Raw genomic sequence first — 72089 nt, forward strand, 5'->3', positions numbered from 1 at the left:
CATATTGCTGCTTCTCAACACACATCATTATGGCTCAATATTATAGACTCAAATTTTCGTTGATGGAAGACCACATAAAGTAGATTTTGCTGTCATAAAGGAAAGCTCCCTGCAAACAAGACCACGTTTTACAATCCACAGTGCCATGCTAAGCAGACTTATTTTTCTGCTTATTTTGCCCTCTGAAAGATGAAACATGCAGTCTTCCAAAAGAGAAAGCCCTTTCCTGGGAGTTGTATCATGCCTTTAATTTTGAAGTAAAATTTGTCTTCCAAACTGATAAGATTAAAAGCGTGCTTAATCAGGTGGCACCTGAATTTTTATAGCTCAGATTGTCTTTGGAAAAAAAAATTTTTTTGAACTATTTTCACAAACCTATTTTGAAATTCATTGCCAAACTTGTGATGTGTAAGTTAGGAGAGTGTTATTAGCAATTAATGAGATGAGGAGGCTTACAAATTCATATTTACAGTGGCACATTGGTACAGGAGAAATACCTTTGAGTGTGGAGAAGCCTGAAAAGTCTGTATAAAAACTCCAGCAGAGCATTAGGGCACACAGGACAGCAAAGCCACTCTGATATGCAGAGACTTGCCCTGACTTTGGGAGTGCCTGTTCTGGTAAAACTACTTGCTCAAGAAGACCCACTCCATGTTAAAGAGTCTCATGTACGCAACAGTCTTAGATTGATGCATCATCAACTACATAGCCATCATTCAACAAGAATAAACATGGGTGTCATATTTTCTGGTGGTTCCTTCATATAGAGGACCATACTGAGCTTGAAAGATTGGTCTTAAACAAGTAAATAATGTATGATATAGAAGTTGAATGTCAGGTTTCTCAGGCAGGTTTCCAGAGTGGGTTCCAGTATATGGAATTGGTCTCACCTGGTTAATGTCATGCTGCAGGTAGGAAATACTCTCAACAGAACTAATATAACTAATACATAATATAGAGGCACAGTATTAACTGATTAAGCTACTTTGCTTCCAGTTCTGAAGTGTACTTGTCTGCTGCTAGTTCAGGGGTGAAGGGAAACATTATTGAGTTGTTTGAACCTCAGCTAAGCTCTTAGGGTGTTCTTTATGTATGAGAGACCATTATTTAGGCCTGTTCTTACTTTAAAATCATTCATATTATTCATTAGTATTTTATGTTTTTACAAGCAGATATGGACGTAGTTTCCATGTAAACTGCACTTCAGAAATGCTACTTTATTAATTTTATTTATTTATTACAGAAATTTCACTTTATTAGAACTGGGGCAGTGATTCTGATGGGAATCCTGGAACCCACAGGAATAGAGCCGATTGGGATGAGTATAGCGGAGGGGTTCAGAACTATTTGTCATCATTATAAGAGAGGACTCAGCTTCATAAGGAATTGCTGAAGAACATAAACTGATTCAAAGAACTAGTCTATGCCTACAGATCACCTTGCAAAATCATGGCAATAATGTCCTTCAAGGAGCAATGGGTTTCTACTCAAAACTAAAAGGAGTGATACGCTGAACTTACAGTAAATAGTGTTTCAATAGGTTTTAGTCTTTAAAATATTTAAAGTCAAAAGGTTTCAAGTCACTGGGTTTTGCTTCTTCTTATTTATTTGCTTTTACAGAGTAAGGAATCTGGAAATCTACTCAGCGCATATCACATTCTGTCCGTTCAGAGGTACAGCCCGAGTATATGTACAAAATGTCTTTTCTTCTCTCAGCACATGATGAAAACAGATGCCATTTGGTTTCTATGAACTGCTTCTCCAAAAGTTGTCAGCAATCTCTTCCAAACAGCTATCACTTTCCCAGCAGTTCTGTAATTTTGGAGCAGAAATGCAAGGAAAACTGGAAGGAGAACAGTGCTTTGTAGGTATTTTTTAACTGCTACTCTTTAGCAAATCAAGCTGAGATCATAGGAATACATTATCCAAATTATTTCAGAATCTTCCATTCTCTGACTGGAGATAAAGCCACATGTTGTCCAGAGTGTTGAATATCATAATGTTAGAACTCTGTTGAAATATTTTCCCCTCATCGCTCTGCATGCTGGTTTACATCTTTTTCCATACAGATATCATTGTCCCTGATAACATTCTGCTAAGCTTAGAAGACAGATAATGATCCTTGTAAGACAGTTTAAAAAAGGACCAATGGGAAAATTAAAAAACAAAAAACAAAGAAGTTTGACATGCAACATATCACATTTCCATAAGGATTTATGAAATTTGAGCATTTCTAGGGCATTTAGTTTGTTGGAGCAGTTGTCTGCCATCACATTGGGTGTTTACTTGGAAAAGAAAGCAGTTCAGCATGTGATTTCATCCCACCTAAGTGCTAAATCTTAGTTGTCCTATTACATTTCCCCAACATCTGTTGCTTTCATTCCCTTGAGTTGTGGGGTTTTTTTTCTATAGGATTGAGGCCCAGCACATTCATATCATCATTTCTCCCCACCACTGATTTGATGGGAGGCCCTTTGTGGTGGGAGACATCTGTGACTGCCCTCTCAGTTCTACCACTGATCCTTGACATAATACTGATTGTTTTCACTTCCCTGCTTTCACCTCTCTAACAGGGAGAAGGGGAGGGAGGAGAGTTTCTTTCCCCTCAAATGTACTTTCTGGGGATGTGAATTAAATGTTCGATCCCAAAAGCTGTTAGTTATGCTTTTGAGGAAGATTAATGAGAAGTAAAAATGGGAATCACCTAGGCAAATTTTCCTGAGATTTTTTATAGTTCTGCTGAATATGCAAGATCTTGGGAAATTAGTTCTCATGATTTAATTTCCAGGCTTTCCATTTAGTAAACATATAGTTTAGTACTCAATGGCATCTTTCAAAAGATGGCAATCGATATTAGGCTTGTACTAAAGATAGGTAGTTTTTCTCCGGCAAAAAAAGCAACACCTTGATCCCAGACATTAGTGAATAAATACATAATTAGTAGAGATGAGCTAAATTTTGTTTACATGAACACTGAAAACCCAGCCAAAAGTATTCATTACTTTCTGCAGTGTTCCAAGTCTCTTGCAGCCATTCTTGATTTCATAAAGCTTATTTATTTCCTTTTTTTTTTTTTTTTTTTTTTTTAAATAGGAAAGAATAATACATATCTGTCCCAGCAGAATAATACATATCTGTCCTAGCATAGAAATATTAACGTTTGTGCTTGCAGTGCACTTGCCTAGGGCTTTTTATAATCAGCGAGGAGAAGCAGTCATCTCTAGAGTGCAACTAACCTCAGTCTGGTACAAGCAGCTCTGTTAACCAGTCTGAGAGTACTTGTATCTCACGGCAAACTGTGAAAAAATTAGACTACTGTAACTAGTATTGACAGGTTCATGTAAAATTGGAAGTGAATTCTACCACAGTGCTGACTCAGACTTCTTCTAGAGCTTTCTTCTCTGCCCATTAAATTTCTCAGAATATGGTAACTTCAGAGTTAAAGCTCTGAATACAAGTTCCTTGTATTAAAATGTTTACTTTGTTGAAGGTGCCTCTTGATTTTATCAAGTATCATCTTGACGATTATAAATAATTTTTTTGAAAGCATAAATCACACAAAATCTTTTCTTAGAAGTTGCTTTTCTAATGTTACCTTGCCTGTGTTTTTCTTCCACTTCCCTTTGGCCCATACTTTATTCCACTTTACAGCTGTTGTAAAGCTATATAGCCTTCCTGTTACAACAATTAGTTATGCAGTGATATAACAGATACTTTACTTCAAGATTAGATGTGCTGCTGTTGCTTATCATCTCATTGTATAGATGTTTCCTGCTAATCCCAGATGGTCAACATTTGATAATAAAATACTGATCTTTTTCCTGATTTCTATCCCCGCATTTCCAAGGATGCTGCCCTGCTGAACCCTGTACTAAAATTTTGTATGGTTTTGAAGATCTTTGGGACCACCATGTAACTGGAGTGTTCCTCTTAGTTTTGTAGAGTACTGTTGCCATTATATATGAGATGTCCAAAGACAGAAGTAAGATGGGGTGTGGCAGTGTACAGCTTACAAGGCTGTTGACAAGATATAGTTGATTGACTTGGCTCAGCAGCTAAGCACCACCCCAGCTGTTCGCTTTACCACCCACAGGAAAGAATAGGAAGAGCAAAAGTGAGAAAACACATGCGTGGAGATAGCTTAGTAAGCAAAGGAAAGGGGAAGAAAGAACAGAAAATCCAAGTGATGCAAAGGCAATTTCTGTCCACCTCCCACAAGCAGACCAGTCCCCAGCTAGATATTGCAATACCTCAATATCTCAGAACATTCCTCTCCTCAGTTTTTTATTCCTGAGCATGACAATCTGTAATGGGAATGTCTTTTGTGTTGTGTCCCTTCCCAACTTCTTCCACATCCCTAGCCTACGCTCTGAGGGGGTTGAGTGGGAAGAGCTAGAAAGTCTTGACACTCTATGAGTACTTCTCAGTTATAACACTGCTATGCTAACACCACTGTTTTAGTCATAAATCCAAAACACATCACCATACAGACTGCTAGGAAGAAAAATCCAGCCCAATCAGAGCCAGTGCAATCTACAACCCTTATTCCATATCACCTGCATTGACTCCTACATGATCCAGTGAATCTGTGTTAAAAACCACTCTCTTTCCTGTCCTCCTTTGATATATATACAAATGTCACCCTGCCTAAAAGCCATGACTTTAAGCTTTTCTTAATATGTGAACTGACTTTATTCAGTCCATGACTTGGGTGTATCTTTTGATGATATTTGTAGACAAATAATTTTTTCAGCTCACTTGATAGAGAAGACTCACAAGCTGACTGTAGCCTGGAATATGCATTCTCCAGAATCCCACAACACCTTGTAAAGTTTGGGTTTCTTTTTTGTTAATTAGTGCATGTATGGTTATTTTGTTATTGATCTTATCTATTCAGATGTGAAAATGCCAGTTTTGCCATATGATTTTCCCCCAAACTCTTTGTTATGTGTATCCCTTGACCTCACTTCGTTTTATGGCAAAACCGGATTTCAGAAAAATCTGATTTACTCTTTTCCCTTTTACAAACACTTCATCTGCTGCATTGCCTCACACAACGTGTCATTAAGAATGAAGGAGAAATAGTGGTACTCAGCTAAACTGCAAATACAGCTAACTTGGACAAAGCTTTGGCATAAAAGTATCAGACTTACAGGCTTTTGCAAAGTATAGAACAGTAAACTGCAAAAGTCAAATTGGTTACTGAGAAAACACAAGGAAATTGTCCACAGCTGTCTCAAGACATAACAGACGTAAATAAAGCATACCAAGAAGGGTGGGGAGTGAAGGATCAGCACTGGCACAGACTATACAACGGCTGGTGTGATGGAAAATATTCTTTCCCTCCCCAGAGTTCACATTTTTACTTTTTTTTTTTTTTTTTTTTTTTTTTTTTCATTGCTGCTAACAATAATATCTCAGATCACATTAAAACCTCTTTCCTCACCCCACACACCGATGTATGCTTAAGGTCTTTTTAATCAGCTTTCAACGTCCTTATTTGTTTCTGGATCCTGGCAACAAGGAAAGTTTTGTACACTCCTAAGTACTCTTCAATAACAACTTTTTTTTTACTAGTTGTTCACCCAAATGTAATTTTCCCTTGAGCATTTCTTCTGTGCTTGTTAGTGAATTGCTCTTAGTTTCTCTAAAAAGTGTACTAAGCTGAAATGAAATGCATATACTTGATGTTTTATTGCTAAGTTAGTTGTCCCGTAAAAGAAGAAAATTTTACACGGCATATTTTATCCAAATTTCATTTCCATGTATGCCTGACCAGTTTTCTAGGAACTTGTAAACCTCCACAGTTTTTCAAATGTATGGCACTTCAGAATGTATTCAAATATATTCCAAAATAGTTCTCAGATTACTGCATGAATTCTCACCAAATAATTATGGCTGAATTTTATCTGGAACTGTTGACTTAAATATATATCTGAAGTCTAAATGTTCAACTCTCTCACCAGCACCATGCTCATAGTGCATTCCTTTTTCCATATCAAAATTAATTTCATAAGAGAATTGACTGTCATTTACTTTTGCAGATACTCGAGCAAAAAATATGTTGAATACTCCAGCACTGTCTGCAGTTTGCCTTCCCTTCTTTTTCCTAAATCCCTTTGCACTGTTTTCTTGTTCTGACATTTCTACAGACTTTTTCCATGTTATCTACAACTGAAATATATCGCAATCTACCCCAATTTATTCTCCCATCTTTATCTTGTTCCTATATGGTTGTTCTCACACACAAATGTTTTTTTTCCCCAAATCTCAAACAATTCATTTTAAATTTCTGGATATTTTAAGCTTTTGTGACCATAGTTTCCCTCCATGCCCACCGTCTTTGAACTCCTTAAACTAGGATAGTTTACAACTATGTATTTAGAATAGAGCCTCTCAAAAACCACTAACCCACCAGAACTTCTTTATCCCTTACACCATCTTCTCAAGATGTCTCAGTCTCAGTTCTTTGAGCTGTGCCAAGTCTATCTTCTCAGTTTTTCTTTCTGTGAATTACCAAAGGCTGTTCTTTCATGATTGCTTTCACCTTCAAATTATTTTCCATCTTTGGTTTTTCAATTTCTTCCTGCCAGGTTTGAAATACTGATTCCTTAGCAAAAACAAAGTCCTATCTTCAGAAACTAAAACTTTGTCCCCAACACTAGTAAACTCAGCACCTGTGTTGTCCGTATCCTGATACAATGGATCCATATAATCAAAAGTTATATGGATAACAAAAATCTACCTTATTAACTGTCCATTTCATGTTTCAGAGGGTAGCTCAAAGACTCCTTCACGCCTCCACTTCTACTTCACTTTAGATCTTGAGAATGAAACAGTGTGTTTTTCCCCTTTTGATCTTCACCCACAGACAGCGTGTGCAAACCTCTTTCCCTCTCTTCTCTTCTGTATTTGATACTATTCTGCTGTATAAAAAAGACTGCACTATGTTTCTTTTATTGAAAACAGGAAAATCAAACAATAGGTTGTATTCATTTTTCATTGTCTTGAAAATTCTACCATTCTGAACATTCTTCAAAGTTTTATGTGATATACATGGAACGTTTTATCCTATTTTTCCCCAAACAGAAGGAGAAAAGAAAACAAACAATCGCATGCCTCTTGACAGACAAGAGAGAAGGAACATATTGTTCTCTTGTATTTCAAATTCTGAAAAGATAGAATCAATAGAAAGATTAAGGCTGAAATGTGCATCTGGGGCTCATACAGTCCGAACATTTTTTCAAAGCAAAACCAAGTTCAAAGCGAGGTCAGGATGCTTAGGACCTTCCCAAGTTCTGAAAACCTCCAAACATGGAGATGAATATTCTTAATTCTGTCCAGCAAAATTACCTTACGCAAGTTTTCACATCATGACACAATTGCTCGTGAATACATATTCTATATATATATATTAGGTGTTTTGATTTCCCAAAGAAGCAAGCATTGACTCTGAGAACACCTGAAATGTTGGGTTATGTAGTTGCCTAAGACCTGTTCCAATTACACGAGGAAGGGCACAGGGAGAAAGTCATGAGGAGTGAGGCAGCTAGCCTTGGTTTATGATGAACACTTATCTTATCAACCTACTGTTAATAAAGTCACTAAGACCATCAAGAGCAAGATTTAATTTTAACTTGTTTTACTGGTCCACTTTAGCAATGGCTAAAGGTGATAGTTTGGAAAAATATTAATCAGAGTTAGCTATTTAAAGTCAGACCTATTTTTTCAGCAGTTTCTTCAGGAAAGTTCAGCGCCAGCCATCAGCCATGAAGATTCTTAAATACCTCCTGGTCTATCGAAGGTTCCTGCTCATTGTCCTCACCCCACTCCTTTTACTTCCACTCCCACTTATCATCAAAACCAAAGTAAGTGACCTGCTATGAGAGGTAATTATTTTGCACTGTATGTAAACCTTCAGATAGTAATATATTTTCAGAATTATACCATTGTGTTTGCATTGTGGACTTTTTGTTTTGTTTTGTTTTGTTTTGTTTTGTTTTGTTCTGTTTTGTATGTGTGTTTCTGTGGTCAGCTCAGAGTGTTTTCATGGAAATACATGGAAAGCAACAGGTTTAACCTAAGACTCCATACTGGTTGTATGAAGTTCTGAATTAGTTTTTCTTCTTGTTTAGGAAATGCTTTTCATATTTAACATCACCTTGACTCCCTTGACAGTCCTGTCCTTACCATTAGGTTTTGGCCACTTTTAAACAGCTCTGTATGTTTGACAGTGGAGTTGAATTGACAGATGCAATTACCTTTTCATTTGATTATATATTTTGCTAAGTTCATCGTGTATTGTGTTTTATGATAGCAAATGACTGGAATGAAAAATCTGAGAAATTCTCTCTGATTTTCATATTAGATGCTGTCCTCACATTATTGATATTGATGACAAAATCTAATTGATTCAGCAGAGCCAAAATGTGACCTATTTTTGACTGCAAGAGGTTTAAATGTTGCATTCTGAATGCAACTTTAATAGTCAGAGAAGACTCCAGAATTACCTCTATGGTTAATTGGGCTTGAAGGAAAAGAAGGAAAAAGCAGCTGTCTTTCTGCTCTTTCGTAAATGGTGGAATTTAAGTGATTTTACTGTCTCTCAAGACATTCTTTAAAACTGGTTACAGACAGTTTCATACCTTAGCAAGATTACCAATAGCAGGAATGTACTCTGAATCCATCTCCTGTAGGTCATACTAGTTTCAGGTCCAGGTGATCTCTCAGCTGACATAGACAGACTTCTTGCAATTGTGATGTTTTGTTTTATTTTTCCTGGGTGAACTTGTTCTTATTGGTGCTTTTTGTATTCTAGGAAGCAGAATGTGCATACACGCTGTTTGTAGTTGCCATCTTTTGGCTCACAGAAGCTTTGCCTCTGGCTGTTTCAGCTTTGCTCCCTGCCTTTATGTTCCCATTGTTTGGTATAATGGGGTCCAAGGAGGTAACCTTTTTCTTTTTCCCTGTCATACTAAAGATTTCAGTGTCAAAATGTCTCAAGAAAGAACCTGATGGGTTAATCCATGGATTTGATAAGCGCCAGTCTCAGTAGGCCTACCTCAAGCTCACAGACTTTGTCCTCAGGACTTGTTCATCTTTGTTTTTAATATTTTTTTCTAGACTGTTATTCAGTACTTAGATGCCAGTCAGTAAGAAAAAGCTAGGTAGAAGTAAAATATCCTTAGTGCTACAGAAGTGATGGGACACAATAAAGACTCCATGTTCAAAATGCTGAGTAGCCATCTCCATATCAAAGAGATGGCACCACAGATGATCATATTGTACATTTCTATGTTTAAAATTGTTCTTTTTTCTGTTGGATTGGCAGCATTTCACTGGCTGGACTGTATGTTAGATATGACTGACAGTCTTAGGATGTTTATAGCACAAGCGTCGCTTTTCATTAGGTTTTAACATTATGCATCTTAACCCACCATTATTTAGATTAAATGAAATTAAGAGCTTTAATGAAACCTAACAGTCTACATTTAAACCAACTATTATTTTTCCATATTCATTTCAATATATGTCTGTACTGAAACAGTAATACCAAATACTAATAGGAGGTCACCATTTAATTTACAAAAAAAAAAAAAAAAAAAAAAAATTGTTTTTTAATTTCAGGTGGCATCTGCTTATTTTAAAGACTTTCATCTGCTGCTGATGGGAGTGATTTGCTTGGCAACATCAATAGAAAAATGGAATTTCCACAAAAGAGTGGCTTTAAAAATGGTGATGTTGGTGGGTGTCAACCCTGCATGGTACGTGCTAAGCAGAAGGACAATCATTCTTGTTGAAAGCTATGAATTCCAGAAATAATTGCATATTGCTCATTCTGCAGTAGTAATCCAGCCTCTCTTTTCTACTGAAACAACGCAGATGTTTGAAATGATATGATTGATTTGTAGGTGAAACCTTTATTATTTCTCTGAAATACTAATTACAACACTGAAAACTCCCCATAGTGATTTTGTTCATTATAAGGATCTTTCTGAACAAAAACCTGATGAGTCTGTGATTAATATAAGGGTTCTATGTCTTAATGATGGTTTGTACACCTGATGCCTACAACCAAATATCTGAGCTGTGTTTATTATTTATCCATATTTAAGTACTGTTTGCACAATTCTGGAAGCTTCACAAATACACAAAAATAATTCAAGAAGTGAAAAAAAACATCATGAAAGTCAAGGTGGCAAATGAAAAACACACCCAATACAATGTCTCTATGGGGTTTATGTTGTTGTTGTTTTGGGGGTATTTTTGTTGTTTTTGTTTTTGTTTTGTCTACCTGTGAAGAAAATATTAAAGGAATAGGAACATTTCTCTGGATGAGGTGATGATGGAAATGAAATTATGCATTCTACTGACTTGCTGTCAGCATATATGTAAGTGAAAACGTTTCTTGCTTTACAAGCACTCAGGAAAGCTTGAGGCACCCCGACTCATCTGGCAGCACATCAGTGAGGCTTTGGAGAAGATCTGTAGAGCAAAGATGGCTTCCCACAACAAACAATGCTTCTGACTCCTTGTCAGGAAGCAGAAAGTGATGGAAGTAAAAAGTCAGAAAAGTAGATAGCTGGGTTTAAAACGCGAAGTGCCTCTTGAGTGATATAATGACACTTCTTAGAAATGCAGGATTATTTCTATTCCATCATAACTTTGTCTTTCCTAATTTTAACTATCACATGTACTTTGATTTTTCCCACATCTCTTGACAGCTAGTAGCTTTGTGTTTTGTTTTGTTTTGTTTTTTTAATAATTTTTACATTCTTATTCAGCTGTATGACATTAGCTCTATTCTTCAGCTAGGCAGGTTTAATTATTTCACCCTCTCTTTTTGATCAGTTCTGAATTCCCGTATTTTGGTTCAAATATTGAAAAGGAGAACACAAGTAGATGGTGTGCTGAGCACTGATGATGATCTTGCTGTGGACCCTGAAATCTGTGTCCAGCTGCTGAGTAAACCCACAGCAGTTCCAGTTTGTAGTCCTGAGAAAGCAGCATCCTTCCTATCTCAGGTTTCCTAATTATGATAAAGATTATGATAAGGTGATTGCTAAAGGAGAGGATCCTCCTGCCTCTTGGCATCTGTTGCTATTTAGTAGTGTGCCCTGGCAGAGTGCTGCATGCTGTTCTTGTTGTCCTGCCACAAGCAAGAATCCCCATGCAGTCTGTGCTCACTAAAGCATCCAGACCAGGAGGCTTCTATAGCAGAGGATATAGAGACTGCAGTATTGGGTGTAGGGCAGCAGCAGTCCCTAAAGGCTTCCCATCATGTGAGCTATGCTTCATGGTCGGCAGACTAACAAGCCATACACTTCTGTGACCTGTGGAAACTAGAATTAGAACAGTGGTTGTTTATTATACAGCAGAGCTGAGCATCATTCAAGTTATTATCTAAGGTTTTGTGCAGAATATCTTTTATAAACTCTTAGCAAGAATAATTTAGAAAAAAAATATGAGGGTTAACAGGTTAAGATATATTTTGTTATTTTTAAATCTGTTTTAGTGTGCAACACACTCTACAAAAGGATCACTTGACCATCAATCCATCAGATGTTGGAAATTTATGATGTTTTGAAAACATTTCTTCAAAACCAGATGTTAGCAAATGCTTCGTTCACTTTGTTTTAAAATTTCTTTCAAGTTGTGCTAAAATCATGTTTTTTCTACAATGTAAACGTTCATACCCACTGTACTTATCCTGACCAGTGTTTTTTACACAGATGTTTCTCCTGAAAACAAAATTCTTACCCAGCTTTAACCTGAGGGCCTATCTGAAAGCTGAATAAAGTTAGCAGGATTCACACTATCACTGACAGTTTGTTAATTAGGTCCACCAGTTGCAGATCTGCAGCTCGTTTCATCATTAAGCGACTAAAAGTGCATGGAGAAAAGACAGGGTGCAAAGGTACTGAACTTTTTGTGCCCCTGCTGAGGAACAAACAAGTTCAATAACTGAAAAGGAGAGCTATGAGATGCATTTTGAAAACTGTTTTTATGTAATAATGCATTGCTTAAGTTATTTTTGTGCAGAATCCTGTACAGACAGCCTTTGGGAAGGTTTTTGATCTAGTAAGGAGCTTTGCAAATTGCACAGAGTTCTCAGAAGATGCTGTGACACCACAGTCCTCTGCTACTGGTTGCTGTCTTACTGTGGTGATTCGTGGCAGGATTCTAATGACACTGCCAACACTCTGGAATGGAAAGTCAGGAGAAATACTCTCATTTACCACTCCAAGAGATGCACTAAAAATGACAATGTGATCTGTATTTCTGTATTTATGTTCTGTATTAACCTAACTTCACCAGATATGACTAGGAATATTTGTTTTTGTTATTTATATAAAACTAGAGCCACTCTAGTAAAATGCAGTTCTTATTTTGAAGTTAATTTAGCATAAGCTGAGCCAAGAAAAGACTGGGACTCAAAATGACCTTTGCTTCCTCTTTTAATATAACATTTACTGAAGCACAAATAATCCCTATAGCTGTCTTGGGACTGGATTAAGAACTAAGCACCAGCTACTAAATTGTTAAAACTTCTCCCTGCAATATCTGTACTGGTATCCAGAGGGTGGAACCTAAGGGATAAGCCCAGAGTTCTGAGCTAGCCTCAGAATACAGCACTAATAGTGCTGAATACAATGCAGCACTAATAGTGCTAGTATAACCATTTTAACTTTCATTTGAGCTTGTGATATGCATGGTGCTCTTTCTTCAGAGATGATTTGTACACAGCATCATTCTGTGAATAAACATTACTGCTTCCATTTCCATTTATAAATGTATTTGACTCATATTACTAAATATATTTTAGAGAAAAAAGGTATTTGATCAAAATCATTCTAATTCATCAATTTCCACAGCAGTCAATTACAAGATGTTTATCATTTCCTAAACTCAAGCTTTCTGTTGAAAAAGATTTCCTTTTACAGTAAACAGAGATGTTGCTGTAACAGTAACAGACTCCTCTCTCCTCTTCCAGGCTTACTCTGGGCTTCATGGTTAGCTGCGGTTTCTTGTCAATGTGGCTCAGCAACACTTCGGCTGCTGCCATGGTGATGCCAATTGTGGAGGCTGTAGCTCAGCAGATCACCCAAGCTGAAGCAGAAGCTGACATGCTGGAGATGTCCTGCTCCAATGGCTCCACCAACCTGGCACTGGAACTAGATGGTAGACATGCAGGGCAGGTTGTTTGCCCACTCTCACTCTGCAGCGTGCTAAGACACCTTTTAACATGAAGTTGAATGGCTAGGGAAGTAACAGCATCGTTATGCGTTTTGTTGAGAGATGTCTCTTTGATTGCTGTGTATGAGCCCTCTCCCATTCACCAAGCTGAATTCAAACTGATCCAGAGCAGAATACAGCAGGAGAGGTGGAGACAAGAGGGTGGTTTGCCCAGACTAGTAAAACAAAGTCTGGTGAGAAATATGACTACAGAATATAAATACACTGGGGGTCAAGTGTTTGCAAGAGAAAAGAGCATTTTCAGCTCTAGGGTAATGTTGGAAGAACAAATAAATCTAAACAAATAAATAAATCCTATCTAAGGGATATCATTTAGCTGGGAAGTGTTGGTAATGGTTGGACTAGATGATCTTCTAGGTCTTTTCCAACCTTGATAATTCTGTGATTCTGTGATTCTGTGTAAACTACACAGATGAATTTTAATTTAGGAGATTTCTCATCATTAGAAGATTGAGACTCTGGGGTAATAGGAGTCATGTAGAAACTGTATTGAATTTCAGATTTATTCATGTGATGATAAAAAGTTGTATGGAACGAGACATGCTGATGGAGATGTTCCAGTTTGGTACCCTTAAGCACTTACTTGTTTTTCCCATCAATGTCTTACAGAAAATATAGGACAAAGTGAAAACAGTGACTGGAAAGAGAAAAGAAAACAAGTGAATGGGTAGGTTATTCATTTCCTAAATTCTCTTTTAAGAATTCTTCTAAGTACATCGATCAGACTGAAAGTAATGCCTCCTATTTATTTCCATGGAAAATACAACAGATACAAAGAGCACAGTAACACTGCTTGATAGAGCAAATTCTCAGCTACTAAGAACTGTTTTTCAATGTAGACACCATTGTTAGCATTTTTACCATGGATGAACAAGAGTCTGCATGCCAAAATCCACCTCTGATGTTGTGAGATGACATAATGAAATAGGACGCATTACTTTCAAAGAAGCCATCATGGAATATCTGTTTATTACAATTAATACCTTTCTTTTTTCAGGTATGACAACGATATGGGGAGCACTGTGTGCACAATTGAAAAGGAAAATGAAAAAGAAAAGGAACAGGTACTTAAATGTCTATTTTATTTATTTATTTATTTTTATGCTGCCAATACGTGCAAATTGGCTTTAACCCAAATCTCATTCCATCTTATGTAGTGCTACTATTGATTAAGTTAGTTTCATGTGAGCAAGATATATATGTGTAGATAACCATATAAATTCAGTTGCTTATTTATTTATTTTGTTAGTGGTTTTGTGCTCCAGATGTATTTTACATAATTACAGTAAACAGACTCTATATATCACATGCTATATATAAAAGAAGTATAAAGCATATATAAAAGAAGTTCCTGCATAAAAGAGTGAGACAGATCAGGCAAAAGACTTCAGGATTTGACTTTCCTTTCTTGTTTCTTTGCATGAATAACTGTAGTAGAGTACTGTAGTAATAGCAAACCAAACCACATAGCATATGGCTATATTACCAGGAAATAATCACACTGTTCTGGGACATCTTTGAGTCCTATTTTTGTGCTTGATTATTATTATTATATTCTTACTAAGCAGAACCTACCACCTGCTGAAACAGGGAGAAAAAGCAGAGAGGACAAATACAGTGGGATTTTCAAAGTGATGTGCTTATGTATTGCTTATTCTGCTACCATTGGAGGGTTGACAACAATCACAGGAACATCGACTAATTTGATTTTTGCTGAGCACTTCAATACGTAAGAGACTACATTAAATTATTTGTATTCTTCTTAGTCCAGAATTTCAACTATTCTTTCCTGAGCTCTCAAATGGCTCCCCTAAAATGCATTAGAAACTTTACCCTTTGATTTCACAGCTCTTTATTCTATTACTTTCTTTTCATTATTTTTGTTAAAGAGATTGCATGGTTGTATTTAACTTACCCTGGGAAAGCCTGTAAATGATCATCCAATATAGGCACAGAAAAGATGGCCATTCTTCGCTTGAGTGGTACTCTGCTCTTTGAATAGCTGTATGCAAAAAAAGATGAAGGCATTACCTTAACATGAGTCTGAGAGACACTAACTAGGAAAGTTATTCATTTCTAAGTGGAGCAGGAGCTCAGTTCATGTCCTCTTAGCAAAACGTATTAGGAGATGTTCAGGAGGCCATGCTCAGCGCATTGCTGAAATGAGGAATTTAGGTCAGTCAAAGAAAAAGCAAATAACTTCAAACCAATCAGAAACTTGATATTCAATTGGACGCCTTGGTTTTAGATCATTATTTTTTTAACATTCCTTTTCTCAGAAAAACTTGGCAGATGTTTTGAAAAAACAGTAAATCTTATTTGACTGCCTTTTTTTTTTTTTTTTTTTTTTTTTTTTTTTTAATTATTCCACTACTTATTGTCAGAAGAATTCCAACTCTAACCTCTAACATAGGGGAAAAAAGAGAAGGAAACAACAGTCTTGTTATTAACCTCTGCTCAGTTTTTGTATTAAGGACAGTGAGACATTGCAAGACAAGGCACCGACAGGTTTTCTTCCAATCTGTGTTCTGTGAATGGATTAAATTTGGCTACAGCAAACTTCTGAAGAGATCTGAAGTACGGTCTGTAAATCTTTCTGTGCTGTGAGAAGGTCTGGTGCAGATAGCAATAAGAGAAGCAATGCGGAAATTGCCTGTTGGGGGAGAGGGGAGGAGGCAAAGAAACAGGGCAGCCTGTGGCATTAGAAGTCCTCAGACTTAAACTTTTAAACATACAGTCATTTCTGGTTCAAGCTGGCTTCATACAAACCAGCCCAGCAGAATCCAGAATTGATTACTAGGGTTAAGAACTGTTCTTGTTCATTTGCTCAGAGTTTTAGGGAACTTGACACAAACTGTCTTGCAACTGTAATTTTTCCAGTTTGTCTTAACTGTTAACAACCTCTCCAAGAAAAAAATAAGCAGATTGTTGTTCTCTGGCTGGGTCTTCATCATCTGCCAGGAATATAGGGTGTTCATGGAGCACTGTGTGTAATCCAGTGTCATACCCCTCAGCTTTTTGTTTAATCTTTACACAACCACTGAGCCTAATCCTTAACTGAAGCTGTATCTACCATCTCACTGTGCAAATATTTTTTCTATTTAACTGTCTTGCACCCCTCTCATATGAGGTCTCAATTGTATGTATGTCCTGAATGAAGTAGGAATTGACGCATTAGTGTGACTTGGACACATTTGCAGTCCATTTTTATGCATCATAAGCGTTATAAGGACAATAATTCATAAGCATCGTAAGGAGCATCATAAGGAAGACAATTCAGCAAGAGAGCTGTACACACCAAGGATGGCAATGAAGCCATGTTCCACAGGTCAGAAGCACACAGTGGCAATGTTGATGCAATGCTAAGCATCCCTGTCAGTGAGACCAGCTCCATAAGGTAGGCATGTCCAACCTATGGACCATGGGCCGCATGCAGCCCAGCAAGGCTCAAACTGTGGCTGCCCTCTGCTGCCACTTCATCATGGTGGTGGATCAGTACCAACCAAGCATCGGTGCGCTGTTAGCCCCATCTGGGCTAACTCTGGTTCAGAACTTTACAAGTACAGTATGCAGACTTTTGTTCACAGTTAGTGAAAATACACAGCTGATGTTGATGACTATGCTGAAAAAGAGTGTTTTGTGGCTGAGAATTTGCTCCATTACTGTTATTGTGCTCTTTGTATCTGTTGAGTTTCCATGGAAATAAATAGGAAGCAGTACCTTCAGAGCAGTCTCTGTAAATGCAGCCCTAGACAATTCTCTTCATACAGTGTGGCCCATAAAAGCCAAAATGTTGGACACCCATGCCATAAGCACTCCCTTTCAAGAAAGAATTGTTTCAAGGTCACTCTATTCATTCTTTAATTGCGTACACAGAGACACAAAAAATTGACTATGATGCTGAGAAGACACCCATTAAACAGTTGAACGTTAGTCTGCTCATCACCTCCATAAGACTCCCAGAAGCTTTTATTTGCCAGGGGAATGAGATAGATCGGACCTCATTGCTTTCTGAACAGATCTTTGGTTGTGTTTTGTCCCTTTTTCTGACTCCATATTTTAATGCTGTTTATTATTTTATCCTTTTCCCTACTGGTGTTTTTCCTCTGGAATTGTCCATGTTGCTGTAGTCTGTCAGATATCCCATAGCTGCAGTTTTACATATCTTGTCTTGCTGTACAGACATTCTCACAGCTCTTTTACATGACCAAGCAGTTTCCCCTGAGCTACAAGTCAAGGTGTGCAGCTGGATCATATGAGAGTGGCACCAGGGATCCTAGAAGCAGAGACAGAGGAAAACTGAGAGAAGGTTTTGGGTGTAAATAGTCACCAGAAAATATTGCATCATGGAGAAAACAATGCTCTCTTGTGCTTAAAGATGAGCAAATCCTACAGTGAAATGACTTCAGTGTGTCTTTTCCATCCTTGCCTCAAGCAAGACCTGTAATCTAACCGTTACAGATAATCCAACCAGTGCTATATAATATATACTTTTTAAATTGATCTAGCCCAGGAATATTTGCTTTCAAAATGATAATCAGTAAATTGTATATAATAGCTTTATGTCTTCTCAAGTTCCTGTTTCACTGTCAGCACTATCAACAATTGGAATTTAGAACACCCATCTCAAGAAATGGGTAGGACTTTTACTTCAGTCTCAGTTGCCACTTTAATTGCAATGTATGTAAACATCATAAAAATATAGATAAATCTTAAGAACTGAACAACATATGAGGTAACATTTGTAATAAGTATTTATCACCTCAATGACTTCTGTGACCATCATGGTTTCTTTTCATATGGCAAGGCATGAAATACAGAAGATTGGGTAATAATTGGAAATAGTCATTGCAGCCTTCTTCTGGGCATTGTTTTTTTCCCTTTCATCCAATTTTTGAACCAAGGATGAAGGCTAGAATTTCCTCACTTTTAGCAGAAAAGTCTCTCAGCAGAGCTGGAGGCACTCAAAGATGGAGAAAACTGTTCAAAGAGTAACTTGGCCATCTAAAGCAGGATTCATTTAACTGGCCTTTTTGCCTTCCTGGCATCTATCTCTTTAAAGAGTAAATGTATTTATTTCAGAAAACTTAAGCCCATTACTCTTTCTTTTTAAATTCACATGGCAGGGTGAGTTCTGGTTGTAAGATGCACATCTGTAAAAAGTACATGATGGCAGCCTCATGGAGACAACACAACTTGAGAAACGATCCAACTGACAAATAAAGATTCTCACCTGTCCTGGAATGTAGTACAGATAAATTCATTTCTAATGAGATTTTAATCCCTTATGGAACCTTTAATAATAAATATCTCAGTGTTGTCTCTATTGCTCTCTTCTAAGTTCATCAAAGTCTGTTAATTCAAATATATTTGCTTGTGCTAAAAGTCTCCTTTCAGAGAACAAATTTTCTTCAAGTTGTTTCTTTGCAGTCCCAAAGGCCCTTAATACTGTGAGTGGCTTTTCCTTGCCTTCTCAACTCAGGTGAGACACACCTAGATCAGAGGGAGATGCACAGACCAGTTGCTGATCAGATGCTTAAATAACTGTGGCATAGCTGCAGGGTCAGTTCCTGTAGTAGTTATGACGATCAGGAACAGGATGGGAGGGTGAAGGAAGATGATACCAGAGGCCACTTCATACTGAAGGCAGCTGCCAACCAAAAGCACTCTCTTGGAGCAGGGCTTTCTGGTACTTCTCACAAGTCTTTATTACTTTGCCAAAATGAACTAAATGTAGTTTGGGTTTTTCTTTTTTGCTTTAATCCAGACGTTATCCAGGTTGCCAGTGCATCAATTTTGGATCTTGGTTTGTCTTTTCTATCCCCATCGCTGTTGTTATTCTGTTGCTGTGCTGGGTCTGGCTCCAGTGGCTTTTCCTTGGATTTGAGTAAGTAAATGTTGCAATCAATAAAGCTAAAGGTGTATGATATAAAATATCTTGTACCAGGATAATATACTGTGTCTAAGCTTAACTGGCTTATAGAAATATAACTCAGCAACAGTGATTTTGCTTTTCTGATTAATACAGCTGAGTCTCTGGAGGAAACTAGAATTCTCTAAAATAAAGAAACTTGACTACTCAGCCCAGTATGAAAAGTCCATATTGCAAATTATATCTCTTCCCCTCAAGCATACACACATCATCATTAAGTAGTGCATGCGTGCTAATGAATATGGAAATTACATGAATTTTAGTCTAGGACCTGAAGGTGGTAAAAGCATTCAGAACATTGCTCTTCACTGGCATCAGGGATTGACTTAAATACTTGAGCAATACCAGCTTTATAAGCTGGATGATTACAATTCTGAATATAAAGGAAAGAAGTTCCTTTTTTTTTTTCCAAAATGTATATGTATGGAATGTTTTTTCTTCCTGTTGAAGTTTGTGCTTTTATGGTTTGGTAGAGGACTGTTCCTTTCTGGCTGATTCTTCAGTGCCTTATTCTCCATGATTTCACCCACACTTGCAGAATTAATGATAGGGACCTGGTCTTCCACAGCTTCACTGCTAGGTACGGTACAAGAGATGAAGACTGAGATTGCCTACTCTTAAGCAGCCATAATGTCATCTCAAGCTTACCACTCCATATCTGAACATTTATGTGTTCATTTTTCTTGATTGATTTGATAGTGTTCTTGTTAACACCGTGAGAATGAAAACCAAGCTTGTAGTAACTATTCTTCTGATCATTATGCCGGCTACTTATACATTGCTAACTTTTTCATCAAAAAGCCGAGTAGAGCAAAATCATGGATGAATTTCATTTCATAGATAGGTTATGCACTTGATTGTTTCAATTAGTTTCCATGATTAAAGCTTCATCCTTCCTGTGTGCTGTATCTGAAATGTCCTAAACCCATTACAGGAGAAAACAAATGAGTTAGTCAATAGCAGGACACATTTAATTGCTGCCTCTTTCAATTTCCCAGTGGACTTTGTCTATTAATTCCAATATATTTAGTTTAGTATGTGATTATTAAATGGGTGAAACTGCATTGTAAAGTGAAAAACTTATTTTGTAAAGTGCTATTACTAGCTGAAAAGAGAGGACATTTTTTCTTCTGTATACACTCTTAATTCTTCCTCTAATATTGTTGATTAACATTCCAGTTTTAAAAATATGTTCAAGTGTGGCAAGAAAAAAACAGCCAGAGAAGAGGCTTCAGCAAAGGTGATTCAGGATGAATACAAGAAGCTTGGACCAATGAGGTATGCCACACTATAAATTAGCAAACAAGAACAAGTAAATCCAAATATGATCTCTAGAAGATGTATAACATATTGTTTTTCTGCTATAGCTACCCAGAAATTGTTACATTTGTCCTATTCATCTTAATGACCTTGCTGTGGTTTACCAGAGACCCTGGCTTCTTTCCAGGATGGTCTTCACTTTTCCCAAAGTAAGTAATCTTTTTAATACACTAACATGAGCAGCACTGTGTCTTAAATGCGTAGCTTATTTTCTTGACAATGTATTAAAAATAATGCTTTTAACATCCTGGAAAGATTCCAATTTTTACATAAACCTTGGTAGTATATACAGAGAAGGTACAACTCCAGTGATATCTATGTGTGCAGCATCTGAAATGTCCCAAACACATTGCAAGATGAAACAAAATGTCTACTAAAAGTAATTATGCCCACCTCTTAGACTTGATCTGGTGATAGAGAAGGCATAATGACTGATGTTTTTGTTTCCTGTTTCCTCAATCAAATCTCCAGTTACAAGAACAATACCTTTGGTTAGGATATTTTTTTATCTACTGACATTACTGGCAGTCCAACTTCTGTGAGTACAGGCAAACATCCTCTGCTTTGATAGCTCTCTAGCTATTAATATAAATTTCTGTTTGTTCATACACAACTTGTGAAAAGTCACAGTTAAATCGTTGCCAAAAAGCAGGAGCTATTTACGTGCTATTATGTTTCTTTTTCTTTTTTTTCTTTTTTCTTTTTTTTCCTCTGCTGCAGCTTGTTTATGCTGTCCCTTTCTCAGGATCTTTTAGATTTTTTTTTTTCCACTAAGAAATTGTTTGCTCTTACATAAATCTGTAATGCTGCGATGCCTGTAATAGCTCCGGATCTCTTGCTGTAATTACTGTAATTTTGGTGTTGTCCTTCTTTTACAAAGGTCTGAATTTTGCTCTAGAGTAGCCAGAAGTAGTTGGGAGGAGCAGGACTTTGTGCTGTATAGGACCTTACAGAGTCAGCATTTGTTACTCAGTCCAAGGCCAGAAATAGACTTGGATGGTAATTTTCCATTTTGTGTTTCTGCATCTCCACTATGAATGACATATGCACATGCGTCCATCATCCCTTCTTTCTTCAAGCATTCTCTCATCATTCAGGTTCTCTCTCTTGTTACAAGGAATAATTGCAGCCCTTTGAAGATTTAAAATGAAGCGAAAAAAAAATATTTTTATGTGAAAACAGCATTAAGAAGTGCGTAAAAACTAAGACTGTTTTACAACGATTTACTTTTTAGTAACAGGAACAGGTTTTCCCTCATCTCAACATCACGACAATAGAACTGATGATCAGTGTCCCATATGAATCATGGCGTTCTTAAAGGGTTTTTAGTGTTGACCTAATCAAGCAATCTGTCAGCTAGGCAATCAGGCTGGCTTTGCCTCCCTTTCTGCTTCACATTAACATTCAGTGCTCGTTGAGCACCATTTAGTGAAATTCTCCTGATACTGAAAAACAGACCTTGTAAACAACCTCTCAGATTTGGGCTGTATGACTCAAATGGATTATTCCAGTCCAGAGATCGACACTTTCTCTATTTGAAGTTGTCTGTTTACCTCTGTCAAAGGATTCCGTTCACTGAAAGGGAAGAAGTGGAACATCTATAAAATAAGTGTGGTTACTGCATGGGGATGTTACTTTGTGGATGCCTCTAATGTCTTCCTCGAGAAGGAATGCAAGTACATGCCATGTTGCATAATCTTCTTATATTTGTGTGAGGTAACCTGAGGAGAAACAAGACCTGTGTTAATCTATAACAAAACCTTTAAGAGGAAATAAATAAATAAATAAATAATTTCTTACTGTGCAGGCCTTTCCCATTTCTAGGTAGCTTAAAATTATCAATCATTTGCATCAATAGGCATCAAATCTGGAATTTATGGTTTTACTTTTCTGATCACCAGGCAGCTTCCCAGTTAGGATACAAAGAGCCAGTACAGGTATAGTGATAGTGAGCCATCATGTTTCAACAAAGCAGAAGAGAGGCAAGCGACCTATATCAATGGATTACACTCATCTCTGCTATGTCCAAGGGGCTTCTACAGTGCATGAGCTGTGGCTTACATTTCTCATGCATTTGTTCACTAACCTTTGGATTTCAGTATAGTGACAAGTATGTACACAACTTCCTTAATTACATGCTAAAGAAAACAACTGTAACAAGTATTTATTTTCCTCAGGATTTTATCCCAGTCTAGAGCCAGTCTCGGGGAAATTTTGTCACCTGCACAGATGAGCTTTGGCCTTATTATGAGATTGTTTATTAGACCAGAGGAACAAAGCTGCAATGTCAGAGCTAAAATACCCTCTGGGCCAATGGGTGGGTCATATGTAGTATTCACCACACTCCCAGGAACTTGAACCAAACAGTACTGTCACCTCACCTGTTATAGCATGCTGAAGGTCAGAAGCAGCTATATTGTTCTGTGTGTCAGGCCTGGTAGAGATTTATTTTATTAGAACATGAATTCCAAGAAAGCAACCAGGCTTGATTTCCAGGTGGAAAAATATAGGTTCCTCGTACTGTGGAGTTTACTGCTTTCTTTGAGTTTGGTCTTGTGGATAATCATCGCTGTCGCCAAAATAAACAAGACAAATTTACACCTCGTTTTATGTCTGAATATAGCTTCCAGCCATCTGTTCTTTTCTTTCTCTGCTAGATTAAAATCTTCTGATAGGTACTTTAGGGGTATACTTACCTGGTTTAATTATGTCACATTACGAGTTTTTTGGACAAACTACAAGGAATGCTCTAAGGTTTGCTTTAAGAAACAAATTCACACCAATCTTATCACCCATGTTCATGTTTTCAGCCCCTTCTGTTCATCCTCACAAGTTACTGAATACCCCATTAAATTACAGACACTGATTTCTTGGAACCCAGTAGAAAGACTGATATTTAATGATGTTATCATCTCCATTTTTAAGGTCTAGTTTTTGAAACTATCTTTTCTTATCCATGCTTATGCTATATCAGCACTGAGTAGAGCTCATTTTTAAGAAGCATTGTTGGTCATACTAAGTCAGCGCATTTCTAACTTATGTTACATTTATAAATTAATTTTTCTCATGGAAATTTTGTAAGTCTATCAAAGACATTGCTGTGCTGCCCTGAGCCCCAGTTACCTCTCTTTGGATGATTTAATCTGTGTTTATAATATTACAGAGGGAAGTGCAGGGTAAAAATACCTGTTTTCTCTCCATCTGTTGACAGACAAGGGTCACACATCACTTCTGCTGCAGCGGTTTCCAGCCATGTCCTGGCTTAATTCCAGGCTGTGGGATACTGGCTTCAATTAGATGAATTTTGAGTTGGCCCTTGGCTAACACTTTACAAACCTCATCAGAAATAAAAATTTCAGCTCTGGGCTGCACTTGATGCACACAAGTTGATCTTCCTTCAGTCTTCCTCACATTAGCTCCTGAGGGTATATTCAGTTTTTCTATGGTTTCTTCTTTTCTGCTATTACAAGGCCACTACATACTTTTGCCAACATTCCTTTCCTCTACAGTGATATCAGTTAGAGTAACATTGAGTTTTCCCCAATCAGTGGATTTTTTTACTTCCTTATTGGGCAATTAAATTTGCAGTTTTACAAGCAGATAAATGTTATACATGAAATTGTTTTACATCTTGGAAAAACTGGACTTTGAAAAATGATTACCTGAAAATTCAATTACCATAGAAGAGCTGCTGTCTGCTATCATGTCTCCATAAAAAGTAAGACTGAAGGATAGGATATTGTGTTTGTGAACCAGTCAGGCTTTCTGAGAACTGTATGGCATGAGGAACAATTAATTCTTGTGAGTAAACAAAACTGCACATGGGGCAGGCAAAGTCCTGCATGCAAGGAGAAACAACTCCATACATCAATATATGCTGGGAGATGCCTAGCTGGAAGATGGTTCAGCATAAAAGGGCCTGGGGGTCCTGGTAGACACTTAGTTGAATGTAAGTCAGCAATGGACCCTTGTTGAGAAGGCCAGTAGAATCTTGGGCTGCATTAGGCAAAGTATTGTCAGCAGACTGAGAGAGGTGATCCTTGTCTTACTGGTGAGGTCACCCCTGGAACACTGTGTCAAGTTCTTGGGCCCCCCAGTACAAGACAGACATAGAACTACTAGAGAGAGTCCATCAAAGGGCCACAAATACAGAGAAACTGAAGCACTTTTTCTTTGATGGAGATCTGAGAGAGCTGTGAAGGCTTCAGGGCATCTTATCAATACATATTTGTTCTGGGCAGCCTGGTCTAGTGGTTGGTGACCCTGCCCATGACAGCAGGGTTGAAATTAGATGATCTTTGAAGTTTTCTTCACCCAAGGCTATTCTATGATACTATAATATGATCAGAAGGGCAAATGCAAAGAGGATGGGGCCAGGCTTTTTCCAGTGATACTGACCAACAGGGCTAGAGACAATAGACACAAATTGAAACACAAAAGTGTCTGGACATTAGAAAACACCGTATACAGTGAGAATAAGTAAATAGTGTCATAGGTTGCCCAGAGATGTTGTGAAGTCTACTGACTTCAAAATGTACCTGGTCATGGATCTCAGTACCCTGCTCCAGGTGTCCCTGTTTGAGAAGGGGTTGAAGCAGATGGACTCAGTTTCTTTCCCTCAGCTGCTCTGTGGTTTTATGAGTAATGGAACTATGCAGAGGGAATACAGCTGCAGAGGAGAATGTGGTAGTGTGATTTGTGTTTGTCTAAATCCTGTCTTCTTCCATAACTCCAAAGAAGGATGTCAGAAGACGGTATTTTCTGCTTTTTAGCTCCAGTGCACCTGGACCAGGCTAAGGGTGTCATATGAGCAGAACCCTCTGCCTTAAGGCACCATTACAAAATAATAAACTGTTTTTCTTAAAATAATCCTCAGTGCTAGCAGACAATAGAAAACAGGCGACAAAATGTATTAAAGAGCCACTTCACCTTTATTGGCAGTTTAGGTTTATGACAGTTTTATCTAAAGCTGTACTGGCTGTGATCTCATATACTCACAGAATCATAGAATGGCTCGGGTTGGAAGGCACCTCAAAGATCATCCAGTTTCAACACCCCCTACTGTGGGTGCCATACACCAGCTCAGGCTGCCTAAAGCCTCATCCAGCCTGACCTTAAGTGCTTCTAGGTATGGGGTGTCTACAGCTTCTCTGGGCAGCCTTTGCCGGTGCCTCACCCCCCTCTGAGTAAGCGTGCTATGCACATTAAGGTTTTGTGAATCTCTGTTGAACACTGTTGAAGCAAAAAGAACTATTAGATTATACGTTTGTAACCTGTAATAGGGAATGATTGTTTCTATTCAGTGAAAAGCCTGATATCCTCTGGGAGCTATGCTTATATCTATTATGGCTGCATGTGCAGCAAGGTACATGATATAAGACTGAGAGGACAAATACATTGGTTCAGGAAAAACAATAATTTACGGAAAGTATATTAAAAATACAGTCCTTAAAAAGCGTTGGATTTAACTTTCTTCAGAAAAATTTGTATTTTGTTGAATGACTATCTTAACTAAATAAGATGGGATTTCTTGCCATCTGTCAATTTGTAACAGAATCGGATGTGCTAAAACAGCTCTAGATGTCACCTCTTCACTTTGCCTGACCTTGTGGCTACTCTGTGCAAGTTTGAAGGAAATTGGATCAACTTAAGAACTGGTGCAAAGAGTTTTCATGCACAGGAAATTATCAACGTAAGCATGTTGCTTGTGTCTATGACCCTAGAGGTGACAGACAAGGGAGGATGATAATAAAGCTCTGCTGTTCTTAGCTACAGAAGCATCATCTTCCATGGGTAGGCACAGCGCTCCAGGCCTATTGGACTGGAACTACTACAGAGCATATTAAAATCATTAAATTTACCATTGAACTATGAAAATGAGTTTAAACACCAGCTATTACCAAATATTTCCCTCCTCCAGATTATTTCTGTATGACAAAATAATACACATTTCCTCAGGACACAAACAGATTAATTTACAGGTCTGACATAATAATTCTGTGGACGTGGTGTGTTGATCTTGGCCTGCTTGCAGATACTCACCTGGCTGCTCTCTCTGCCCCCCTGCTCAACAAGAGAGGGGGAAAAAATGCTGTGGAAGAGCTCATGAGTGCAGATAATGACAAGGATACCAGTTACCACCACGGGTATAATAGACTCAACACGGGGAAAAATAATATAATTTGCTACAAATTAAAACAGATTTGGATAACGAGAAACAAAGACAACGTAAAACAGCACCTTTCCCCTTCCCTTTCCCAAGGCTCAAACTTAATCCTTCATCCCTGATAACGTTACCTCCCACTCTGAGTGGCACAGGGGGAGCGGGAACTGGTGTTGTAGTAAGTCTGTAAGAGCTCCTTTCTGTTCTCCTTTCCTCATACCTTTTTCTCTGCTCCACCATGCTTTCCTTCATGGGCTGCAGGGGAATCTGTGCTGCAACACCTGCAGCACCTCCCTCTTTATGATCTCGATTTTCACAGGGCTGCATCTCAAACCTTTTTTTCCCTTCTCGTCTCACTCTCTGAGGTGCTTTACCCTTCCTTAAATCTACTTGCACAGAGTTGGTGCCATTTTGACTGCTGGGTCCGTGTATCTGGCATGGGGCAGCCCCATCCTCTCCTCAGAGAGACCCCTGCAGGCCCACTGCCAGCACCTGGGCATGAACACACAATATAACAGACTACTGCCCTGGCTATGTCCACTTACACATCTTTTTCTTGTGTTACTCTTGTTAACTTAGATATAAAGGCTATGCTACGGATTCAACAACTGCCTTAGTGATTGGCCTCCTCTTCTTTATTATTCCAGCAAAAACATTGACTAAGACGTCGAATGGAGAAAGCAGTTAAGTAAATTTAAATGTGGATTTTATTACAATAAGGTAACCGTAAATGTAATTAATTGCATTCTGTCAAGGAATATTCTTAAATGCTAATGTTACAGCCTCAATGCAGAATAATGCCTTACTGAGCTGTAAAGCATCTCTGTCCTAGAAGAAGCCCAAAGCAATGCTCAAGCAATGTGAACATCAAGAGCTGGTGCTGTGCAGCAACCTGCTGCCTACACACCTCCAACTACAATAGAAACCAGTTTTCCATTGACTGCTATGAGCTCTGAATAGGTCTACACTGGGCAGGGCTGGGCTTATTTTGAAAGTGTTATGCTTATTTTATGTACCCTGTGAAATTCCAAATGGAAAATGAATCAGTTCCTATTTTTATCCCCTTAAATAAATTTACTTCCATTAGTGTATGCTTCTGTATAGTCTTCTTTATGCATTAAGTTCTAGTACTGACATCAGTGAAACCCATGGAAAATAAGGTCAGACCCTAAATGAGCCTAAATGGAAGAGAGTTTGCTCAGTAATCTGTCTGAACAGTACAATTTTATGGAATAGGATAATCTTATTGATATCCCATAGCTGTCTTACAGGCAGAAGTACCAATGCTCTACTGGTGGAAACTTTTGTAATTGTCATTGTCAAGCTGAGATAGATAGTTTAGAGCAGGTACCAGGAGGAATCTGTTTTTCCTCTCAAAGATTTTCTTCAAGTTATAATAATTAGAGTTTCCCAAGTATTCCTTTGGAGAAATTATACAAGATATTTTGCAAGATGTTTTTAAATGTTGGTGTTTTTTGTTGTTGTTGTTTTTTCTGTAGCTGCTTTTGGTTACACTCCACTGATTACTTGGAAGGAATTTCAGTCATGCATGCCCTGGGAAATCGCTATTCTTGTTGGTGGTGGGTTTGCATTGGCAGACGGCTGTGAGGTAATGCAATTTATAGATGGTACTGAGCAATTAGCATGACCCACATCAGAAGGAATTCAGTCATGCCGTGGATTCAAGATTATAGGCTTATTTTAGCAAATTGTTCAGAAGTGATATTGAACAGGATAATTGTAAATATGCAAGATGTTCAGAAAGCAGAGTTAAAAATAAAAATTATTCTTTGCCTTCAACTGCTGCACACAGTGATGATTACTATTTATTATTTGCTTGAATTAAAGCCTGATGGTAGTAGGAGTTGTCCAGTTTTCTGAGGTGATTCCTACATGCAGCACTGCTGCCTATTCCGGTAAATCAAGCAGATTTCTGCCCAGGCTCTGGTCATGAAGCCCAATGTATGAACATTAGAAATTTTCTAAGTACATCTCATGTAATCTTCTCAAAAGTGTGAATATAAATAAATGGGAAGTAGTTTGCTTGAGTATTTTCAGGACAACAGTGACTTAGAAAAACAAAAACATGTGGTAGAAACATGGGAAATACTTCAAATTTTGTTCTCTCATATACAAATACATCACAATTAATAGATGAGTAAATTCTTGTTATGTATGTTTTAACTGTAATTCTGTTCACTGTTTTGTAAAACTAAGACTGTCACATTCCTTGTGCAGGTTTCAAAACTGTCTGCCTGGGTAGCAAGTAAATTGACCCCTCTAGGATCGTTACCCCTGTGGCTGATTATCCTCATATCATGTCTTATTGTCACTTCAGTGACAGAAGTGGCCAGCAATCCAGCCACCATTACGATATTTTTGCCCATACTTTCTCCTTTGGTGAGTATAATAGAGGCTGTTTTTAACCAGAATGTGCCTTATCATCCATGTAATAATATAGCTGCTCAAAGAATCAGTTTTTAAGAAGTCTCTATAAAATAGTTCGTTGTTTTTGTTTCTTTGCTTTGTTAAGTTCTTTTTGCTTTGTTTTGTTTTGTTGCTGTGTTCTCTTGGTGTGTTGAAGTATATACTGAGTAGTTCATTGAGGATTCATTACAAGAAATGCTATAAATTCAAGAAAATGAGAAAAAAATTGTAACACTCAAAAACAGAAGCTGTTATTCCTGTTTGAGAATAATGGAAAGACTTAAAAGACCAGCTCTGTCAGTGTTAGTTCAGGATCACATCTGTGACAGAAATGGCTAACACCAAAACATTCAAGCTATCATCAAAGAGAGGAGAGGGCTAATAGATGTACTTTAGGTGTACTCCTCATTTCTTCTCTCCTTTTCTCTTTTTTATCATCATCTTTATCAAATCACCCAGTTCATCCACTTCAAAACTTACTATGGTCATCTTGTAGTCTGTAACTTTGCCTCTTGGCCAGCCTAGACACATACTAATTCTCTTTCTCGCTCACAGAATAAAACTCAATTATCTATCTCTTCACTGAATCCCTCCAACCTACTATATACCAATTCAATATAATTATCTTTCTTGTACTGTTTAGTTTTTAGTGCTTATGCTTTGCTCAAAATCTTTGCAAGAGTCTTTCATCTGAGTGACTTAATTGCAATTAGAGAAAAATCACACATGAATTTAGAGGTGCAGAATCACAGAACTGTAGGGGTTGGAAGGAACCTCTGGAGATCATCTTGTCCAACCCCTGATAAAAGTAGATTCCTTGCAGCAAGTTACACAGGAAAGTGTCCAGGTAAGTTTTGAATATCTCCAGAGAAGAAGACCCCACAGTCTCTGTAGGCAGCCTGTGCCAGTGCTCTGTCATCCTCACAGTAAATAAGTTTTTTTCTTGTGTTCGGTTGGAACACCTTCTGTTCCAGTTTGTACCCATTGCCTCTTGTCCTGTTGCTGGGCACCACAGAAAAGAGCCAGGCCTCATTTGTTTGACTCCTACCCTTTCAATATTTATAAACATTGATAAGATCCCCTTCTCTTCTCCAGGCTGAAAAGTCTATCAAACTTTCCTCACAGGGAGATACTCCAGGCCCCTCATCTTTGTTCCTCTAGTTCATTAACTGTCCTGTGTTAGAAATGCCTTCTCTCATCTGAGGCATTCCCAGTTATAATCTAATAAAGGAATTACCAGAAAAGGTTATTTTTCACTACTTAATATGTCAGTTCACAGTTTGCTTGTGCTAATATAAGAAGTTTGTATTTATGTATTTCATTTAGCAAAATGTATCCTCTGACAGCACTTCTCTGTCTTTTATTTTACTTTCTGCAGGCTGAAGCCATTCATGTGAACCCACTTTTCATTTTGATACCTGCCACACTATGTATTTCCTTTGCATTTCTTCTTCCTGTAGCAAATCCTGCCAACGCCATTGTATTTTCATATGGTCATTTAACTGTAATGGACATGGTGAGTTTTAAGCAAGACACCCTTAAGGGTTCTGATTATCACTCTGCAACATTATTATCTGATTTTTACCATTTTAAAAACTTTCTTCACAGTCCTGACGTCAGTCTTTTCTTTCTTTTTCTTCTCCTTTAGGTGAAAGCTGGTTTGGGTATTAACATCATCGGAGTTGCTGTAGTTATGCTTGCAATAATGACATGGATAGTGCCTCTATTTGATCTCTATACTTATCCAAGTTGGGCACCAAATATTTCTTTTTCAAATAGTACTGGGCTGTAAAACAAACAAACAGACAAAAAAACCCAACAAAAACAACAACAAAAACTGCAAATTGGCTTGAACTGTTTTTGTTTCTTTTCTTTTCCACTGGCTGTGGTGAGTCAGTTAAAATGCTTTTTGTCACCACAACAATAGAGAACCACATTATTGTAAATGCTGTATTTCACAGACCAAAAGACCGATGACCTGGTCTGAGAGTATAATCAATCAGGAAGAGTGCTAGACTTGTTAAATATTGCCAAGTTATATCTAGTTGGGGCTAGTCTGAATGTTTATAACTTCATGTTATGGAAGAAACACTGGCAGTTTGCCCCCATGCTCATGGTAGAGAAATAATGAGATTTGGATTTTATTATTTCTTATATCTATCCTTACTGTTATCTTTGGTGACATTTGGGTATTGTCATACTGGTTTTGTTTTCTACATTCAAATGCTGTTTGAAAAGGTGTTGATCATAAACAAAAGATAAAATGATAACTTTGGGGGTTGAACTGGACATGTGGTTTACAGAACTGTCAAATGTGCAAAGAAATGGAGAAGAGCAGGGTAGCCACTAACAAAGCACTTTATCTGTTAAGCACCTTGAAGTTTGGAAGGAAAATACATACTTAAGCATATGTTTAAAATCTTCCTCCTTCCAGGATGTCATTGAAGTGTGTAGTTGTACATGTTGTCTAGAATTTTCCTGGATAAACATGACTTGATAGATCTGAGTCAATCTCTGTGGATGAATGGAGACTAAATTATCATTGCATTTCTCTGTTAAAAGTGGAGACATATCCTCTTTATGAATAAAAGCACAAGGTAGAGCACTGCAAATGTAATGCTCAATCAAGCAAGACTGTAGCTCATTTGTTGCCCAGAGATAAGGTGGACCGCTATCCCTGGAGACACAGCGTTAAATTGGGCCACGTCATGAGCACTCTGATCAAGCCATAGATGTCTGTGTGGCAGGGGAGTTGGGCTAGATGGCCTTTAAGGGTCCCCTGAGTCATTCCTTGGGGCACCTCAATCACGGATGTAAGCCTTAATCTGTCTTCTACAGATAAAATAAATTATCAGTTTTTACTACATTTATTTTTGATAGTGCATTTTTAGAACAGAGGGATCACTTATGACATCTCTAAGGCCAGAATACTGTGCAAAGGATTAATTTTTCTATAGTTTTCTTCCATTAGCTACTAGTTGCAGATTCACTGCAATAAATTATTAGAGTAAGGAAACGCTTTTTCTTAATGGTAATAGTTCTTTGTACTAATTGCTATCTGTACATGGCAACACACTTTGTCAACCTGGCTGAGGCTGCAGTCTCTTTAGGATGGCTACCTTCCTTTTCTTTTTTCTTTTCTTTTTTGTATTCTTTATACAGTGCCTAGCAAAATACAGCTATGTCAGTGACTAGACCAATCAGGAAGTATGACTACACAGATATTAACTGATCCACTGCAGTAATGATTGTGGTTACAGATATGATAAATGCATATATGTAACCATATATGCTAAAGGCAGCCTCTAACTCAGCAGACACTATAGGAGAATGTGTATACAAATAGCTAATCCAAGACAGAAGACTTCTTTCGTCTATGCAGAAGGATGTGCAGCACAGAAACAAGAAGCTCTTGGTTTATGTAGACCCCTGATTCTGCAGACACAGTGAGGAGAACCAGCTGGGAAAGTGCCTTTACTTAAAGGTTCCAGTTGTATCAATAATTTCCTGATTACTCAAGAGCACTGGAACAGAGGATCAGATTATTTCCAGTGGAAGGGACCTCAGACAACCATCTGATCCAGCCTCTTGCCCAAAGCAAGACTAGCACTGAGTTCAGACCGTTTTGCTTTGGGATTTTTTGAAATGGATGGATAGTGAACAGCTTCCCTGGGTAATGTCCTACAGTGCTTTTCTGTCCTTTTGGTGACTATTTTTTTTTTTTTTCCTTTAAACAAAAGAACAAACATTCTGTATTCATTTTAGTGGAATATATTTTATTTCCTACGTTTTATTTGGGAAAGATTATTTTCTATGTGAAAAAAAAACAAAACAAAAACTGTTTCTTATTTTTAATGAAACATGAAAATAGTGGAAAGTTCTCCCTGTGGCCTTACATTTACTACTCTTATTGAAAGTGATATTGTCAGTGTCCAGTGGTCTTCTCTGAAAATAACTGACAGTACTTTTATCCTGTGACAACTGTTGCTCAATGAGAGGAAATTTGTTAAGTGATTTTGAGCAGTCCCCAGTTTTATTAATGTTCACAGCACAGAACTGACAGTTGCAACCTTAGCCTCAAATATGACATTGAGGCTCACAGAGACCTGTGAATACACTTCACAGTGAAATCATGCTTTGATGTTAATATTCGCTCTTTAGGTTGAATATCTCTATGGGTGAAAATAGTCATTTTAAACTATTCTCAAAAACCTTGCAGAATTTGTCAACTCCGTAAGTAAGTGACAGAGTTATCAACATAAACTGAAGCTGGATAATTCTCAGCCATTCCTTTGCTGTACTTTTTGGCTTATTCAGAGGACCACAGACAATATGCTAAGAAAGGCCCATGTGAGAACCTGAACTCCCATATAATGCAGATCACAGAATTTCCACCGAACTAAGTCATCTTTCTTTCAGAATCATACGAAACACTGAAGTAGCTCAGCAAACAAGAAAATAAGATTTAAATTATTTAATGAAGAACGCACTTTAAAAACTGTTTTCACTACAATTTGTGCTTGCAGTGAATAATATGCAAAGAGAGAAGGAAGGGATTTGTAAAGAAAGTTAAATCTTTTCGTTGCACCATATGTGTTTATAATTTACCAAAATTAATGCAGTGTTATACACAAACTGTCAGTGACCAGCATATTAGCTGTCACAATATGATAAACTAGTGACAAAAATGAAATGAACAAGCATTACGTTTTTACATATTGTATGCTGTAGGCAGACCACTCATGAATAAATTAGTTGGCAGTAGTGGAAAGGTAGAGTTTCACTAGGATTTTTTTCTTGTTTTCCCAGAAGTGTAAGGAAGGGGTAAGGCAATCTTTGAGATGAGCTGCTATTATTGCTAACTTATTTTTCAACCTTTTAAGGATCTGTTTTAGTCAAAATTATTATCTCTGTAGTGCAGAGGTTAATACTGATAGAAATTCCTCACTGGAGAGTGTTGAGATGAAGGAATAAGCGATGCTCAGAGTGCTTGGCTGTCTGGGTACCCATTGGGTGGAATTGGCTCTGAGTGCAGGCACAGAACACCGTGATGGCTGCAAGCAGAAAAGAGGCTCTCTGTTAGTTGCTTTTAGAATCACTGCTTGGTCCAGAGTTTGTCAGTGTTGTGGCAAGTGGTAGAAATTAATCTATAATTATTGTAAGCGTTGATTAATATATGATGACTATATCAGCTATTTGTAAATTACTTTGCACATAATTATCATATTAAATTATGTATTTTTCTATGTCTTAGATGAGTCTAATTAGGCTACTGTATTAGTATGTAAGTAATATTTATGATTTACTATTTATTTATTGTTTCATTCCTTCTAAACTAAATGGAGCCTTTGTTATGTACTTCATTAGGGAAGTTGTGCCAGATCTCTGTTCTCCTTTTCTATAGGTGTGTCATAACTAATATAGTTTCACTTCACTTTTGGATGATGTGTTTTTAGATCATCAGAAACAACATAACGCATGCACTTTGGAAAAAGCTTCTGCACTGTTGTTATAACGCACATCGGTCAGATCAATCTTGCAGTGCAAACTCCCTTATGTACTTTTATAAAGAAGTACCTGGGCTTGTTTACTGTAAAGATCTTGCTAGTTTAAAGGCAAACAGCCTATAGCCTGAGGCCTGGATGAGGAGCAAAGCAGCTCAGCAGCTCAGGAAAGGTGGAGTGAAAAAAACACCATATACCCTGGCTGCTTCTTTCAGCTTTTTTTATTAGGTGTAGATACCAGTGCTCATACTAATGACAACAATTTAAACTTGTATCTTTTGTGAAGTTTGGCATGACCTAAAGGCTGCTTCCATGGTCAGTGATCCCTTACCCTTAGACAAACAGAAATCCCCTTCTGCTGCCCTCTCCCACCCCATGATAGCAGCCTGCATTTGGGAGCTGGCTGCCCTACAGTAACACACTGCTGCCACAGAGCTCCTTGGGGCCAGGGAAGTTCCTCAGTGGTTGGGTCTGCACAGATTTCACATTACTGTGCCACTCTTGGTGATAAATAGTGAAGTTGTGAGCTTAGTTCTTTGTCTGTGCAGAGTTAATTTGATGATCTCTGTTTTTAACAATATAAGTGTTACTCCTTAATACATTTGCCTTGTGTTCTAAGAAGCTGTGGTATGTTACTGTACTTTTTCTGTGTTCAATTACTGTATGACATTTCCTTACAAGAATGATTCACTGTTTTTGAAAGAAATATTTCCCAAATGCTGAACAGTCCATCATGTGTTTAGTGATAAATTAACAGGATGTGAAACTGCAGTGTGTGAAGAGAGGTTGTCTTGCAATAAAAGTGCCTGAGATTTCTTAAACCTTTTCTTGCTGTTGTTACAATATCTCAACATCTGATAAATATTGTGGAGAAGAGTACTTGATGAAGACAATTTAAACCGCTAAAAGAATTAGAAAACGAGATAAAACTTTTAGCTTTATTAAAGCAATTACAATAAATTCTCCTTTCCGGTAAATTGCTCTAGCAGTTTCTAAATGCTTGGTGCCTCATTAAAAAATCAGAAAGCGACACACATACCTATGCAAAACATCCCCTGGTTGATGCAGTAGTTGATTCAATTTCCCTTGAAGTCAGAGTGTATCAGTTTAGGTCAGGGTGCTGGTGCAGATCCACCAGGATGGCTGCAGGAATCACTTCTAGCCATTTCATGTATTTATTCTTTGATGAATAGCCTCAGGTTCTGCCACATCCCTGAGACAGATGTGGAAACTTGGGACTAAAGTTCATGTGTTGCTGTTATAAGTTCTTAAAGCTCTTCAAAGCATGAGAATAAAATAGTAACCACATGAGGACTGAAGAACCAGCTAGCTAATACAACCAAACCACCCAAAAGAAAGAACTGAGAAGAAACATGTGCCTGGGATTCTGTTCTTAGGCATCAATTCAAGAGTGCTGTAGGGCATTTTTTTGTGAAATCTGCTTCATTCACTTAGAGATTTCTGTCTCCAATATCCTCTAACAAAACACGATGCATGAAAACTTCTTTTGTGCCCCCTGCTCAAATGCTGAGAGGTTTGTACCCACAGTTTTTACATCCCAGAACGGAACCAAAAGTTACCAGGCTATATGATGTATTTTTCTTCTGACAAACTCTGCGTAGGCAAGAAAGAAGTAATGAGCCCGAAAAGTATAGCTGTAAATCAGTACCATGGACAGCTGTGAGGGGAATGTCTGGGTCTGGCAGCTGGCAGCAGATCACACTTCTGCCTTCTCCTACTTATAAAGTGGGGAGTGAACTTTGTTCCTTGGGAGTTAAGGGTTAAAGCATTGAGTGCACCCTCAGTAAGTTCGCAGATGACACTAAATTGGCTGGGAGTGTGGATCTGCCTGGGGGTAGCGAGGCCCTACAGAGGGATCTAGACAGGCTGGAGAGCTGGGCTGAAGCCAATGGGATGAGGTTCAACAAGACCAAATGCCGAGTCCTGCACTTCGGCCACAACAACCCCAGGCAGCGCTATAGGCTTGGGGTGGAGTGGCTGGAGGACTGTGTGGAGGAAATGGACCTGGGAGTACTGATTGATGCACGGCTGAACATGAGCCGACAGTGTGCCCGGGTGGCCAAGAAGGCCAACGGCATCCTGGATTGTATCAAGAATGGTGTGCTGAGCAGGACTAAGGAAGTCATCCTGCCCCTGTACTCGGCATTGGTGAGGCCTCACCTTGAGTACTGTGTCCAGTTTTGGGCACCTCATCACAAGAAAGATATGGAGGTACTGGAGCAGGTCATGAGAAGAGCAACGAGGCTAATGAAGGGCTTGGAGAATCAGCCCTACGAGGAGAGGCTAAGGAAGCTGGGGCTGTTTAGTCTGGGGAAAACGAGGCTGAGGAGAGACCTTATCACGCTCTTCCAGTACCTGAAAGGTTCTTACAGTGAGAGTGGGGCAGGTCTCTTCTCACTAGTGACAAGTGACAGGATGAGGGGAAATGGCCTCAAGTTGCGCCAGGGCAAGTTTAGGTTGGATATTAGGAAGAAATTCTTTACAGAAAGGGTGGTTAGGTACTGGAATAGGCTCCCCAGGGAGGTGGTTGAATTGCCATCCCTGGATGTGTTTAAGAGCCGTTTGGATGTGGTACTCAGGGATATGATTTAGCAGAGGGTTTTTAGAGATAGGGTACTGGTTAGGCTGCGGTTGGACTTGATGATCTTCAAGGTCTTTTCCAACCTGGGTAATTCTATGATTCTGTGATCCTGCTATGGCAGAATTTTGGTCCCATACCCCAGAGAACAACAGGGGCATAGGGGCATTATGAACCAAACTGAATAGATTAAGAGAATGATTTAATATTTCTAGCACAAAGTGGGCAGGCAGATTCTAGTTTCCATTGGCCTTTGGATACATAAACACATTAAAAATAATAATAATACATTATTTTTAAAAAATCAAGTCCAAAGCTTACATTTAAATAGAGAAGCTGGACTTTTAGTACCCAAACTTCTTTATTGTAGGTGGCTTTTTAACATGCAATGCACTGGGATTTATCAGACTAAGAGGCTTGGCCTAGGATCTGCACAGAGCATCGCTGAGATGAATTGTGCTTCACCCTGAATATTATGATTCATACTATATGATACTCATCTTCATCAGTGCACATCATGAGTGTATCCAGCAAAGCGGACATAAAGAGGCAAGCTTATGTACTCAAGCTACATAACATAAGCATTTTAAGCGTGTGTAGCTAAGATTCAGACATTTGGTAGCTTTTAATATTTGACTCAGCAGAGGTAAACAGAATAAAAATACCTTGTCTTGCATAGTACTTGCTTGAATGCCTAACAAATGGCAAAGTAATGTTCTGCTCTCCTAGATAACCTCTCTGAACAATTGTCCTTTATCAGACACTGTTACTGAAAAGGAAATTAAGAAATAAAGGGAAGAAAAGAAAATAAGAAAAAAAAAAAAAAAAAGAAGAAATGAGAAAGGAAAATGAAAAAAAGGAGCAGGGAAAAAGTAGAGGAAGGAATGGGGAGAGACAGAGAAGGAGAAGGTAACCTACAGTTTGCAGTTCTGAGTCTCACCTTTTAAAACTGGTAATGATCCATGTACAAGACTGTCAGCTTTTGCTGACATCCTTCGTGGATTTGAAAAGTTCAGTTTGCATAATATAGAAAACCATGTGCTGGCTTGTGCTTTCTTTAGATGCTATTTTAATGCATCAGAGGAGAAGGAAATGGGAAGGATAGATAGTTCCATAATTTTCTCTGTTCACACTGTGAAAGGAGTTTTGCACCCATTAAGAACAATTCTTCAACTCTAGTAAGCCATTAACCCTTTTGTGGTTGCATGACACAATTTCTGTGTAGCAGTTATAGAATTTGTGGCTTAAGCAATACCTCACTGATGGTGTTTTTATACAAAACTCTTGAAATTCTTCAGTGTGGAACACACTTCATATAATCATCGATTATGAATAATGTATTTTAGTTAGAGTAAAACTTCTCAGTCCCTTCCTTCACCCGTCTCAGTCTCAAGCAGTGTTACACTTCCAGGGTGGTTTTACAGAGTACATGGATAAAACAGTTTGTATTATACATAATGCAGACAAAATCAATAAAAGATACATGAAGCTACTGTGACTATGACAGTTTACTGCTTCTGCTACACAGCCATGTGCAGACTAAATCACAGGAAATCTAAACCTTCCCCTTTGCTAATGGGAGATGGAGATTCCCATCTGCTCTCTGAATCCCCCTTCAGAGATGGCAAAACATGGAACAGCAGATTTCTATCCAGCTAAGCAAGCGTCTTGTCTATAAGCTCCCTCAAACTATGTTATGATCAAAGGTAGCTACAGCTGGCCCCTAGCCCAGCCTCTCCCAAGGACTTTAACTTGCTCTGTCACCTAGAAGCACAGCTCTTGAAAGAACTCAGGAAGCAATCTTCTGATAGTGGATACCACTACTGGCAGTCTATAGTCCAAGGGTATGTCCTCATCCAGATTCAGCTGCTTCAGCAATTTCCAGAGCTAATCTCCCATAAGTACATCTTGCTTCTTCTTCTTCCTTCACATAACAAATGCAAAGCTACCTCTGATTATAAACCAGTGAAGTGTTTTCCAGACAAGGAGATAGAGTTAACTCAAATGTAAAAAATACTGAAAGAAAGCAGTAGTAATAATTATTGCTATCTGTTGTGTTATGTAGGTCCTAGGCATAATTAGAAAGGTGTTTTAGGTTAGCAATGCAAGTGAAAATAAAAATGTTTTGAGAAACTGGAGGCAGACAACATTAATGGAGGATGGGAACTAGTTAGCAGTGGATCAGAGCTACAGGAAATCCCACTCATTTTACTCTTAAGAATGGTTAAGCCCTTTCAGTGTGATTACCCAGTGTTGCAAGCCACATCCTGCAGAAATCCATTTGTAAATAAAATACATGCACTTTTCCTACATAAATAAAATCACATCACTTGATGATGGTTTCAAATTACATAGAACTTTTTCCCAAGAAATGTGTTCTTCTAAGATAAAACTCCACGTCGCAGCAGGACTGCACAATTCATTGCCAACATTATATTGCCTTCTTTCTTAATTGTGAAAATAGCTGAAGATTTATTAGAATGAGGAACTGGTTTGGTTTGGTTGTTTGTTTTTCATGGTTTGTTTTTTTTTTTTCCCTCTGGCTACTAAGCCTTTAAAGGACAGAAACAGAAAAGATGATTTTGCAACTATTTATTACTTCAAATGTAAAAGGGAAATATTGCTTTGTAATTTTGATTATAGCTGAGACAGTATTGAAACTACTTTAGCAATACTCTTAAATGCAAAAAGTACCGTAAAATAATTAGATGGTTTGAATTTGGTTAACGTTTTAGTATTTGCAGGTGATAATGTCACTGCTAAGCTCAGGAGGAACCACTCCACCTAGAGATTAATGAGAAAGGAGAACTGACTTCAGCTAAGTTCATCTACAGAATCACTGATCAAAGTACAGTTAGGAGAAGTTGTGTAATACAGATTCTATTTCCTGATATGTAATGCAGATCTTCCTCGCATAAAGTCTAAACATCTCAGCTAATCCCAGAACACATGGTGGCCAATTGATCATTGCTCTCCGTACAGGTTGCTTTTTTGTCTCTTTTTGATACATAAAGGTGCCGTTCTGTCCTTTATTCAAAATTTTTCTACTTTTTAGTCTAACTAAGCTGTATCCATATCTTTATGGACATAATGTCAATGGCCAGTCACGGGTAGAGAAAATTTATACAGCAAACTGTACATGAGTCTGATTGTCCATGCTACTAACTCCATTATCTGTGTATGGTGGCAGTAGCATTTTTTAAAATTCAGTAGTCTGAAGCATCTTGGGAAATTGCCATAAATATGTGGGTAAACCCATGTACGTTTAAAGCAAAGTGTGGGTACATAACTGGTAGAGAAAATATCGCAGCAGCATGTCTGACTGGAAGGTTTTTCAACAGTTGGCCATTCTGCATTGATAAAATCACCCTCTTTCTTTCTTTCTTTCTTTCTTTCTTTCTTTCTTTCTTTCTTTCTTTCTTTCTTTCTTTCTTTCTTTCTTTCTTTCTTTCTTTCTTTCTTTCTTTCTTTCTTTCTTTCTTTCTTTCTTTCTTTCTTTCTTTCTTTCTTTCTTTCTTTCTTTCTTTCTTTCTTTCTTTCCTTCTTCCTTCCTTCCTTCCTTCCTTCCTTCCTTCCTTCCTTCCTTCCTTCCTTCCTTCCTTCCTTCCTTCCTTCCTTCCTTCCTTCCTTCCTTCCTTCCTTCCTTCCTTCCTTCCTTCCTTCCTTCCTTCCTTCCTTCCTTCCTTCCTTCCTTCCTTCCTTCCTTCCTTCCTTCCTTCCTTCCTTCCTTCCTTCCTTCCTTCCTTCCTTCCTTCCTTCCTTCCTTCCTTCCTTCCTTCCTTCCTTCCTTCCTTCCTTTTTTTCTTTCTTTCTGGGGAGGATTTATTGGAACCAAATCCTTTCCAAAACCAAGATATATTCTTTTATTGCTTCTCAACCACTCAAAGCCACTGAGTCTTCACAGATGGAAATTTACTTCTTTGACATGTCTTGCTCTTGACAAATTAGTGCTGGCTGTTTCTTATCAAGTTATTATCCTCTAAATACTTTACATTGATTATTTAATTGTATGTTTTGGTAGCTTTGTGGACATCAAAGTGAATTTGACATATTAGACTGATCTTTCTTTAATCCTGATAGATCTCATCAACTTCTATAAGGTCTCACAAACAGGTGGTGATTATTCAGAAACTGTTTTACATAAATTCTGTAAGTACTTGAAAGGGCAAATTTAATCAGTTGTCACAGATCTGAGCACAACTTATCTATCTAAATATAATTTCAATCATTCTTTAATCCGAAATAATTTCAGTCCATTGAGCATCAGGTCACAATTGGCCTTTTGCAATGAAATTAAAACAAAAGTAAAATGACTGAAAATTTCATCTTCCCAGTGCCATCACTAACTGCTCCTCTTTCCATTTGATTATGTCCCATGCTTTCTTTAGATTCCCTCCAATGCGTAAGACAATTTTTTTTGTCTTATGTTCTTTTCTACTTGCAATACATTTTGAATATTGGTAGGGAAATATTTGGAATAGGCAGGTGCCAGTAAGCATGTAGTGAACAGTGAGTAGTCCAAGCCTGTGGCTTCTGCTTACCTTGGTGGCTCTGTTTATGTCAGTCAGAAGAATTGTGGAGCTATCAGAGTCCTAAACTCCTGGACACTGACACTGCAAAAACCAAGCGAGTCCAAAGCCTTAAGGAAACATTCAGGATGTATCTGGGTCCCATGTAGGAGCTTCACATGCAGACAGCTGTGAAATGGATGTGATTTGTCACCAATTTTTCAAAGGAAAAGGGATGTACTTTAGCTCAGTTTACCTGAAAATAGAAATTACACTCTCTTCAGGGAGTCTTTCCAATATTTTACATGAAGTTCTACCCATTCTGCTTAGTTTTGTTTTGTTTCTTTTTACTTCACATATAGCAACCATATTGCTTATGCTATGGCTTTGAGATTTCCTTCCTCACTGGGACAACCATGCTAAACGAATTTTGCTAAAAAGAACATGGAAGAAACATTCTCAGAATATAGCTACACATAGATGGGCTTCTCCCTGCTTCACATTTTTCTTCAGAATTTATTTAATTTTCTAATTAATTCTTTTAGAGCACGTTGGAAGTACTTTAAAGCAGGTGAGCAAAAATACATGCCCTGGTTTTAGCTGGGACAGAGTTGATTTTTCTTTCGCAGTGTCTGGTACTATGCTATGCTATGTTGTGGCTTCAGGAGAAAAACAATGTTGATAGCACAACCAGTGTTGCTGAGCAGGGCTGCACAGAGCCAGGGACATTTCAACTTCCTGTACTGTCCTGAGAGGGGGCACAAGGAGCTGTTTGGGACAGAACCGGGACAGCTGACCTAAACTGTCCAAGGGGCTATTCTATACCATATGACATCATGCAAAAAAAAAAAAAAGACACTTGAAAAATGGTGAGGAGCTGGCCAAGAAAGCAGCTGCTGCTCAGGGACTGGTTGGGCATTGGTCAACGTGTTCTGAGCAATTGCTTCTGCATCACTTCTTTGTTACTATTATCTTATTTTCCCCTTCCTTTTCTATCTTAGTAAATAGTTTTTATCTCAGCCCTCTAGTCCTAGTTGGTGTTGGGTTTGTTTTTGTTTTGTTTTGTTTTGTTTTGTTTTGTTTTGTTTTCCCCCTTTCTATTCTCTGTCTCTCCCCACTGAGAATGGGGGGGTGTGGTGCTAAGCTGCCTGCCAGGTTAAACCACAACAACTTCAAAGTAATATAGAAGCAGGAGAGCAGCAATTTTGTTTATTTTTGAGGAGTTGCAACATTTATCCATGCTTTGCTGGCTTTGTGGAACCCTGATGAAGTGCCACCAATAAGCAAGCAATGGCATCTGAATAAATTAAGGGAACATTCACAGCATTATAATGGCCATTAACCCATCAGAAGAGTAAAGGTCAGTAAATCTATTAGGATTCTTGTGCTTTGCCTTGCTGATATTTCCAAATCTGTTAGTTCATTTCCTTCTTATTTTTAAGAAAGGTTATACAGTTTGACCTTGAATTGATTAGTGGCTTATACCTTTAATTGTACTGCAAGCAGCAGTAATAAACACACAAGAAAGATGAGACTACATAAACACTGACAAACTTTTTTAGTTCAGTTTTAATTAGCATTTTCTCAGCTAATCACAGTCCAGTAGACTATGCAACATCACACAATCAGCTATAACTGTATTCACATCAGAAATTGTTTAACAGGTTTGTGACCCATTAATAAATTAAATTCATTTAACAACATGGCACTCATCGCCTAACTTTCAATGAAAGCGTTCAGTTGTAGAAGTTCAGTGTACCGGCTAAAATGTAAAAGGCACGGGCTTCCCTTCACTGTATTGATATTGCCTCATGCTAATAACAAGCTCAGCCTTCCTGTGTCATTTGTTTTCAGTCTGTATCAATGCCATTGAAGATAACAGGAAAAAACAAACAAACAAACACATTCTTCTTTGAAGACTGCTGGCATTGAAAATAAATTGCTCAATATTATTAGGATTAGAATTAATATTTATGTTGGATCAAGGACAAAAGTCAAAGAAAATGGAGATTTATGAACCTCATAATAAGATACATGGTAAGTTGAAAGTTTCTCAGCATCTTCTTGTTAAATCTGAATGCAAAATAAAAATTCTTCCTTGTTTGTGTAATACAGTGTGAAACATCGCGTCATTGTCCAGCTTTAAGTGCATCCAACTTCAGGGTGGAACGTAGAAGCTTTTCAGAAGTACACCATAGATGAACAAAACCTGAAATCTCCTTTTAGCACCTAAAACAAGAAATTATGTGAGCTTCTCTGCTGGCTGCCTTTCCTAGCTAGTTCATTTTGCAACCTATTTTTATTTTCTTCATAAAACCAAACCTGTCCTCTGTATTATCTCACTTCCTTTATTTTAAAGGCATTGTTCATACACATGCACAAAGAAGGAACAATTGTCCAGACATCCCTCTGGAGCCTGGTTTGGCATTTGACCCATCTTGCACAAATGTCTGCAAGACCAGAGTGCTACATTATACACAAATGCCATACAGTTTGTAATTGCCGATTTCCAATATTCCTAATAGCAGCAAATTCCGTTATCACTACTTTTCTATTCATGTGACCCCCAGCCATGCCAGCTGGTATCAGGACAAACGCCCGTATACAGAATTGATAGCATGTGGAGATCAAAGAAGAGTTTTCACTTATTGAAGACACTGTTTTCCTGAAACAACTCCTGAAGACATGGTGCCAAATGAAATAGGCCATTGTTAAAACAATCATCCAAAAAGATCTCAGAAGTGACCAACTAAGACTTTTTGTAAATAAATGCAGTTTATCTGAGAATCCAGTTTAAACAAATAGTTTCATTTTGTAGCGAAACAGTGACTTTGTGCACCAGGAAGGATGACTTCTTTCCTAGAATTTAAACTTGTGCTACTTGGTCAGCCTCTGAGTGGATGTACTGTTAAGGTGACTGACAGAATTTAAGGCCAAAAGGTAAATATGTCTTGTCTACCCTCATAGATTTTGGAGATAGGAATTTATCCTTTGCTGCACATAATGCTTGCTAACCTTATCAATCACGAGAAAGGCATGGCTCTTTCATTGTTCTGTTGAGATAAAGGAAGATCTTCTAACTCACGAGTTTTGCAGGACATAAATTCAAATGCTGCAAGGAGATGCATTTTGGTTGTTATTCTAGTCATTTGGATTGAAGCTGGAGGAGCAAAATATTCTTTTGCTAAAAAAAAAAAAAAAAAAAAAAAAAAAAAAAGATAGTTGGGGGAGGAAAAGCAACTGCTGGCATTTGTGGAAAGTAAATGACAGATATGAAAGTCTAATAATATGTTCATAACAAGGTAAAAGAATTAAACATGTATTCACACACAGAATCTCCAGGAATCCTAATTTGACAAGACGTGGCTACATTTCAGCAAGAACAGCAAGGAAAAATTGACATCTCAGAAATGCACATTAGCCCTCCATTTTATCCTGTTCTCTTTATCAAATACAGATTCAAAAGAAGTGAATTATTATTATTTATTGTGATGTTAAGCTGCAAACAATTCTGCTAAATATGCTTAGCACTGAGAAAAAAGAAAAAAAAAGATGGAAAGAAAAGGAATATTCTAGGTGTATCTTCAACACATACTGGTAAAATAATGAGGTGTTTGAATCAGCTGCATATAGGTGTCTTTAAGAAGCAGCAGGTTCGTATTTGCCGCATGGCTTTTCAAAATGCTTATCACTGAATTATTCCAGTATGCTGCTGGGTACTATGGCTTGAAACCAGGGCATCATGTCCTTAAAATTAAGCCATGTGTAAGTGCTTTACTGGACAGCTGCCAATGATACCAGACAAGATAAAGTCTATTCAGCTTTTAGTGCTGCAGTTGTACCATTGAAGATTACAGATAACATAAATTAGACATACCCATGAGTAACTTAATGTATTCACCGTATTTGAGAACCTATCCAAGTGTTTTCCTAACAATTTATAATGAATAGATTTACTTTGAAGAGTGTGATATTTGTTCTTTAAAATTTCAGCTGTTCTGTAGCAGAGCCAACTGCCAGACAGGATGAATGCTTTGAAAAAAAGCCACCTGACAGGTAACTGTAAAATGGTATGTTCTCTTTCAGCAGTATTGGTAACATTTAAATCTCCAAGACTGTGTCACTCAGTTGTTTTCCCTTTCCACACAGTCACAGAGACTAGCTACATAAGTATGGGGGAAAATGAGTCAATACATTTCCAAAACTTATCTAAAAAAATGCAAAATGATGCCCATAGGCACTTGTTCTCCTGTTTTCCCATTTCTTTCATTCCCTGTCTCTCATGTGTGTTTTGATCTTGCTTCTGTTCTTGGCCAGCCTCTGGGCTGCTTGCACACATATTACAAATAATATACTTAATAATAAAACAACAACAACACCCCGCCCTGAATTAATATTTAAATATTTAATTATCTGGAGCCAGAGGCCAATATGCCCTGCTGAGTGTTTCTCTCCCTCCACCCACTACATTTCATAGTAGGGATTTCAGGAAAGCAATTTGAAATAAACAGGGGAATTCATATAAAACCATGGAATAATCCCCAAAGGGGTATTCTTGCAGATTCAAATTGGAGGCGATGGTGCCACTTTTTTCAGCTGGATTTCAAAGAGAAACAAGTGGATCTTGCACATGCACATTACATTTTATGAATTTCAAAGTCCAGATTGCTTTTCCATTAGAAAACTCCAAAAAGTGGCTAACGTTTGCCAAGGAGCATTTTCCACATGATTTCATAAATACTGTCGATATTTTTTAAAGAAAAAATCAATATGCATGGAAAACAACTATTGGGAGCTCTACTCCAGGCTCTTTTGGATGTTGGTCACAAGTGATGCACTCAGTGGGGCACTCCTCCTGTTTCCAGGCTCCCACAGGCACCTCACATAGCCTCAGAGATGACAGCACTCAGCTTCAGCTCCATATACCTCCTCAGCCATTCACGATTTTCTGCTCATCCACCTCCCCACATTCCCAGCATAGCAGTACTGTGGCTCTTTTTTGTATCCCCTCTTTTCTTCTCTCCATACATTTTCAGAGCAGAGCTGGACAGACCCTCTTCTCTGCCCTCATCACAGCCCTACAAGTCCTGAGCTTCCTCCTGAGCTTCCTCCTGCATCTCTCAGCAGCAAGGAGCATTATCTCTGAACCACTATACATTCAGTGCAGTGAAAGATTACACATTTAAACGCATGCTTAGATAACCATGGTGTGGCCCTCCTTAGCAGTTACAGTTGTGGTGTCACCAGAGCCCTACCTGAGCTTTCAGTCGCAAAGAAATTAATCAAGAACAGCCCATCCATATGAAAATAAGTGTTATCCCTGCCATGCAGCAAGGAACCATGCTGTCTGCAATATAGCAATCAGTTGAACCATCTCTTCCATTGCAAAGTAAAACTGCCAGAAGGCAGCTTTATTTCATCTAATATTTTTTTTCATATCTTCGTGTAAAACTATATAGACAGACTACAGGCATGCCGTTGGTTTCAACTGAGTTGAATAAGAATAGTTTTGTGGTTGCTTTTCAACACTGGCCCCTTCTTTACATGTACAAGGTAAATACTTGTCCTTGAAAGCCATGGTCACTGCTCAAAGGAAATCAAAATGTGAGGTTCATCAATCAAAATTACAGGCTGAAGTAGGAGCTGAGATATTTCAAAGAAGTCTGGTATTGAAACTGAGTGCAGATTTTTTCTGCTCTTAATTCTTCTCACTCCATTCCATCCAGCCACAGTGTAGGTGTTACAACCAATTCACTAGCCTGGTGAATTAGAAAGCATTTCAGAAAGGTGGAGAAGGAAAATTCCCCTGAAGGTTCATTTGACTTTTCAGCTTCAACCTTCTGAAATGGCTCCTTCCAGAGGGAAGGGGGAGAGACCGGCAAAAGGATGGTTCAGCTTATCTAGCAGCAAGATGGCTGAAGGTTTAGCCTGCTTCAAAATAGTGCACCAAGTTGTTTATTATAAAGAACCACGAAACATCAGCTCATTAAACCTGGTGGCAAATGTCATGGACCCAAAGTTTCCCTCTAGGATGAGCAGGTTGAAGAGGTTGTGCAGACAATGACCCATCAGTACTGATGGTCATGGCTGCGGTCTGGGAGCAAGTATGAGTAGCCTGATAGCTACTGGTTATTAACTTCTCCTTTTTTGGCTATAAATACTCTCCTGGCAATTCTACAGTGATACAGAGCTTATCACTCAGTTTTTATGCTTCCCTTTCAGCAATTCCTTTAGGGCATTTTGCAGTTTAAGACAGATAGGAGAAGCAACTGTCACTCAGTAAAGTATGGCAATTTTCAAAGAGCCTGGGCTCCTGAAGTGATCATTGTCAGCTGGTTCAAATTACAAAGATCTTCAGGCTGTGAAAGGTTATGAAGAAAAAAAAACAACCCTAGGATATTTTCTCTTCTGCTCAGTAAGAAAAAATTTGTCCCTATAGGTTAACTTAAAAAAAAAAAAAAACAACACTCATAAATTTTGTTCAAATGAGCAAGATATCAAAATTGTAAGTATTGCCATTAGCCTTTATTATCTGGTCTCTGTCACTGTGGAGAGAAAACACAGACCACGTACATCCTCACACAGCTCTTGTGGTCCAGACTTGTTCTGAACATTTCCATCAGTTTTGATTCATGAAAGCAACTCGACAAAGTGAAGGTATTCATTCCAACTCACGTATATTTTCTCAGAAATAACTTTTCAACCCATAATGAGCCTACTCAAAGGCACTAACAGAAACAAACAAAAAAAAAAAAGTTGAAAGAACTTTTGATTCAGTCATCTGACTTCATTGTACTTTTCTAACATTCACCCTGCAATTTTTTATTCAAATATACTCATAAATTACATACCTGTCAGGCGAAAAACTCCTAATGAGTGGAAGTGACACAAAGACAGAAAGTCTGAGATTAGCTGACCAGTTCTTTTCTCCACAGAACTCAGAGCCCTAATTTTAAGTCATTTCGTATTAAATTGCTTTTCTTTCACCAATTATTTTTAGTCTCAGCCCTTTCAGATTGACATACATGGATATAGAACAAGGCAGGTGCATGAACTCCCTCCTTTTCATTTCTCGGTGCTTCATCTGAGTATTTGCCAGTGGAGGAAGAAACAGCCAACAATGAGATTTCAGAGAAGGATTTTGCAGTCTTTCTTTGGAAAGATATTTGTGTGATTAATAACGGTTGTTGGAAGTACAGGATATGATTCAGCCTCCGTGTCCTGAAGACGGCTCTGTGAAAAGAAGAGAAACTCATCAGATGAGAGGAGAAAAAGTATTTATGAAAAATTATTAGAAATGATTTCAAGTAATCTCCTTGCTGTCTTGCTTGGCTACGTGATTGCTACGGCTATGGTGTAAGGGAAATTGGCCTGATTTGGGCTTAAAAATATGAACTGATACCTCAAAACAGGACTCCTGAGCTGGTCACTTCTGCTTCTTATACACCAAGCAATTTAACTGATTTGTGAGAGGTATAATTGCTCTAAATGCAACGTGCCTGGCATAAAAAGAAAGACAAAACCTCACTGCATAAGTGTGAAAATGGGTAGAAATGCAGACCAAATAATAATAATAAAAAAACAACACACTGCCTCACCAACAAAACAGAGATGCTGTCTTTCAATTATCTTGGATCAATAAGTGAGTCTGACTATACACTACAAAATAGGTATTCCTGGGCATTCTGTGATACAGCAATTTGGGCTTGCTTTTCCTTTGGTAATAGGTCTTATCTGGTGAAAAGTAGGGATGAACATATTCAATTAGCCTCCTGAAATATAGTGTCATTGTTTCTTTCTCCTACCTTTTTATCCATGGACATTTTCCCAGTCATTTTTAGTTACTGCCTCCTGTGTGCTTGTGTAGCAGACATGCTGACTCCTTAATTAAAATTGCATGCCAGGAAGTAAGCAACTGCCAGCTGAATGCTTGCCTCCTACTGTTGCATTCTGTCAGTTCAGGGATGGTTTTCTTTCTCTTCTCCCCTTTTTATTTTTCAAGGAAATGTCATTTGCTGTTTCTGAAAGTAAATCTTGGAAACTGAGGAAGATGCACTTAATCTAGTTACGAAATCTAGGCAATGATTTTGAAGACATGATTTGTTATGATTTTTTTTTATTTAAGAAAAAGAAAAAAAAGAAAAGCATGAGCGCATGAATAACCTCAAACTCACACCAATTAATTTGGGATAATAATAATAATAATAATAAACGCTGAGGACAATCCAGGATGGCTTATGTTGCAGATTAGCAACTAAGTGGGAACATACATACCTGTGCAACACTCCTGAACATAAGTAGGAGTCTCCCACTTGCAATATGGGAGAAGAGATACAGGGCAGCTGATCCCCAAGAGCACATGGATGCGGAGAACATGTCCCCACGAAGCAAGCAGTCTTGCATGCTAGCAACATCTCTGTAGACTGCTGGCAAAGTGACAGTGGCTCAGAGGCAGACAGGAGGTTGGGTGCCATGTGCTTGTAATCTTTTGGAGGCTGCTGCTTCAAAGTGCTGCACATGGAGCTTCATCTAGGAGGCTTCCCTTTGAAAAAAACATCAAACAACCTTTGCCCTGAAGAAAAGATGGGGTGGAGATTTAGAAGTCATCTCTAGAGTAGGAATCACAAAATCACAGAATTGCAGGGGTTGGAAGGAATCTCTGGAGATCATCTCGTCCAACCCTCTGCTAAAGCAGGTTCCCTACAGCAGGTCACACAGGAAAGCATTCAGGTGGTTTTTTAATATCTCCGGAGAAGGAGACTCCACAACTTCTGTGCACAGCCTGTGCCAGTGCTCTGTCACCCTCACAGTAAAGTTGTTTCATCTCATGTTCAGTTGGAATATCCTGTGTGCCAGTTTGTACCCATTGCCCTTTGTCCTATCACTGGGCACTACTGAAAAGACCTTGGCCTCATCCACTTGACTTCCATCCTTCAGATATTTATAAACATGATAAGATCCCCTCTCAACTGCAGGCTGAGAAGCCCCATGCCTCCCAGAGGATGATGTTCCAATCCCCTCATCATCTTTGCGGCCCTCTGCTGGACTTCCTCTAGAACTTCCCTGTCTGTCTTGAACTGAAGAACCCAGAACAGCACGCAGCACTCCAAATGTGACCTCACCAGGGCAGAGTGGGAGGATGGCCTCCCTCCACCTGCTGGCCGTGCTCTTTTTTAACGCACCCCAGGATACCATTGGAAGATGGAAGACACAATTATTAGAGCCAGAATTAGGCTCCTCAAGGCCTTGGATAGAGGCCAAGATAAACTCTTATCTGTTCATACCACAATTTGTTGATTTTCACCATTGCTTCCCATGCTGTCATACTCAAGTAGTTGCACTTGTTATTTATAGAAGACTAGGAATGAACAGAAACCTCTGAAAGAAAGGCAAATAAAAGGTGTTTGGTCTTCTCTTTCTAGTTCTACCTTATTGCTCATCACAGGAATGTAAACTCACTGTCCCAAAATGTTCCAGGTAAGTACAGGGGTTTGAAAAAGGATTGTTTGTTAGCTCTGATAATCCATTTCCTGTTGACTGCCTGGCAGTCTGAAAATTCATCTTCTGTTCCAGTACAGACCAAGACCCAGTGTACAAACCAGAGTGCTTAAACACTTCCACTCCTTAGCTCCCTCTATTTCTTCAGGCTCACCTTGCTGCTTTGAGAAGAAACTGTCGTCAGCACAGTAAAAATAAGCATCTGCTTCACAGTGCCTTTGCAACAGCTTGTACAATTCAGCATTGACAATCATTATTGAACACCACTGATGTTGAAAATAATGAGAACTGCCAACTTGGAGGTAACTTCTGATCTACCAGCCCCCAAGAAATGAGCTCCTGAACAGCCAGAGGCCTCAACAGTTTGTTGTTCACATGCATGCTGTGCCGCACAGCTTCCAGGAAAAGACAACAGCTTAGCAGCTGTGATGACTGGCTACTTTTGGCAACTTCATCATTCTGTATTTTCAAGTTATGGGTTTTTTTTATTATTTTATTTTTATTTATTTTTATTGTTTTATTTCCTTTTATTATTATTATTATTATTATTTTTTTTTTTTTTTTTTTTTTTTTTTTTTTTTTTTTTTACTTGCAGAATAAAATATTGGCCCAGGAAACTCAATAGGAGAGTTCTCATTGATTTTACTTAAGCTAGAATGTCAACTTAATATTGGAAAATGAGTAAGCAAAAAACCAAAGATTTCAAAAAGAAGTAACATGCTCTATAAGAGCAGCTGACATAGATAATAAAAACAGGTAACCTTTTGAGTGCACAAGCATTGCAGTTCATATTGCATTAGGTTAAATATTTGCCTGAAGCTAAAATATACATGAACATAAGATGAACCCAGTAGGGCAAATATTTTAACTAATCCCCAAATTAATAATCTTTTTCAGAAATAATACTGAAAATACACTCATCTCAGGCTTCCATTTTTAGGTTGAAACTCATAAAGCACAAAGCTTCACCACAACCAAAATACTGGAAAGGAAAACAAATAAAATAAAGACTAAAAATAACATTGTGATTTGCTTTAGGTTATTTTCTCTGCCATCACAGTGCAAATTGAAAACTAGCTAAGAATAAATCTTCACACAGATAAGGTAACTGTAGACTCTCCCATGCTCCAGTGTGCATTTTAGTTCTGATTTTCCATATTCCTTGCAAGCAGTTAGGAGCAAAGATCATGAGTTCAGATGGCTGGCTGCATGCAAACTGTCTTGAGTTTGAATTCCAGTGAGGAGAACAGGAGCAGAGAAAAACATGGATAAATGCGTGGTATAATTTTAAACAAAACTTCTTAAAACTAGGCACAGTTGCTAAGTAACAAAAACATACTTAACCTTTTCTAATGATTAACAAAACTCAAAATTCACAGGAATCAAATAGCAAAGGAGTTTTGCAGACATTCCTTTTCTTTTTTTTTTCCAGGCTGCTTACAGTTCTTACTGTTCTAAAATCTGCGAGGAGAAAAGGAAGGAAATTATCCAGATTACTGAAAAAAAAAAAAAAAGAGGTGTTATTCCTGTGAAATACTAACAATTGTTATTTGTCTCTCAAGGTGTTCTTTTTCCTGAATGATACTACCCATGAACTGAGATCTGGGTGTGAAGGTAGTTAGTTGTAGGGTAGGGGGCCTAGTTTTGCAAGGTTTATTTCACTCACTGCAAAGACTCGGTACATAACCTATGTCTTGACCTTAAGATGGTAAGAGTCTTCAAAGAATATATATCCAGTCAGGTCTTCACCCTTTTTCTCCCAGCATAATCACATACATTGCTTAAACACTTTATTATTTCTGCTCTTGAAAGTTTCCTATTGCATGCACTTAAGTTAAACAGGGCCTATCTCATCTTCCTATCTCTAGCTTCATTTGCAAAGCCTTTATCAGTATGTTTTGATAAATTTCTTGCATAATTCCTACATAGTACTATATAAGAGAAGAAATTCACTTCTCTCTAGGGGTCAAGCATTTAGATAACCCAAGGTTGTACAAGTGAAAAACACATTCCAGATCTTTTTTTGAATATTCATGAGACTTTAGTTCAATACAATATTATCAATGCCTCAATTGCATATTACTTCCCAAGTTGTTTCTTTCTATAAAAATCTCAGGAAATCAGAGTCTTTATAAGACAGTCTGTCTTCCTGCCTATCTGAAGAAGCCTAGACAGATAAGTTCAGATTTATCCTTTATTTATGGCTTCTATCTTAAATCTGCTGTTGTCATATGTATCTGCCTATTTAAGTATGGGAGAAGTAGCAACCTGCAGCCAATGATTTTGTGTGCGATTGATTGCAAGATCCTTGATCTCTATGCATTTCTGCTGTGAGATTTCATTTCTGCATTTAGTGAGAATTTTTACAGTTATTTCTTAGTCTACCTTCCCTTTCTCTCTTTTGTTAGCAGATGATACGTCCTCACAAGGTACACTGACAACATGGAAAGAGTTAGTGTCTATTACAATCACATAGCCTTTCTTTGGAACATAAAGGACTGAGATGTAGAACAGAGTTTTCTTATGATCTCCATCTCAGAAAAGGATGTCAAACACCAGGTTACAGAAAAACAAGATACTCAGTAAAATCAGATATATAGTTATTTTCAGGATGATGTTCTTTTTGTTCTTAAGAAAACACTGAGGTATTGTAAGCAGTCAAAAGAACTGTATTGCATTTTTGATCCAATTTCATTTACAATTAATAATAACAATTCAAATTTTCTAATTTGAAAATATATTTAGTGTCACAATTCAAGCTAACAGTAGAAGAGATGTTAAAAACGAACCAAGATATAAAAGCCAAGTAGAGTCAATTGGAATGACATGTTTTGATCAAAGCAAACTAATAAGCATAAATATGAACATTATGCCAAAGACTCTGAAGTTCTCAACTATTTTTCCTTAGCTTGTATAGGATTTTTTTTTTCTATATATATCACAAATATAATTTTTAAGATGAAAAACTTCATTCCTTAAAAAGTTGAAAGAATTGCCCCATCCCTGGCAGTACTGAAGGCCAAGTTGGATTGGCCTTCAGTACCTTCCACTAGTTTCAGTTGCTCAGAGCCACATCCAGCTTGGCCTTCAGTGCTGCAAGGGATGGGGCTCTGAGCAACTGAAACTAGTGGAAGGTGCTCCAGCCTGTTGTGAGAGGGTTGGAAATAGGTGATCTTTAAGGTCCTTTCCAACTCGAAGCATTTGATGACTGTATTAAAAGTTTGGCAGTAGTTTTTCTCAAAAATAGCTAAAGAAGGAAGATATGAAGAATAGAACTGTCAGATAGATCACTAATATATCAACAATTTAATTCTATATACATTCTAAATTGAAAAGCTCCAGTGAACAGTGACTTAAACTACTCATGGAATAAAACTAAAGAGAATCCCCATTGATCCTTAGATAACCCTTAGAAGACCTAGATTTCAAGGATGCACTGTATATCAGAGACCTAGATGTAAAAAGTTTTCTTGGTTATGTTCAACAGGGGCAAAGTTCATTTTACTGATTTGCAATATCTCTAAGTTAGATGCTTAAGCCTAAGTTGATGTTGTGCTCCATTTCAAACCCAGGGATTGAAAGAACCTCCTCATCTTGACAGCTCATCAGGCTTGTGCTAGAGGTATATTTCTGAGCAAGCTGAATTGTTCTGTTTGCACATTTGCTTGTGTAGTCAATAGATGATAGTTAAGGTAGCCTGGGAAACCCAGCTTAGAATGAGAGGTCTAAGTTTTAAGCACCTACAAACAATTGATTTCTCAGTCTTCTTTGTTTTATTTTGAGAACTGGTAAAAATGATGATGTCATGTCTCAGATCACCATGATGTTTCAAAATGTCTCTCCTTCACATACATACTTTAGCCATGGTACTGCATAAATAGAGCAATGCATGCTGCCTACTCATATCTGAAGAAATTAGTAGATCCTCATGTAGCTTTAGTTATGATTAATAAGAAATGCAGGACTTCTTTTAGAAATCTTACTTATTTCCACTGTAAGCAAACTGAAAGTGCCCCAGAATTATGAGTAACATCATAATAGTTTTGAATTTATTGCACTATGTTCTTTCTAAAACCATTAAACACCAAATTGATTTTAAATGCCAAGATCTGAATTTTTTTAAAAAAGAGAGTTATGGTATTGATTCCTTTTACATAACAATTTTTGGAGTTTCAGAATTAAAAAGCAGAACCAAATCAGGAAAGTACAATCTCTTTACTTCTATTTACAGTTAAGAACTCATAAGAAACAAAAAACAAAAATCAGTTGCATCCTGACTGGTTTAAAAAGGTAGACAGAATCATTAAGGCTGACAAATTATGTTGCAGATTCTGTTACAAACAATACAAGCTTTTTTTTTTTTTTTTAATATATATATTTTTCTTTTACCTGGAACAATTTTATTAAACTCTGTAATGGCACTGGAAAATGAAGGAAGTGGGACATGTTGGTCTGTGAGTAGTCCAGACATAAGACTTCATACATTTGAAAACCATGAGAGACAACAACTGGAGAGAAACTTCAGGATAATGATTCATGCAGAATAAGTCAACAGCATGGAAAAGCTTCCTGCAAGACATTTCATTAGAAAATTATCAGTGCCATGTCTGAAGTATCTGTCTTTTTGCCATCAAATGGTAAATCATATAAATGCCTACATAAATCATGACTCTTTATTCTGTTAATCCGTAAGGAATGCATAGAAATGCTAACCAGTCTATACTTCAGAGCATAATTTAAAAACCAACAAACACATTCAAAATATAGCTACTTATATTTTCAACTGATAGACACCATGCAAACTAAGTTGATGGGTGGCCAGCTTGACACCAAAAAGTGTCTCATTCTCTTTCCAGGGCATGCACAACGTTTATGAGATGTGTCTTTTCTGCCTGACATCTTAGACTTGTTGTAAAGCTGGGGAATTCTTTGTGAGTTTGCAGTAGGTAAGATGAGGGGACAATGACAGGAGGAGAGTCAGAACACCAACTCATTGGTCTTCTTTGTTACCCTCCATGTTAATGCATTGTTGTCCCTTTCAGCCTGCCTCCCACATATATATACACACACGCATCTTGATGAAGTGCATCCATATAATTTCTAAACCTATAGTAACTGCCTTTCAATTAATTTACATTTTGAAGGGACAGTAACAACATAAAGAGGAACTAGAGACCTACTTATGTTTTTAAACAAGCTCCTTCCTTCCCATTGTGGCATCTTTGCAGGAGGGACAATTCCCTTCTCTAGTACAGCTCACAAGGTCTGCTTCTTCAGATGCTCAGAATTTAAATAATACACCAATGTACAGGTGTAACAGACTCATGTTCTTAGAAACAGTTCACAAAAATCATATTTTTCAGTATTCTCTTTGAAATTTTGCATCAGCTACCTATGTTCCTCATTAAAAGATCAATTTGTTTTCAAGAACTCTTGCCAGAACTGGGGACACTATACAAAAGCAAGGAAATCCACTTAGAAAGGAGTGAAGTTCTATTATCCCAAGGAAATATGGCCTTTGAGACAAAGCCCTAGGTCAGAGTAGATGGAGTAACTTATGTACACTGGGAAATATATATTCAGATTGGCTTTGGTTTTTTTGACTGACAGAAAATATTCACTTTACAGAAATTTAAATCTTTTATTTTAATCAGCCTCCTAGTTTGCTACATTCATTACTTCAGAACTAATGCAATTATTTCTATATAAAAATTAACATAAGAGTCTATACCACGAACAGCTCCCCCATGATGGGACATTTCCTTTAAAATCTGATTTAATTGCCAAAGCATTGTGGCTACTGGGCAGCTCAAACAGAGGCCAAAGAGGGACAGAGAGGCTGATTTAATCATTTGCTTGTCAGAATAGAAAATGAGCTCTCAGTTCTGTAACCATTAGCATTTCAAAGAGAGTGTGACAGGCATATGTAATTTTGGAAAATAATAATTCTGTTTCTTCCCAGATGCAGAATCCAGCTGTTTGAAACTAGGACTGAAAGAAAAGCAGAGCGCATCATATATCATCCAATCAGGCTGACACCTCTGATCTCCATTTAAAGATGACACGTGACAAAAATGTTTGAAATTCTATACGATTTTTCTCCTATGTTTTTCTATTTGAACAACAGCAACAATTGAAGAGAATATGACAAAGCAGTAGAAAACAACACAAAATAACCACAGGGGTTAAGTATGAAATACAATAATAATTTAAAAAACCTGCAGACTAGTTTTAAAATGCCATAAAGCACAGTTTATTATTTAAGATCCAAGGTGAGCTACAACTGAATCTAAACTTCACCAGGAGTTTCTGCTTTGGCTCTGAAAGTCATCTTGCCTTTGGCCTCTAATCTTAATCTGCTGGAGTTTCTACTCACTGCTGGCAGCACCAAGTTCTACAAAAGGCACAACCATTATCTCTCAGCCTGACAGCAAACTAAGAGGTGACGGTGGTTGGTACGGTTGGCTTCTGGCAAGGGTTGTCATCCAGAAAGCAAGATTATGGTTAAGAAATTCAAGGAATTCAAAACTTCATGCACCAGAAGAGTGCTGATGACAGCAGGCTGTAGGAATACTCCAAACTGATGCAGGTATGAGAAGACCCAGCTCACAGTTCTGCTCAGCAGAAGCAGGAATTCAGATACTACTGCCTATGCTCATTCCTCTGTTGATTAGCTTTGAGCACTGCCCTTGCAAAAGACATTTTTGTAGACCATTCTTTTAAGACAACTAAATGCCTCACCAATGCACTCACCAATGGATCATCTTTAAAAAAAGAACATAATTATTTTCTCTGACTCTATGATAAGGAATCTACTGGCCCAAGTTATTACTTCTGTTTTTTCTTTTTGTTTTTTTAGTATTTTTTTTGAAACCCCCCTGAGTATCCTAGTGGAGTTGGTTTCTAATTTGATAGTATTGCAATATTTGATTTGTCAGAGTATAGACAGCCTCTTTGCAACTCAATCTTAGTACACAAGGCCCTCAAAAGAATCCTGCAGAGTGGAGGTGAAAATGTATTCCCTGTGTCTATAAAGGAGTTTAGTTTTTTATGAGTGTGTAAATATGTCCTTTGGCTTTTATGAATGCCTCCACAGGATAGAATTTTGTATGCACTTCTCTGATCAAAATCAAAAGGGATTCCAAAGGAAAAAAAGTCTCATCTCTAAATTGAATGCATGAAAAAATTTGTTCATTCATTGACTGAAAGGCTCCTGTGTGATCTATGTTTGTTGTTTACTTCTGTATCTTATTCTGTCCCACATCTGTGGATGCATGGTGGGAACCTTTAGTCTTCATGTATACATACAGATTCTTTCAGCACTGGAGGGGGTTGTCTGCACTATTACAGTGATCAACATTTTCTGTCACAGACAGAAATTCTTTCACAGTTCAAGTGCAATTGTTATGGGTTTAGAAACAAGACATCTCTGTCTCTGCAGTGCGAGTATTTTCAAAGACTGGATGCAGATCAAATTCCTAGCAAATACTTCCAGGTAACACGTGTGATATTTCTTCCATTTTTTGTATTGCTATTGCCCTATATAATCTTCACTGCTGACACCTAGGTTTTCATGTTGATGAGACTTTTGCTTTGCAACAATAAAACAGAAAAAAATGGAAGTCAGCAAGTCTGGCCAGCTTTCTGCAAATCTCTCCTTCTTACTCAGGCTCTACACTGTGTTCCTGTCATCTTGTCAATTCTGTATTGAAAAAAATTGTCCTCATTCACATCAACAAAATTCAACGGAGAGAAGAGTTTATCCATAGGCTTGAGTTAGCATTTAGGTGTTAGGAACCAAGGCAACACTGGAAGTTTGTATGCTTGAATTTTACAGAAGGTCTTTGGGTGCCATAGGGAGAGTGAAAAATTCAAGCTCCAACTCCACGCTGTTTCTGGTGTGACTGCAGAAGGGTAGGGAAATCAGGTTAGCCAAAGTATATCTCTGTGTATTGTCCATCAAAAGTAAAGTAGCCACAGAGGCACAGACTGAAGCCTATAGCTTGGACACAAAATCGAAACATCAGCCCAGAGTTTGGATAGACTAGAAGTCTATTTCAGATGTCCATGAGTACATCTGTTGTTTTATAGATACAGTCAAAGATCAAGAGTGCAGCATCTTTCTTTTAGGAGCACGTGTCATATGCTACATAACGTGGTGAAACACCCACAAAACTACCTGCAAGCACTTTCATTCCTTCTGTTAATTCAACTTCAGTTAACCCAAGAAGACTCAGGTTTTATTCTGGCAGTGTGCCTTGGCAAAACTGACGTTGTTTCTCTGGGTCTCTGTTTCCTGTGCTGTAAAATGGAATAATAATAGCTCTCGAAAGTATTCCAAGAGCTAAAGGGAAGGAAGTACAGACAGTAAAGCACTGTTATTCTCCTTATCTATGCTACATCTCTTCCTCCAAACAGGGTTTTATACCAAACAAAAGAAATTCATCAGAAGTTCAGAGTTATCCTTGGCCCATCGTGTTTCTATGGTTACAGAGCCTGTGTTTTTCATTTGTAGAAACCAGCAAGAATTTTCCCATTTGAAAAGACTGCTGTGCCCTGCCTCACTGACCCTCTTTTATTTTGCCAGCCTCATCAAGCTAACACCAAAGGCATCTCTGAATCAAATTGTGGGACAAAGCATTTACACGCAAAACAATCATTATTTGCAGTAATATTCAGAAATGTCACCACAGAAAATAGAAGTAGGAAGGAATGTTACACTTTATCCCCGAGGGCTTATCTGGTCTCCATTTTCCAGCAGACCAAGCCAGACTCCACAGGATAGGAGGAGTTCACTCCTCTCCCCAACAGTGGCTGCTACCTTGGCCTTGCTCTACAGCCTGTTGCACAACCTGGGCAAGAGCCAACATGCTAAGCTTCATCTCAGATACAGACAGCCCTTGATATTTTCTCATGCCATTTGATTTTCTCAGTACAGTTCAATACGATGAATATACAAGCATACATATATTGATATACAGTAGGAGTATGTGAGTGATATATCTAAACGTGTTGAGACACAAGCCCCTCTACTACCTGAACTATAATGAGGCAGAACAGACATTTTTTACATGAGATTATAAAGATGGCTGCCCTGGGTCAGCCCAAGCTTTCCTATCTATCCCAATAAGCTTTGTTTAGGGGTGTCTAAAAGCAGAAGCCTAGCAAAAGTTATGCAATTAAAGAGGCAAATAGCTTCCCAAGCTTCAATAGAGAAAAAGTAGTTTTTTAGTTCACTAAAGGCAACTTCTCTTCATGCAGAACATTTATAGAACTTTTATTCCATGAACCAACACAGACTCACCGTTAAGCCATGTCAAACTTCAGCTTCCACAATATCCGTAGGCAAGGACTTCTGGTTTAAGCAGGCATGAGGTGAAACACCTCTTCCTTTGGTTCTGTACAAATATCTACTATGCAATATCAAAGAGTATTTTTTGAACTTTATTTTCAGTGCTAGTTTATGTGAATTCACAGTGAAGTGGAGTGATGATTGATCAGTAGTCAGCACGGTGCTCCAAATGATTGGCACAAAGGCTCAACTGAGCAGAACCTGGCACAACCAAGGTGTCATTAATTTAAAAGGTGTATCATCTAAAACTCACAGACAGATAAGGTGTTGTTCACTTTCTCTTCTCGACTACAGGGTTTTAAAATGGCATAAATATTTCACTGCAACAGAGAGTTTACCTGGGGTGAAACTTCTTACTTCACAGAAAGGGAAGAGTACAAGTGAAAGCAGCAGCAAAGAGGGACATGCCATGATCTATGCCTCAAGAGATGTTGGTTTAGCTTGATAACTAAACCCAAGTTTTCTAATACTGCTTTACTTTCTACCCCTAGATCCTTACAAATACTGTCAGGGCAAGACAGCACATCTTCCTAGGTCAGAAAGCAGCCAAGGCAGAAACTGCTGGGTAGGAACTTTGGTGGGGACAGAAGAAATGGACTCTTCTACAAACCTTCTGAGGTAGAGAAGAATCTGTTCTACACAGTTGTGAAGGAGAACAAACAACTACTCTTTTCTTTTTTTTTCCTCCACAAAAATTTATAATATCATATAAAAATTCAGAAGTATTAGTCAAAATTTCATCAGTAAAACTACAGTCACAAATAACTAGCGCTTTTGTTCCAAATTGTTTTCCTCTTTAAAATGAGGGTTTTGCTGTTGTTAAGTGGTCTATAGTCTATCAATTTGAGATTGAAAGGGTTAAAAATATAACTGTTTGCTAGGAAAATTTCTGTTCCAATAAGTTTGCTCAATCATCTTTATCCCAAAAAGAGACAGAGGAGAGGCTTTCAAATAAGGGGAGAATCCACTGGGGCATACCCCTGTGAGGTCACTTGAAGTACTGGGGGACACAGCTGCTCCTTTGTCCCTGTACCCCAATGCTAGAGACCCCTTTCCCTTTCCCCATTTGCTGACCTACTCAGGGTTCACATTCATCTCGGATTGCCTACCAGCTCATCCCAGTTTCATTTCCTTTGTTTATATACACTCTGTAATCTGGATTCAGAGTCTGTTGTTTTGCTGGAGCTGCTCTGCTATGACACTGCGGAGCTCTGCTCACAGAGGGCACTTCTGAAGCCCCCTGCTACCATCACCTCGCTGCATAAGCCCCAAGAATAGGACTAGTTACAATGTAGACTTTTTTTTATGCTTCACCAATAATCTAAATGCAGTTTTAATTAAAAGCAAAACTGAATTTGTCTATGAGGTAGTTGTCAATTCCTGCTTAATTATCACATTCACCAAATACCAGAGTTAGCTTGTCAGGAGTTTGAATTTTCTATCTGGAATGAAGGAGATGAAATAGATAAGATGTCAATTACAACAAACTGTAATTAAGATTATTGGCAGATGAAGACCCTCAGGGAACCGTAGCCCCACATAGCAGGAAACTTGATATTCACATGGTCCATTCTTGCACTGAAGAAGAGAATGAGCCATTTATGGTGAAGGGCCTGGAGCATCTCCCCTATGAGGAGAGACTAAGTGAACTGGGTCTGTTTAGCCTTGAGAAATGAAGGCTGAGAGGGGATTTGATCCAGGTTTATAAATACCTGAGGTGTGGGAGCCATAGTGGCGAGGCTGGTCTCTTTTCAGTAGTGCGTGGGGACAGGACTAGGAGTAAAGAGCTGAAACTTCAGCATAGGAAGTTCCACACGAATGTGCACAAGAACTTCTTTACGGTGAGGGTGACAGAGCACTGGAACAGGCTGCCCAGGGAGGTGGTGGAGTCTCCTTCTCTGGAGATATTCAAGACCCGCCTGGACGCCTACCTGTGCGACGTGGTGTAGGGAGCCTGCTTTGGCAGGGGGGTTGGACTCGATGATCTCTAGAGGTCCCTTCCAACCCCTACAATTCTGTGATTCTGTGATTTCATGTAATATAAATTAATTGTTTAAAATAGAACTTTGAAATAAAAGAAACGGAATAGAGAAATAAGCACAAAAAATCCTTTCTGATCATATTTCTAGTCCGATTGCAGGTTTCTTAACTAAATTCAGAGTAGGGATCCCTGCTTTTTTTTTTTTTTTTTTTTTTTTTAATCACAAATTTTAAAATGCTTGCAGCAAGAGAGAAGAAACCTCTTAAACTGATACTGAAAACAATATGGTGTCAGTCTTCCCACCAGCCAGCAACCTTGTGCAGCAGCAATTGTGTCACGTAGTAGGCGAGAAAACAGGGTAGTTTCACTCCCTGTTTCCTCCCACCACATCTCTCATAAACAGTAATGAGACTGGGGAGAAAGGAAGCTATTGTGGTCCTAACAGTTGTAATACAACATTCACACCAGTGGATTCGGTGAGGTTAAACTAGATTAGATAGCTAAGTATTGCAAACAGCATTTCTCCTCTTAATTCTTTAACCAGCACTATGTGAGAGGTGCTTCACTGCCTTTGCGTTTCTTATTCCACAAGAGATACACAAGAAGAGTTCTACCCATTTTCCTTCCTATTAGCACTGCCTGAGGGGTCATATAACTCTGAATACTCATATGGCAATCATATTCTCCCTCTCTTTTTGGCCTGGAGTCACATCAAGCTGTGCTTCAATACCTTTTTATTCACTGAAGTCTCTTTCAAATCTAAGTAATCCATTCAGTATTCAGAGATCTAGCTGCTTACTCAGAGGACAAGAGAGAATTGTCATTCCTTTAGTCAGCAATAAAGAATGAGTGCATTTCAGAGAAAATGAGAAGGGTTTTATTGTGATTTCTGCATTATCCTATGTTCCCAACAGTAAGAAGAACTTCTGTCCTAATTTTTTCTGCTGACAACATTGTGGCAAAAGAGACCATACAAGTAAGAAGCTCATATATACAGTATGATAAACCATATAGATAAACTCAAATTTGTAAAATTCATCACTGAATTCAACTAGCCAAAAAACCCATATTTTTAGTGAAAGATACGCTGGAAAGAGCCCGAGTTCCGGAAACAAGATGAAATGGGTATAGAAAGTGCTTTTTGGGCTCACAGAGGCAAGACATTGCCACTGAGTCATATCTTCAATGGTTACTTGAAAGAACAGGGATCTTAGCATCCTGTGAGTAGAAAGAACTAGAAAATGTGGCAATTACTCCTAAGTCTCATTAGTTCCTGTCAAAGATGTCAGCTGTTTTGTTGTTTGTTTTTTTTATTTGCATACTTAACCCATTGTGACTCCCAGTATCCACTGCAGCAAATGGGACTGCAGAGGCAAAATCCACATCCCAGATCCTGGTTCATGCTCTTACAGGGCACCCAGGAGAAATGGTGTTCTATCAGCACGTGGTAATTAAGCTGTGCTTCAGTGCAAGCAACCAGTTCACCCAGTACGAATGGACACAACACCGATCATTCTGTTTGCAGTGCTGGGAAGCCGTCCAGTGTTGGTGCAGCATGGGAGAATGTGTCCAGAGCTCAGACTCCTCTGTGGCAGCCACTCCAGGAATCACTCAGAATTTGAAAGGGTTTTTAATTCTGAAAGATTCCTTTATGTCAAAAGAATTACTGTAGGTCAGTAGAGCTAAATAAAATTGGCCCCAACGCTCAAGTAACTTCTCTAATTTTTTTCTTTTTACTAAAACTTATGACACCGCACCAGCTCAGGAGCTGACACATCTGCTTTACAAACAATCAACTGAAAAGAAATGTGGGTTTACCCCAGTAAACATGAATTTATACTTTCAGGGATTGCATTCCATTTTAAAAATAAAGTTACTGTGAGAAAGACTTCCTGTTTAACCAGTGGTACAGCACTTCAAAGTATGCGGCGGACTTTCCTTTATGTGAAACCTTTGCATCAGAATTAAAACTCTTTTCAGAAGGCACACTGAAGCAGTAGAAAATAACACATACAAGTGCAGCTTTGTATGTTCTGCCAGGTCAAGAGGTTAGGTTACTAGATTACTTGCCTCTATCACTGAAAAAATGGATTGCTGAATAAAGTTCACCAAGCTTCGTGGAGTTACTGATGTACATAAACCAAAATTGCAAAATATCATCAGAACAATTATTTTACTAATGACTGATCCCACTCTGTAGGTATTCTGATGCTGCAGCACATATTTTCAGAAAGAGTAATGCAGCAATAGGTTTAGGAAATAGAAAACTGTCTATTTTGGTGAAACTGAAACATGCAGTGATGCAGAGACAGATAACAGGAAAGTCATTAGTAGTAATATTTAGATTTGGCTCATTTTAGTTCAGATGAAAAAGAAATTTTAAAGTGCTAAATTTCATTATGCTTCTGGTTATTTTTTGTTTAAACACTAAGCATGAATTCAGACTTGCCTGTAAACTATAAATTAGAAACATTAAAGGCAATAATATATTTGAAAGTTTGCTCTGTAAGTCTTCATATAATTTTGTATTCAGCTGCAGGTCAGAGTCATCAAGGTAGAGCACTTACAGAGCCCAGCTCAGACCTAGGTGAACTAATGAGGTTAACCAGCTAATTCAGGAATCTAACTGCAGCCTCATTTAGAGATTTCCACTGTCCTCCTGTTTCTCTTGGTGCGACATGTAGGTTACCAACTTCTGATTTAAGTCTCCAAACTGATTTGTTACATCCCCTGAAATATACCCTCTGAAATAGACTTGGAAAGACAGGGAGAGAGAGGAAGACTGAAGAAGTTTCAAGCTGAAGATGTTTTCCTCATTGCTCCAGAGAAGCTGGATCTAATTTTGCTCTTAACCTCCAGGAGGAAAAACCAATTTTGAAGTGCCAACAAGTGTGTATGAAAGGAACTATAGAACTTTTAAGGTAAAAATCCTTTTGGTTGGTATGCATACGCAATTAATTATTTAGCAGTCTAACAAAATCATTGTAAAACGCTGGGGATCTCTCCCTATGTCATTTTCTATCTGCTTGTAATATTGAGTATAGCATTCAAGCTGTCTTCGCTCCGTTTCTATCAAAAGAGAAAATACTTTGCAGTTTCAACATCATATCTCAGATTATATAAATTTTGAAAAGTTTGGGAACCAAATTATGGTAAAATCTTTCTGCTTGTTTTGGGCTGGTCTCTTTTCTTTTCTTTTCTTTTCTTTTCTTTTCTTTCTTTTCTTTTCTTTTCTTTTCTTTTCTTTTCTTTTCTTTTCTTTTCTTTTCTTTTCTTTTCTTTTCTTTTCTTTTCTTTTCTTTTCTTTTCTTTTCTTTTCTTTTCTTTTCTTTTCTTTTCTTTTCTTTTCTTTTCTTTCCTTTCCTATTCTTTTCTTTTCTTTCTTTTCTTTCTTTTCTTTCTTTTCTTTTCTTTTCTTTTCTTTTCTTTTCTTTTCTTTTCTTTTCTTTTCTTTTCTTTTCTTTTCTTTTCTTTTCTTTTCTTTTCTTTTCTTTTTTTCTTTTCTCTCCTCTCTTCTCTTCTCTTCTCTTCTCTTCTCTTCTCTTCTCTTCTCTTCTCTTCTCTTCTCTTCTCTTCTCTTCTCTTCTCTTCTCTTCTCTTCTCTTCTCTTCTCTTCTCTTCTCTTCTCTTCTCTTCTCTTCTCTTCTCTTCTCTTCTCTTCTCTTCTCTTCTCTTTTTCTCTCCTCTCCTCTCATCTCCTCTCCTCTCATCTCCTCTCCTCTTCTCTCATCTCCTCTCCTTTTCTAATATACTTTTTTGAACTTTGTTTTCTTATTTTCTGAAAATGGTAATAGGAAATAGCACCATGGCAAGAAATTTATTTCAATCATTTAATTAAATGAGTGCAATTCAGCACGAACTCTACGCCTTTCTGAAGTTGTATGACAAATATATTCTGGGAAGTGATTATTCAGAAACTGGGGGGCCGTGAGATCAAAACTGAGAGCTAGTCATTACTCTTAAAATAGCGCAAAGTCATAGCCATCTCATGGCTGTAATGGACATTAACAGATGGTCTCAGCAGCGCCATGAACCAGCCTCCCTTTCACACCTAGCCCTGGTTTTTCTCCTTTGGTTGCTCTTAAAAAAAAAAAAAAAAAAAAAAGGCCAAAACAGGTACATCTGCTTATGTGTTCCTTTTCAACCCAGTGTGGTCACTGCCTCCGCATGAACAAGGGGTAGTTCAGATACTGGTCAAGAAACAAAAGCTGCAGGCAGAACACATGGCCCTTTCTATCTCATTCCTCTATTCTCCAAATGTGTTTGTTTTTACTCCTGAAACCACCTTTCTCTTGCTACAGTCCCTCAAGATGTTTCTGCTGCTGAGATGTTGGCAGTCTAAAACAACCTTGTATCTCCTTCATCTGATGGAAGAAAGAAGGAGAAGATCCCATTTACATTAGTGGCTTTTTACTAGTCCTTGCTGACCCACTTCATGTCTGAGTGGCCAAGTCTTTCCATGACACTATCACCTGCTCCTTCTTCATCAGTCTAATGAAGGTTTCCAAAATCTCTGAGGAGGGAAGTCTTTTCCTGTCTTGGAGGTAAAAAGCAGAAATTGCTTCTGCCTCAGCCTCCATCCTCTATGCTCATCCCATAAGCATGGAGCAGACCATGAGGCAGACTGTGCTTTGGATACAGCAACTGCAGGGACCAAACAGATCCCAACATTTACGCTGCCTTGGGATTTGACTGATACATTCCACTGAGCAATCCCGGTACTAGAGCAGACATAAGTCATGGTTATGGCTGTAGAGAGTCACCTATTGTGCCAATAAATGCAGTATGGAGGTAGCATCTAGTGCTGCTGTTGAAATGCTTTTTGCCAGCTGTGCTCCATCCATGGATGTCAGATCAAATTAAATGCCTCTTAGACTAACTCCATCCTTTTCATATTTTATTCTTTAGTCATGCATATCAGATCCATGTCAAGTGGATATTTACAGTTAATAAAGTACAATTAAAATTCTCTGTATTTTTTATTTTATTCCAGAATATGATGACATACTGGTTGATCTATCAAGTATATAGCTGGACAGCACAGCTTCACAATTTTATGCACAGCCAAACTTTGCTGTTTTGCTCTGGTTATCAAACTCTTTGCACTATTCTGTTACATTTACTATTATGTTACATTTAACATAAATATAAACTGCATATTTAATAAAATATTTTAGAAGCTGTTTATTTACACATGAGCTATAATAAAAACACATAGATGTTAGCTTGAAAAATGGATATGACAGGTACTTTTTTTCCCACATATTAATATGGTCTTTATTAATAAACAATATGGAAATCTGATTATAAAAAATGCAACTACATTAATAATAGATTCCTATAACCTTTATGTAAAAGATTGTAATGCCTATGGGAACATTTATACATGTATCAAAGATCATTGGCTTTAAATGACTTCACTCTAACTATACAGTCACCCTCAATGCAACCTTGTTTCTCTTGATTTGTACTGCTGTGTTTTTATGCAATATATATTTTCATATCATTTAGGACAGGTTTTTCTCTTTCACTTTTCAACTACTTCTTTTATTGCTGGACCACTCAGATGTTTTCTATTTGGTTTTCTCTATGCCAGGCACCAACTGACCCCAAGGAGGTCAGCCATATGCTATCCACAGTAGTTCTTTTTGGCTCCTGTTGGACCTTGGTATTTCTGAAAACCGCTCACCAGTCTGCAGGGAGAAGGCACAGAATGTAGCAATGAGGAGAGCAGAGAGTTTAGCAGGAGCCTCAGGCAATGGACAACCAGCTGGCAGCAAGTGGGGGCAGCTCCTGGAGGAAAGATGCTATCAACTTGGCAAGGCTGGTGTTACCTGCTGCTTCTGAAGGGCATTCATCCACCCAGCATTCCCACAAGCCATATTCACTTAAGCTATTGTCAATGCCCCTAGAGGAACGAGACAGTTCAGTCTCTTTTCTTAACCTCAGTGAATACAACAGAAAGTGCCGCTTTTCTTCAGGCTTTCTCTCTGACATACAGCACTAAGGATTTCTGTTTGGCTTTCAACTCCACAGAATCACAGATCCAGAGAATGGATGGAGCTGGAAGTGACCTCAAAGCCCACCCAGTTCCAACCCGCTGGCCTTGGGCAGGCTGCAACCCCCCAGCTCAGGCTACCCAGAGCCCCACCCAACCTGGCCATGAATACCTGCAGGAATGGGGGCATCCACAGCTTCTCTGGGCAGTTGAGCCCGAGCCTCACTGCCTCCTGAGAAATGATTTTCTTCCTAACTTTTGTTACACCTTTTCAGCAAAACCATTTTGTTCTTTCTTTTCTACATTATTATTTTTCATTTTTAATTTTATTTGTAAAACGGAAATCATACTTAGTGACTCCTCCATGGGTTCTTCTTTCAAGAAGGATCTGAAAAGCTCTGCCTTTGGCAGCAAGAGCACCTACAGGGCCTAAACAGGTCAGTCTGTGTTACAGCGATGTCCTTACAGGAAACAGTGGCAGATGGAACGATGCAAAGATAAATGTTAAGATTTGTATGGATATTTAACTCAACCATCTCTCCCAGGCTCTCACTGCCATAATTTGAGAAGTCTTCCAAATCATTAAACTGCAGGGGTTGGAAAGGACCTCTGGATATCATCTAGTTCAACTTCCTGCTAAAGCAGGTTCCCTACAGCAGGTCACACAGGAAAGAGTCCAGGCAGATCTTTAATATCTCCAGAGGAGGAGACCCCACAACCTCTGTGTGCAGCCTGTGCCAGTGCTCTGTCACTCTGTGAGTATAGAAGTTCTTGAGTAAACACCATAATGAAAAAGAAACGAATACGACGTTGTGGGACATGTCTAGCAATCTCACTTCAAATATTATCATTTCTTCCTTACGCTTTTGAGTGTTGTTGCTGCTGCTCATAGCAGATGGTTAGCTATATCTTTTGCCCTTTTTGCAGGAATTTTTATTGTTATTGTTGTTTGATGAAATAACTGGCTCTTAACAGTGTTTTTAATTTAGCAGACATACTTGTCAGGAGATGAGTTAAACTTCAACACGTTTGTTGAAGCACAGCGTCTGATCGCAGACACACATTTAAAATGAGGAACATGCACAAGGCAATTTGGGTAGGATGTTCAGAACAATGGATTGAAAAAAAAGCTGCTGTGTTTATAAATGGCTATTTACATAATCTGCTGTTTCTCTGTTATCTGCAACATTCTGCACAACAAAATTACTGCGAGCAAATGAAATTTAAATGTCACTATATGAGCTAATCTTAGCCAAGCCATAAGAAATTTAAATTAGCTCATAGTGAAAGCAGCTTGCATGGCACACTTAGAAGATGAAGTAATCTTTTAGGCAGGACAGAGATGGTGGTTCAGCCCTGAGCTTTGCTCAGCTGGTAACCTGGCCAGTTTTCTGAGGATGAGAGGTGCGGTTCTTAGAAGGTGGCACACAGACCTGCCAAATGGACACACTTCTCACACAGTGACCAGATCTGCAGTGACCAGTTCAGTTTGAACTATGGAACAAAGAAGATGTTCTCTTCAAGTGCATGATAATTGACATCACCTTGTCTAGAGCAAACTAGAAAGGAAAAAATGTGAGCTTTAGGGGTTCCTTTCCTGCAAATGCCTTAACCTTCTGGCCCTGATTCGGTAAAGCAATTCAAGCTGTGCTAAATTGGAAGCATTTGAGTTGTCTTACTGAAATTCCATTGTGCTCTTTAAATTAAACAAGGATGTTCTTTGATGGATTAAAGCAAGAGTGAGCAAAAGTTTGTGGGGCTGAACGTGTTGTGTTTTGCCCTCTTGATTTGTTCAGCACGTGCCTTCTGAATTAATATGTGCAATAACTATACCACTGACAGCACAGACAAAAGAACATTATGTAAGGTTTATGTTCAGATCAGACAGCAACTGTCTATGTAGCAGAATTGATTTTTAATGAACCATGGTAAGGAGCCCTCTCATGAATAAACCATAATGCCCTTTTTGTGGAGGTTCTCTGGGGCAAAGAGAAATGGTGAGAGATGGTGCTGGATGGCTCTCCTCATCTTCTCAGTGTATGCCTTCTAGTTGCCAAAGTCAGTCTTCCACAGCTGATGTCTGTAGTATAGCCTGTGCACATCTCTCTTCTCTCCAATATCAAAACCCATATGAAGATGCTCTGTGAATCTTTGCTCTTGCACCACACAAGGAATGTGTGTGTGCTCACCAGTCCTTGATTCTAATGGAGATAATAAATTCCTTTCCTTACATCCTTTGTGGCTTTACTGGATGAGAAACTCAATAGGAAGAGCTGGCTCTTAGGCTACAGCATCTGCCTGTGGAAATTCAGCATATATCGCAAAGCCACATAGACCATAGGATGTTCAAGTAATTTTCTTCTCCGGGATCTCATGCAGATTAGAGTAGCATAAGCAATTATGTCTAGTTACAGCCACCTTATGGTCCCAGGATGATGAAATGAAAGAGGAAATTCAGTGCAGACAGAAGAGACATGCATGAGAATAAATATTCACAACTTTACATACTAAAAGGATAAGCTCTGAAACAACTACTTCCAAGTGACAACATTTGGTTACTGCTATCATACTAGATAGATTTATGAAATGTAAGAGTTCCTCGTCTTTAGAGGATCACTTCCACAGAGAGGAAGATTTAATTGTCACTACATGTAGTCATAAGAACCATTTCATAAAAGAATTTATTATAAGAGGTTCAGGCATTTACAGTATGACAATCATATTGTTGTATTTTTGTATTTATTTAAATTGACACCGTGATATAATATTAACACAAAGTGTTGGATTATTTCCTGCACTTTACCGAACCCTTGTCAAGTTGGTTATAAAAACTACACAAAAGCCCTGAGGGTACCATAATTATGTTTCATAATAAGGTAATTATATGTGCATAACCTTAAACAGGAGAAATCTTTGGGGATATCTTCTTTTTATGGATGGTTGTATTATCACAATTTAAATAATTAAATGTCTGCAATTATTGCTATTTTTAACTGCTCCCACTAACTGGTCACTATTATTTGTTAGTACGTATTTTTGCATGTTTATACATATGCAGAGATTTTGGACAAATCCTATTAGATCAGTACAATCCAAATAAACTTTCAGTTTCTGCAGCCACGTAACAGGACAGGATGGCCTCATGGGTCCCTGCTGACCCGAGTTACCCAACAGTGCTGTGACCACTGCCTGAGGGTAATCTGTGGCCAGCTGTAACTGCAAGAGCCTTTTCTGCTGTGCCAGTATTCCCTTAGTATTCTAAATACGTTCTTTGCAGAAGGAAAAAGATCTAGCTAAAATTTTTAATTTCCACTCTTCCCTGTGAGGAAATAAAGAACCATGGACCAATCCCACCACTGTAATTGGAGTCTGAAACTGGTCTGAGTCTTATTTCAGTCTAATTCTATTTACTTTGTCTGTCTTTTATACCAGAATGAGTGTGAAATGAATCATGCCCTCTATTTTTTATCTCCATACCTACAGCCAAAGAGCTACAGATCAGCCAACACAAAGAGAGCCAGCATCTTAAAACTACTCCTAAGCTGGAAAC

The 72089-nt window shown here is 38.1% G+C and overlaps 1 protein-coding gene across 1 annotated transcript; it reads left to right on the plus strand.

Annotated features, from left to right (window-relative positions):
* Positions 1–7769: 7769 nt before the first annotated feature.
* Positions 7770–30891, plus strand: SLC13A1 (solute carrier family 13 member 1). Its single transcript, XM_072349373.1, has 15 exons — positions 7770–7868; positions 8819–8947; positions 9628–9764; positions 12995–13182; positions 13867–13924; positions 14255–14321; positions 14823–14986; positions 19025–19144; positions 20369–20467; positions 20557–20658; positions 27252–27355; positions 28172–28281; positions 28911–29072; positions 30478–30615; positions 30748–30891. The coding sequence occupies exons 1-15, from the start codon at positions 7770–7772 to the stop codon at positions 30889–30891; spliced, it is 1821 nt and encodes a 606-aa protein (XP_072205474.1).
* Positions 30892–72089: the final 41198 nt, after the last annotated feature.

The sequence above is a fragment of the Excalfactoria chinensis genome, chromosome 1 (assembly GCF_039878825.1).
Source record: "Excalfactoria chinensis isolate bCotChi1 chromosome 1, bCotChi1.hap2, whole genome shotgun sequence".
NCBI classification, from domain to species: domain Eukaryota; kingdom Metazoa; phylum Chordata; class Aves; order Galliformes; family Phasianidae; genus Excalfactoria; species Excalfactoria chinensis.

Excerpts from the sequence above, each read along its gene's own strand:
- SLC13A1 (XM_072349373.1), top strand. The coding sequence starts at position 7,770 with ATGAAGATTCTTAAATACCTCCTGGTCTATCGAAGGTTCCTGCTCATT. Across the intron at positions 14,987-19,024 it reads TTTGCTGAGCACTTCAATAC|ACGTTATCCAGGTTGCCAGT; the intron begins GTAAGAGACTAC and ends GCTTTAATCCAG. Across the intron at positions 30,616-30,747 it reads ATTTAACTGTAATGGACATG|GTGAAAGCTGGTTTGGGTAT; the intron begins GTGAGTTTTAAG and ends CTTCTCCTTTAG.